The sequence below is a fragment of the Eubalaena glacialis genome, chromosome 17 (genome assembly GCF_028564815.1).
Source record: "Eubalaena glacialis isolate mEubGla1 chromosome 17, mEubGla1.1.hap2.+ XY, whole genome shotgun sequence".
Taxonomy (NCBI): Eukaryota; Metazoa; Chordata; class Mammalia; order Artiodactyla; family Balaenidae; genus Eubalaena; species Eubalaena glacialis.
In genome coordinates this window covers 18,820,941-18,893,029 of record NC_083732.1, presented here as the reverse complement: position 1 = coordinate 18,893,029, position 72,089 = coordinate 18,820,941, and the positions used below count along the sequence as shown (strand labels likewise).

The following is a 72,089-nucleotide window of genomic DNA, read 5'->3' as shown; positions in this document are numbered from 1 at the left end:
TGTATATCAATTATATCTCAATAAAATTGGGGGAAATTTTAATTTAAAAAAAGAATCACAAAAGACAAAGTAAAAAACCCCCAAATAAAACCGTAAGAATATAGGCAGTATATTTGGTGGTTTAAAAATATGTCCACACTTCTCTGGTGGCACAGTGGTTAAGAATCTGCCTGCCAATGCAGGGGACACGGGTTCGAGCCCTGGTCCGGGAAGATCCCACATGCCGTGGAGCAACTAAGCCCGAGCGCCACAACTACTGAGCCTGCGCTCTAGAGCCCACGAGCCACAACTACTGAAGCCCACATGCCACAACTACTGAAGCCCACATGCCTAGAGTCCGTGCTCCGCAACAAGAGAAGCCACCGCAATGAGAAGCCCGCACACTGCAATGAAGAGTAGCTCCCACTCGCTGCAACTAGAGAGAGCCCATGCGCAGCAATGAAGACCCAAAGCAGCCAAAAAAAAAAAAAAGTCCACAAATTCTGTCCATACTCGCTTCAAAAGATAGAGCTAATTTCCTTCTCCTTGAGTGTGAGTTGAGTTTGGTAACTCACTTCCAACAAATAGAATAAGATGGGAATGATGGGAAGCGTGTGTGTGATTTCTACGGCTATGTGTGACTTTTACGTCATAAAAGGCATCATGACTTTCTCTTTGCTCTTTCTTGGATTACTTGATCTGGAAGATGCTAACCACCATGTTATGAGGACACTCAAGCAGCCCTAGGGAATGGCCCCTGTGGCAAGGAATGGAGGTCTCCATCCAATAGCCATATGGGTGACCCATCTTGGAAGCAAATTCTCCAGCCCCAGTCAAATCTTCAGACGACCAAAGTCCCAGCTGACATCCTGACTGCAACTTCATGAGAGATCCTGACAGAACAACCTAGCTAAGCCACTCCCAGATTTCTGACACTCAGAGATTATGAGTTAATAAATGTTTGCTGTTTTAAGCTGCTGTGTCTAGGAGTTATCTATTATTATGCAATAATAGATAACTAGTAATTATGCAATAATAGATAACTAGTACATGAAGTTATACAGTAATAGCATAGTGACTACAAACCCAAATGCCAAGTCTGACTGTCTAGATTCCAATTCTGGCTTCACCATTAACTAACTATGTGACTATGGGAAGTGACAAGCCATGTAACGACCTCAGTTTAGTCATCTGTAAAGTGGAGATAATAATAGCATTCCACATAGGACCACTGTGAGGATTAAGTGAGTTGATACAGTAAAGCACTTAGAGGAATATCTGGCACACAGGAAGCATCGGGAAGTGTTAGCTGCTGATATCAATTTACAAAAGAGTAAATCTGAATGTAAATTGGATGATCAACCTCACTAGAAATTAGTGAAACAAAATAAAACCACAATGAGACTTATTTGTTCCCCATAAAATCAGCAAATAGCATAAACTCTTAGCTTGAGTGACGGTAGAATGGGCATCCTCACTGCAATGATAATTTACCAACATGTCTATCTCTGATATGAGACATTTTTTGCGAACATGTTATACTTCAATTCAAAAATTTAAATAAATAAATAACACAATACACACAAAAAGCCAATCCTCACCCTCACTCTACCCTTACCCCCAGAAAATGCTCTGTTAATATCAAATATTGGCAAAGATGTGGAACACAAGAGCTCGCATATCTTGCTGGTGACAGTATAAACTGGTACAGCTATTTTAGAGAGCAATTTGGCAATACTAGCAAAGTTGAAAATTCACAAGTAAGGTTTTACCTGAGTAATAGGACTTTCACTATCCATTTTTTTGTATCTTCTTTAAACTTTCATTCCTGTTAAGATGTCGAAGTGGGGGAGAAGGGAAGCATTCAACCCAGTCATAAAATTCTGTGACCCTGGACCCATTTATGTTCTTAAGAAGTCTAACTTGACAGAGAGAAATGATCATTCTGCTTCCAGCCTCAGGGACAGCATGTAAAACATGCCTGGCATGCTAAGTACTCTGTTATGTGCCTCTGAAAAGGAGAATTCCTAGATAAAACAGTAATCAGGGTGTTTTTTTAAAAAAGCAGAAGGACTCAAAACCTGAAAAGGAATTAAGAATGAGTTGTATTAGGAGTAGGAAAGAGAGCGGGAAAGGGGATTGTCTTACAAGTAATCCAGTACTTTAAAAAAAATTTTTTTTATTGTGGTAAAATATATATAATACAAAATTTGCCATTCTAACCATTTTTTAAGTATACAGTTCAGTGGCATTAAGTATACTCGCAATGTTGTGCAACCATCAGTACTATCCATTTCCAAAATTTTTCATCACTCCAAACAGAAACTCTAAAACAATAACCATTAAATAATAACTCTTCCTCCCTACTCCCCTCTAGTAACCTCTGTTCTACTTTCTGTTTCTATGAATTTAATTACTCTAAGTACCTCATATAAGTAGAATCATACAATATTCGTCTTTCTGGGTCCAGCTTATTTCATTTAGCACTTTATTTTTAAGGTTCATCCATGTGTTCAAAGGCACACTCAGAACTTCATTCCTCTTTATGGGTGAATAATATTTCATTGTATGTGTATACCACATTTTGTTTATCCACTAATCTATTGATGGACACTTGAGTTGTTCCCACCTTTTGGCTATCATGAATAATGCTGCAATCGACATTGGTGTACAAGTATCTGTTTGAGTCACCTGAAGTAAAGTTGGCTGTAAGTTCCAACATCCACCCCTAAGTCCGCAAAGTAAAGACAGATGTGAGCCTGGAAGGTGCTCAAGGGATTCGGGTTTATTCATTCAGTTTGGTCAGTTTGCAACAACTATTTGGAGCACCTCAGTGCAAGAAACAGAGATTCAAAAGTGGGAAGAAAAAACCAAAAACAAACAAAAAAAAACAACACTGTTTCCTCCTCTCAAAGAGCTTACTCCCTAGGTGTTCAACAGCAAAGATGGTTTAACAGTGCAAAGTGTTGTAATATAACAACCAAATTGAGGGTCAGGATGTCCAGGGATAGTGAATTTTAAGCCAAGACCTGAAGGCTGAGAAAAGAGAAAGAGAAGCAAAGAGGAGGTAAAAATGTTTCAGACAATAGGAATAGGAATTGTCCAAGTAGGACAACAGACGATAGGAATACCATGTATGAACCGGAAGGTAGAGAGAGATGGTTCTTCAGAAGACCATTCAAAGGCTCATTATGACTAAACACTGAGAACGAAGAGTAGTGGTGGAAGAGATTACACGAACAGCAAATGTCAGATCAAAATTAATGGCTTAGGTGAACGGAAAAGCATTGCAGGGCTTGAAGGTAGGAGCATGAGAATCTGATTCATAATGTGGAGATGACTCTGAGAGCGTAGCACCAGGGGAAGATGTGGCTGCACATCTGGCTTTGGCAAGCAGGTCACAGTGATTTCATTCCCCTTTGTCAGGACTGGCCTGGCAGTGGGTGTGTGACCAAGTTCTGCCAAGGAGACATGAGGCAAAGCCTCCTGGGGAGCTTCTGAGAAGTATTTCCTTCCTCTTGTGGGAGGGGGGGCGGGGACAAAGATATGTTCCTGCCGGAATTCCATCATGAAGAACATTGGAAAAGCCCAAGTCAAGGGACATTATGGGAACAACTGACCTATATCCAGTGATCATCTGGGAACAAGCATGAAGATGAAAACTAACATGCTGAAGAAGGTGGAATGGAATGATGGAAATCATCTGGGTTCCTGACCACTGTGTTTTGCTGCTAATTAACCAATCCTGGATCTAACTTCAACCAGAACTTATGTGGTTTATGGTTAAGCCAGTCCCAAGCTTTTTTTATTTCATACCACATACTAAAAAGTGATGTTCATAGGACACACTTGGGTAAGCAGATAAGGATGCTCATGGCTAGAGGTAACTGTCTCCAGGGGCTCCCGGCCACCTCAGGCTCTCACCTGATTGCCCCAAGGACTAAGTGGGTCAATATCTCAGAGCACCTGGAACACACCTGCTGCGCACTATGGTGCTAGGCACACTGGTTGGCAAACACTGGCTGAAGCCACTGTTAGTTGGGCTTTTGTTCCTTGCAGCTCAAAGCATCCTACTATCTGGCTAATGACTAATTCCAAGCATTATCCACTTAGCCACCCAACTTAAAAACCCAGGAGTCATCCTGCACTCATTCCTGTCCTTCATCCCCACTTCCCTTATGTTTGTCCTGATGCCTCCCTGAAATCTCCATGTTCTGTCCCTCACTTCATCCCCACTGCTGTGGCCTTCTTTTGGGTTACCACAGTAGACTCAACCACCCGACCTCTAATCTCAATGGTCTTTCATCCATTCTAACATGGCCAATGACTGCTCTAAAATACAGGTTACCACTCTCCTTTAAATCATTGCTGGAGTTCATCAATCCCAGTCTTATGTCATGATCATTTGTGATGAGGGCAACAGATAATTTGTTAAGCTAAGAGGGAGAACACTAAAGTATGCTGCTGATTTGCTATTTAACACAAATTAGAATACATCCAAATTTGTCCCAGTGATGGTATTTGTTTTACATTCTGAGTCTTAGGAGTTACTGGAAGAGCACTGAGAATTTCTGCAGCAACTATTTATCCTCCCATCTGGGGAGGATAAATGGAAGCGGGCATGGAGGGGAGATGAAGAGAATGATTTTAACCTTGAAAAAAGGAGCACTTCCTGTGGAATAGGAGTGAAAAAGAAAAAGGATGGATAAATATCCAAAGACTTGAAAGAATTGGAAACATCTAAACTTAGGAAGCCTTAATCTTTTCAGGAAAATAGAAGACGTCTTTATTTGGGTCAAGAGAAGGTATACTGGCTATCTTGCCTGACCTCCAACCTTCTCTACCCTACTCTGAGCCTGGGAGGCTGAACTGTATGAACTCTGTCAACGACACCCTTGCCTCCACATCAGGATGTGATCAGCCAACGAGAGACCTTGACAGGAGATGAAGGGATGGAGTAGACTGACGTTGGTTGTATTTCCCCCAGCTCCCTCCCTGCCAGTTACCATGAGTTGGCCATGTACCTGCACCCGAGGCCACAAATGTTGCCAGGCTGCTTCTCCATGTAACTACCCTCCCAATGTTCTGATAACCATTCCCCCCTGTTGTACCTTCAGGACTAAGGTGGTAATAGCTCCCCTGCTGTCGCTACCTCTTGAGATACTGCACAATCCCCCACTGGTTTTCTTAAATCTTGCACATATCTTTATAAAAATCCTCTTATTAAACTCTCAAAGTTGGTTTGAGAGTATTATCTGTTTTTGCTGGGACCCCAGTGATTTCGAATCACAGAATGGGGTTTGGGTCGGGCTGGAGGAGAACAGAAAGTTTTGAAATAGTCATAATGAAGAATTTTATAGGCGTCTACTAAGCAAGCCTATGAGTGCATGACACACAAGCACCCATGCTCCCCCATCTTTCGGGATGGAAAATATTTAAGAAACTAGTGATTTTTTTGGACTGAAATTACCAATTACCAATAAAATTAATTTTTATAATTATTAATCAATATTATTATTCACGTAATATTATTATATTAATGGCCACCAAATGATCCATCTTTTTCACTGTGCACCTACTGAAGTTAGCTGTGATGACACACTTAACTTCTCTGGTTTTGTTTCTTCATCTGTAAGTAGATAATCTCTAAGTTCCTTTAAGACTTCGGAATTCTGTGATGATATGATGACAATATTGAACCCAGGAATAAACAAAAACAGGAGAGAGAGAGGAGAAAGAAGTAGAGGTGGTGGGCTTCCCTGGTGGCACAGTGGTTAAGAATCCGCCTGCCAATGCAGGGGTCACAGGTTCGAGCCCTGGTCCGGGAAGATCCCACATGCTGCGGAGCAACTAAGCCTGTGTGCCACAATTACTGAGCCTGTGCTCTAGAGCCCACGAGCCACAACTACTGAGCCTGCGTGCTGTAACTACTGAAGCCTGTGTGCCTAGAGCCTGTGCTCCACAACAAGAGAAGCCACCGCAACAAGAAGCCTGCGTGCCACAACTAGAGAAAGACTGTGCACAGCAACAAAGACCCAACACAGCCAAAAATAAAAATAAATAAAATAGATTTATTTAAAAAAAAAAAGTAGAGGTGGCAAGGAGGAGCCAAGAGCATATTCCTCGTGTACATCCATGAATCTGCTGACAGCCTCAACCCTGAATAGTTTCTCTTCTCTAAATGTGATAGCACGTGACCTGCATCACTCCATCATATGACTTATGCCACTCTCTCATCTCTAAACATAGTATAGATATTAGTATACCCTTGCCTCTATGCCTCACCATCCAGCCACAAGCTCGTCAAAAGTAAGGACTACACAGTATATCTCTGTATCCAGTGCTGCCACAGCCCAATATATTTTTACAGATATTCAATATACATTTAATGAATTGAAATGATGAATACGTACTGACTGATTTCCGTGTATTTCTGCCAAGAACCTTTCCCACACACTTCCACTTTCATTTGTTTTTGTTTTCGTTGTAATGTTTTTATAGGAGAAAAAAGTAGATGGCATTTGGGGGCTTAAACTATTTTCTCCCAATTGGTAAATATTTACATTTACAGAACTAGTACATTAGTTAGGATAAGCTAGGAGGCAGTTACAAGTAGTCCCCAAATTCCAGTGGCTTAACACAAAGAAGCCCACTGCTCAAGTAACACACATTTATTCCCTCACGGTTCTGTAAGTCAGGAGTCCAGTGGGCTCAGCAGGTTCCCTTCTCTGGGTCTCACAAGGCCAAAATCAAGTTGTCAACCAGCCTGAGCTCTCACCGGCAAGCTCTGGGGGAAAATCCACTTCTGGGCTTATTCAGATCCCCGTTTCCTTACTAGCTGTCAGCCAGAATCACCTTTCAACCTCCCAGGGCCTCTCTCCAGTTCTTGCACATGGTCATGTGGCCCCTATCTCTCAGGGTCAGCAGTGGTGCAGAAATCCTTCCCAGGCTTGGTGTCCCTCTGACTCCTTGTTCTGCTGTACCTCTTCTGCCTCTAGCCAGAGAAGGTCCTCTGCTTTTACGGGCTTCTGTGACTAAATTAGACCCACGGGGACAATCCAGGGTAATTTCCCCTATTTTAAGGTCCGTCACCTGGATCCATCTTCCTGGATCGCCAGGAAGATCCCACATGCCATGGAGCAACTAAGCCCGTGTGCCACAACTACTGAGCCTGAACTCTAGAGCCCGCAAGCCACAACTACTGAGCCCGTGCACCACAACTACTGAAGCCCACACGCCTGGAGCCCATGCTCTGCACCAAAGAGAAGCCACCGTAATGAGAAGCCCGTGCAACGCAAATAAGAGTAGCCCCCGCTTGCCGCAACTAGAGAAAGCCCACGTACACAGCAACAAAGACCCAATGCAGCCAAAAATAAATAAATTTTTTTAAAAATTAAAAAAAGAAAAACATAAAATAAAATTGATTGTGGTAATGACTGCACAACTCTGAATATGCTAAAAACCACTGAACTGGATGCTTTAAATAGATTAATTGTATAATGTGTGAATTATAAAATTATATCTAAATAATGCTGTGAAGAAGGAGGAGGAGACGAGAAAAGGAAGAGGAGGAGGTGGAGGACAAGGAAGAGGAGAGAGGGGAAAAGAAGAAGAAGAGGAAGAGGAAGAAGGAAGCTACAATGTCTTTTATGTCCTGATTTCAGAAATCACACACTATCATTTCTACCATCTTGTTGGTTAGAAGTGAGTCATCAAATCCAGCCCACACTCAATGGAGAGGAATTAAGCTCCACCTCTTGAAGCAAAGAGTATCAAAGAATTTGTGGGCATGTTTTTAAACACTATATAGAGCCTCCCCAATTATTGATTCTATATGGGTGTCTATCTATTGACTAGGCTTTCTTTCAACTCTGTAGAAGTAAAAGTTAAGATGTAATGAGGCATACGTTCTTGTCTGCAGCAATGCAAACGAATTTTGCCAACAGAGATAAAATTGATTTCCATCCTATAAAAAGGATGACCCCCAAATATTTCATTTTATTGGCCTATAGGATATTAGCCAGATTTGGATCCAGTAGTAAATTCATTTCAGCATTCCTGATTACCTATGCATGTCAGTTCTTCAAATTCCCTTTAAACTGGTTACAGCATCTTACTTGTTCTCCCATTAATGAATGAGTTGAATAAAACCTCTGACATATTTATTTTACATTTGCATAAAATCCATGTCTCTTAACCTTCTGAAAATTATACTTTAGTATTATGATTCATGTATCTATACTGCTCTTCCTGTCAAAATTAGGTGTGGTGGGGCAGAGACTGGAACACTCTCAACCCAGCGTTACACAGCACAATGTAAAATGAGAACATTACCCTGGCCAAGAGGTTACAAAAGTCCAAGTTCCTCTATTCCTAATCTTAATATCACGTGTAGCACCTACCCAGAGCTGTGCAAACTATCAGAGCTCATCAAATGTTTGGGATGGTAGAAGTGATGAGAAAGAAAATATGAGGAACTTCCCTGCTGGTCCAGTGGGTAAGACTCTGCGCTCCCAATGCAGGGGGCCCGGGTTCGATGCCTGGTTGGGGAACTAGATCCCACACGCATGCCGCAACTAAGAAGCCCGCATGCCGCAACTAAGAAGCCCTCATGCTGCAACTAAATATCCCGCATGCCGCAACTAAACATGCCACAGGGAAGATCCCATGTGCTGCAACTAAGACCCGGTGCAGCCTAAATTAATTAATTAATTTTAAAAAAAAAGAAGAAGAAAATACGATACCCATCTCAGGGTCTCAAGTTCTGAGAGGAAAAGTAACTTACCAACACTGTTGTTTTGTCTATAATTTATTTTCAAATGCTTCAGCATAAATGGGGTAAAGTATGAGTGTTCGTTTTCACTATACCCAAGAAGCAATGGATTGCCCTATTAGGCATATGAACTCAGGGTGGTAAGCTAACATGGCAGCAAAAGGATACGCTCCAATTTAGAGACTATCAGAGCTTCTGCAATCGTTTTCTCTGATCAGTTACAGAATGTGACTTACTAGCAAAGTGGGGTTATAAATGGTTTTTCAGTGGTGAAACTAGTGGTTCAAGAACTAGTTCACAGGCTTTTCTATCCATGCGTGACCAGGGCATAGAAATCCAGCAAGCCCTGGTATCCATACCCTTAGAAATGGTGCATGATTCCTGAATGAATAGTCCCAAATTTAGCCACCAATTAAGAAGATTTTTGGTCATCTGACTTCAGTTAGCCAATGAGCTGGATCCTGTCCCTAGACGGTTGTCGCATTTACCGCAAGATGCTGTTGGAAGACCTAAAAGAACACAGAGGGCACAGAGCACAGAATGTATAAATGACTCTTTTGGGCCCACTTATTTATAAATATCTCTGTGTGACTGAAATTGGTCTAAAACTTGCTATCATTATAAACTGACAGAAAAGCTGAAAGGAGACATAGACCCATTACTATCAGTGATTTTTGGAAGCTACTGCTATTTATCCAAAAGAACCTAATTGACTTAGGTGAATTCACATCTGGTAAGCGGCAAAAACTAATCAAAATCATATTCATCTACCATCAAAGTCTATGCTTGTTCCTCGACATTACACTGCCTCTCGGAATTATTGCTTTTAGCTGTTTTTATTATTGCTATTAACTTTTACTAGCTATTATTTGTGAACATTTCTGGATAATAAGATTTTCATTTTGTACAAGCTCAATATATGAAAATCTGGGTTTTTCCAGAAAATAAATGGTGTAGTGAGAATTTGAGATTTTTCATTTTGCAAAAGGTCTAACAAGATTTGATTCCTTTCCAAAGGAAGCTTTTTGGGTTCATTTAAAATGTGATTTAACTTATGAAAAATTAATATAAAGAGAATAGGAGCAAAGACAAAGAAGTGAGGGCAGGATGTTCAAGGAAGAATGAGTAATCCAATTTGGCTGGAATGGAATGTATATGCTGGGAAGTGCTAGAGATAAGCCTGCAAAGGTAATTTTATTATGATTACTTATATATAAAATTCACATGTAACTGTGTCTTATTAGGCTACATCTGCTCAGTCTCAGAAGTATCTAATCAAAAACACAGACACAGATCCAATTAAGAATGTATCGATGAGTAATGCAGAATTTTAAAAAATGCTTTATTGCTATAACTTAGATATTATAAAGGGCACATATCTTAATTGTACAGATCAAAGATTTTAAAATATGTTTACCTCATTTTCTTTTCTTCTCTACCACTACCCCTATTTAGGATGTGGCCAAAGAGGCAGGTAGCCCAGGCGTTGTCAGCGACTGTCTTGTAATGCCAGCCTTAAGATGAAGACATAACAATAGAAGATGGAAAAAGAGGAATCTGGGTCCTTGGTGACATCACTGAGCCACTAGATCAGACCAACCCTGAAGCTTACCCTACTATTTGCATAGGTCAATAAACCTACTTTATTATTTAAGCCAGTTTGAATTGGGTTTTGTGTTACTTAGAACTGAACACATCCTGATACAGAAAGGCAAGGGCATTCATCCCAGATAACAGGAGCAGTGAGGGCAAAGGTAGAGAGGAACGAAACAGCATGACCCTTAGAGGAACTGCAGGCAGGTCAGTATCTGAGCATAAAACAGGAGGAGGAAGGTGTAAACAACAAAATTTGCCCGACATCAAGCCATCAGCCACTACAGCCTCCCACAGCTGTGTGTCCTGAGGGAAATTCAGGATGGAGAACAGGACACTGGCCCTAGATAGTTAAGATGCATATCAAAGGAATAATTTCAAGGAGCCCAACTCTTGCATCTTCCCATACATGGAAAAGCACTAAAATCATTAACTTGAGATGTCTGGTTTTTGTGATTAGCAATAATATTTTGATGTTTGACTACATGGTTTTTTGTTGGGTTTTTTTTGGCAATGAAAACTCCTATATATCGTGGCTCTTCTCTTACCTCTTTGAAGTAAACAGTCCCTCAGAGCTATCTGGGAGGCTGCCCTCCTGGGCTATAGTCCTCAGTAAGGCCACTGAATAAAACATAATTCTCAGCTTTTAGGTTGTGCATTTTTTTTCAGTCGACAAAGGCACATAAGCAATGAGGCTGAATATGTAGACAGGAGTCAGAATACGGAGCTGTGTGCCATGCCAAACCACGCTGACTTTACCCAACAGGTAGTAGGGAAGATGGAATTTTTTGCACAAAGCAATAACTTGCTTCAATTTTTTTATTTTAGGTAGGTCACTAGAGGATTAGAAATGGATGAAACTAGGGACTTCCCGCATGAGACTAGGGACTTCCCTGGTGAGTCCAGTGGGTAAGACTCCGTGTTCCTTATGCCAGGGGCCCAGGTTCAATCCCTGGTCAGGGAACTAGAGCCCGCACGCATGCTGCAACTAAGAAGTCCGCATGCTGCAACAAAGATCCTGTGTGCCACAACTAAGACCCGGTGCAGCCAAAATACAAATTTTTTTTTTTAATATTCATTTAAAAAAAGAAATGGATGAGACTAAAGGCTGAGAAATGGATTAGGCCAGGAAAGAAATTGTGAAAACCTAAACAAAGCCAGTGAGAGTAGGTTAGGGGACAAATATAAGTGAGATTTCAGAAGTTGAATCCACATAGCTACGTCACCAGTTGGATGTAAGGAGTAAGGGGGAGGGAGGAATCAGGGCTGATGCCCATCTTTCTAGCTTGAGCTCTTGGCAGTCAGTGGAAGCATTCACTGAAATGGGGAATAGAGACTAATGAGTTCCATTTTTGGCATATTGAGTTTCAGGGGCTGTGGGATGTGCACACGTGGTTTGGCAGGTACAGCAACGTCTGTCCCACATGGTACTTTTAAACTTTTAAAATCAATTGCCAACATTTTGTGATTAAATTTTTTGCATAAAAATTCAAATTTATACTTTGTCTTGAAATATCAGAAGATCTGAATAATTTGGGCCAGGATTCTCATATGATGATGTCGGGGAGGAAGAAATTTTCCTCTACTCTTCTAGGTTTTTCTGGATGGTCTGAGAGTTAAATTGACATGAGACAGATTAACAAGAGAAAAATCACACAAAAGTTTAACAACATGTATACATGTGAGAGACCCAGGAAAACTGAGTAACTCACCAAAATGGCTGAAACCTCACTTTAAATACTGTTTTCAGCTAAAGACAAAAGAGGATGTTGGGGATAGTGGTTTGGGAACTTGAAGGGGAGAAAGGCAACTGACATGGAGATGAAAAAGCAAATGCTTGGTAAACAAATGTTTTCCGGAGTATGCAGGGACAGTGGGACACAGAGAGGAATTTTAACAAACAGACTTTGCTAGATTCCTCCCCGTCTACACACCTAGGTCATCTGTATAGTTATCTACGGTGATGGTTCCTTTCCTGGAACAGGTCCTCCCTCCACATTCTTTAGGCAGTTAGGGGGAAGGTCAAAGTTTCTTCTTGAGTCCTTTGGAATTTGATTGTTTTCAGTCTGAAATAATCTGCATATCAACGAGACATTTTGGGGTGGCAAATTTTGTTCCCCTACAGCAAATTTTTTTTTAATACAGCAGGTTCTTATTAGTTATCTATTTTATACCTATTAGTGTATACATGTCAATCCCAATCTCCCAGTTCATCCCACCACCACCCCCTCACTCACCCCCTTGGTGTCCATACGTTTGTTCTCTACATCCCCCTACACTAAATTTACAATGTCCTTGCGTGCTTCTATTCGCCATAATCACACCCCTCCCCATTATCTTACACGCAGCAGGCTCTATCTGGCCTGATTTGGGATCTGAATCTGCAACCTCTCTTATTGATGCAATTGATGTCAGAGAAGTAAGTATCCCATGAATGAAGTTACCATCATTCCCAGGTGCCTCACTTTCTAGGTACGTTTCTAGTAGCATCTGGAGCCCCTGCCACAACCAACCACTCTTTCCTTCTGTAGCTGGGCTTGAAGCTTCAACTATGTCCCCAAAGGGGTGCCTGGTTTCAGGTGCCACTGCCTATAAGCTCTGAGCATTTTCCCCTTCCTTTGTCTTTTTCGCCCTTGTCCCTTCCAATACCAGAGGGGTAGGCCTCCATCAGACCAGGAAAGGAAGGGTCAGAAATGCATCAGCCTAGTCAGGGCAAACTGGGCTAAACTGGAGGAAGCTAGTTACAGCCTTCCAGATACATCTGCTTATGCAGGGCTGCCACCAGTGCTCTTATAAAATTGTAATAGAGGCAGTTATGTCACAAGTCTACTTTCTTTTCTTAGCCCCTCTTATCTGCCCCACACACACACACTCACATGTACCTGTTCACGTGGTATCCTCCGATTGGCCAAAATTGTCCATCTACCCAAATCTCCTTCCCTGCTCTGAAATAATCTTCTCTCCCCAACTATATTACCAAGTCCTTTTCTTTTTCTTTTTCTGCACATTCAGCCTCTCTAAACAGCTGTATGAGTAAATTTTACTCAGACAGTAGTTGAACTTGAAAACTCAGGCATTTGAATTGAGAAGTGAGTAAAATTGAACCCTGCTGAAGATTTTGGCATTATAAGGGAAAAGCTTCCTAAACTACATGACGAGCGTGAAATATGTGTGCACTGGGGCATCTATAGTCAAATGCATTTCTGAGCAGTCACTGAACAATTTATTAAGAGGTCACTCTCAGTGAGGCTCAGGAGCAAAACTGCTGAGTTCCCGACTGCTGGAGCTGTGCTGGGTATCTGCACACAGAAGCTTGGCACGTATGCATGTACTTTCTGTCTGAAAGCATGCTGTTCTCATTAGCAGTAATGTCAATGCCTGCTCATGAACACTAAGGAAATAGAAGCCCTTTACTTCCTTTCCCTGGAATTATTGCTTCCTCTCTTGGCTTTCAGAATTATAATTGAATCTTATACAGGAAAATGTGTCTTCCGCACACTGGCCACATTCATGCTTATATTTAGAACAGCCCGTCTCCTTTTCTCTATTACCCATAATATCTTATAGATCTTGTGTATTTTTTCTTTTTTTTTTTTGGCCGCGCCGCGTGGCCTGCGGGATCTTAGTTCCCCAGCCAGGGATTGAACCCAGGCCCCAGCAGTGAAAGTGCCTGAGTCCCAACCACTGGACTGCCAGGGAATTCCCAGGTCTTGTGTATTTTTAAAAGGACATTGCTAACAGAACTGGTGGTGGTGATAATGTTTTGGAGATGGTAATGGTGCTGTGATTTAGCTTCATTAGCAACAATATAAAAAAAAGTTAAAATAACGATAATAAAACCTAAATCCCACCACCCTCACATATTTCCATTTTTTTCCTATAGCTTCATTCAGTGTGTTTGTTTTATATTTGTTATACTCTATTTTATATTTGTTATACTCTTATTATCTTTTTTTTTTTTTTGGATAGAAAATTCCTACTTTACTTCAACAAAGAAGGTGAGGATGAAACCAAACACGTGGAACTTTGTGAATTTTCAATGTGACAATATTCATATCTATTTTACTAAGAAACAGGAAATCCATGTGCATGATGTAACCACTGGAACACGTGTCCACAGGCAGCTTCTCCTATTCTTTTTCTGCTTTGTCACCATGACACTGGTGGGCGTACCTTTACTTCTTCACCGGAATGGAAATCAGGTTACCAGAAAGCTCTCAGGAGAAGCTTAAATTCTATCTTGTTTAACAGAGGTGACTTGGAGACTCTCCAGGCTTGGTTTATTTATATGGCGAGATGGAAGGGTCTAGAAAGTAGCATTCTCAACTTTGAAGGGAGAACTTCAACTGTTCCACTCTGCTGACATGAACCCACTCCTCTCCCTGAGTGGTGGGATCACCCAGAGAGCTGGGAGAATCAGCGTCAGGCAAAAAGCCTGCTGGGCACCAGAAGAGCCGACCTCCCCATTCCAGCTCCAAGCCGGCCTTCTCCTATGTTGATTTTTGCACTGCAGCGGCTGGTGGCTGTGGCCTGGAACTGACACAGCATCACGGCGGCCGCCCGCGCATGGGCTGTCGGAGACATGCAGACGCGAAGGCAGTCGGCACAGAGCTAGGTGTTTCAGCTCTTTCTTGTACTTGTCTTTTGTCTGTCTCCTTTGGTAATCACTGCTGCTGTGACCTGAATAGGTCCTCACGCCAAGTGCGAACTCGACCAGTGGCTGGATCTGCAGCTCTTTCGCGCTTCTCTCGTTTTCAAGGACAGTTTCCCTCTGGTGCTCTAATCCCACCCTTTCCAATCCCTGTGTGTCTATACTCTTATTATCTCTTAAAAAAGGAAAACATCTGGTAGTAGGTGGTGTGGTTGGGTAATTGTGGGCGAGCTGGCCATCCTTCCCACCGTGCCTTAATCAGACTTATTCAGTTATCAATACAACATTAATCTTTACTGACTGCTAAAACTCATGGATATTCCCTTAAAGAGCAATTTAAAACACCATCTCCAATGGGTGTGTTTTTTTCCACACCATCAGGAAATTAACTTAATTCTCAGAGGACACTGGCCAGGTGTCCCACTGATTTAACTCAATTCTGACACTATCTACCTGGAGATAGCCTCAGATGCCACAGGTTAGTAGCCAAGTCCCACCAGACTCACCCGCTTCAGATGCCAGTTGTACGTCCAGCTTGTTATCTGTGCTTCCGATCAACTGGCTGTAAATCGGAAGTTCCCACAAGCTCCACCTCAGGTTTGATTGATTTGCTAGAATGGCCCACGGAACTCAGGAAACCAGTCTACTTACTAGATTACCAGTTTATAACAAAGGATATTAAAGGATACGAATGAACAGCCAGATGAAGAGATACATAGGGTGAGGTCCCCAGTGCAAGAGCTTCTGTCCCCGTGGAGTGTAGGGCCCGGAATATAGCTGCATCCTGGTTCACCAACCTGGAAGCTCTCAGAACCCCTTCCTTCCGCGTTTTTATGGCGGCTTCTTTATGCAGGCGTGATTGATTAAATCATTGGCCATTGGCCAACCTCCAGCCCCTCTCCCCTCTCCCATCCCTGGAGGTCGGGGCGTGGGACTGAAATTTCCAACCCTCCAATCACATTCCCCTGGCAACAAGCCCCTAACCTTAGATCATTTCCAAAAGTCACCTCATTAACATAAACTCAGGTGTGGTTGAAAGGGCTTTGTTCTGAGTATCAAGGCACCTTAATTGCTCTTAACACTTAGGAAATGCCAAGGATTTTAGGAGCTCTGTGCCAGAAATGAGAGGAAGACCAAATACAGATTTCTTATTATAAATCACAACATCACACCAACGTTCCAGGTTCTAAACAGGGAATGTAACCTTTAACTCTTTGCTTCTCAACTCTTGTGGAAAGCTCAGGTTTAAGAAATAGCATTCAGGTAGAATTGCATGAAAGCCCTAATCCAAGCATTATATTTTACTCCTCATCAAGCAAGTGCCTGAGTATGCTGCCTAATTTTGACTAAAATCTACTGTGTTAAGCTCTTAGTGTACTTCAAAGGATGTTGTTAGAATTGGTCATATCAAATCTCAAAACAAGAAGTATTAATGGAAATATGTGAAAATGTGTGTAATCTCAAAAATCAAAGAAAGTTAAACAGTGAGATGACTATTTTTGCTTTTCAGATTAGCAAAAAAAAAAAATGTTTTTTCTTTTTTATAGAGAATGAATTAAGGCAACCACAAGTGGTTTGGTCTTGCTGGAGTGTCAAGTGTGACACCAGAAATAACAAGAAGTAGTCAGAGACCCAATCTCTTCATTCATGCATGCATTCAACAAATATTTATTAAGGTCGTACTATGTGTCAGGCATGGGGTTAGATGATGAGGACACAATGGTCAGCAAAAATAGATATGGTCCCTGCTCTTGTAGAGATTACAGTCTGGTGGGATACATCGACATCAATCAAATAATTACACTAATTAATGTAGCATTGCAGTCAGGGTTGGGTGTTATGTCACAGGGACCACTAGGTGTCCCCATATCCATTCACTCCATCTATAGGAACAGATCTCCATGTTCATTGCCAGGCATATGGCAACCAAAATAAAGGCTACTTTTCCCAGCTTCCCTTACAGCTAGGTGTGGCCGCATGACCAAGTTCTGATCAGTAAGAGGTGAGTAAAAGTAATAATTGGAACTCCTGATTCATATACTTAAAAGGAGTGATTGTGCCCTCCCTTCCCTCCTTCTCCCTTCCACCGGCTGGAATGTGAGATGGTGGTGAATCATCTTAGAGCAGGCTGGTAAGCAACAATCTAGAGATGTCAACACAACAAGGCAGAAGGATCCTGGGCTCCCGACAGAACAGAGCCTCCAGACAAATCCTCAGCTACTTAGGCACACAGTGTATTTTGAGCAAAAAATAAACTTCTATCACATTAATGTCACCAGAGTCTCTGTTTCAGCAGCAGATCCATGTCCTACCTAATACATATTCTAAAAAGAAGAGAGTTCTCCGAGGAGACACAGTAAAGGGATATGACCTATGCTTATTTGAAGAGTTGAGGTGAGAGCTTAGATTGATGGATGGGTGGACTTAACCAGCTGCGGTGGGGTGGGTAGGAGTGGCCTGGGGGAGGCTTGTTTAAAAAACTGAAAGAAGACCACTGTAGCTGTACAGCATAGAGGAAAAATGTATAAGAATGATGGTGGGAGCTGGCACTGGGTTTGAAGGGCTTGAAAGCTGTATCAGAGATGTCGATCTTTAGTCTGAGAACAGTGGGAAACCATTAAAACGTTCTAAGCAGGAGAGTAAGATGATCAGATTTGTGTTTCAAACACATTGCTCTAGTTGGGATTAACGTTAAGCTTATGTTTGGATAATACTGCAGTAGTTGAGGGAACTCCCTGGCTGTCCAGTGGTTAGGACTCCACACTTTCACTGCCATGGCCTGAGTTCAATCCCTGGTCAGGGAACTAAGATCCCCTCAAGCGGTGCGGGGAAGCCAAAAAAAGAAAAAAAAATTGCAGTGGTTGAGAGAGAAATTTTGGTGCCTTTTCCTAGTGTTGCAACCCCTGTGAGCCCAGGGCACAGGCATAAGACTGTTCATGTCAGCGTTGTTGTTTGTAGTAGACAACGTGAACAAGCTACAACTGCTTGCAGTAACAGTGAAAGAGTCTCACAAACATCCTGCTGATCCAAAAAAGAAAAAAGACAGAGGTAAAAGAACACATGCAGTATAATTTCACTCATATGGTTCAAAAACAAGCAAAACTAGTCTACATCAAACCTAAGGTGCCACTAATTGTAAAACACACCATTATTTTATATTATTGTATTTATATTTTATACTTCTTCTTCTAGGAAAGAAAAAAAGTGCTGCCAATTAAACCTTGACAAGCCATCATCATAAGCACGTCTCCACTTCAGATATGCTCAAATATAAAAGAGAACTTCTTGGATTCACTAAAGTGAGATATATCTTCTAGTGATTCATCATACATAGGTGGTAAAACTAAAAAGAAAAGCAAAAACATTATCACAGAAATCAGGAGAGTGGTTACTTCTTGGAGAGAGGGCTGGTTTTGTAACCAAGGAAGGGCACACAGCAGTGGAGAGGGTTCTGGAGAGCAACAGTGTTGAATTTCTTAACCTAGGGAGTAGTTTATGATCATTCCTTAAACTGTGTACAGATTTTGTACATTTTTTTGCATGCCTGCTGTATCTCACAAGCAAGCAAGAAGCAAGCAAGAAAAAGACCTAGAAGAGTGGTTAGAAAGATGGAGAAGGAGAACTATATGGAGAGATGTGATAGGTGGGAAGGGGTGAGGACAAAGAATCTGAGGCTGCAGAGTGACGGAAAGGTAAGAGGCTTCTAAGCCTAGAAGCAGGAAGACCAGTTAAGCAGAGAGAGAGAGATCTAAGCCTGGCCTAGGTAGCAGCCTGAGAATACAAGCAAGGGAGCAAATGGGAAACATGCCTGAGATTTAAAATAACCTGGACTTGGATCTGACTCGATACATTGGTTGATTGAATTATCTTGATTATCATCCTCATAGCCATCATTTGTGGAGAGATTACTGCATCTCAGACACTGGCACTTTACATACATGGTGCTGGTAATCCTCACCACCACCTGAGCTGGTAAATATTATTATCAGCCGTATTTTAGAGTGCAAAATGGAGGCATAAATCACACAGTTCGTGGCTGAGCCAGGATGCAAAGCCAGGCCTGACCAGGACACCCAGAATTTATTTACCAGTTGCCTGTCACTGGACTCAGGTAGCAGAATAGCTTTTCTCTTGTGTCTCGTGCACCAAGATTGTGTTACTGGGCACCATGCTTTACCCAACTTTCAAAATGAGGCAAGCAATTTGATCCACTGAGATCTTCTTCCATCCTTCAGTCACTCCATGCTGAATCTTTCTACTGTTTCCAGTGGAGAAAGGCTCCTGGGTCGGCCTCTGGGCTCACCCCATAAGTCATGGGTCCAGAAGCACAGTGTGAGGGGCAGGGTCCACCATGCCTCTTTGGCTGTGTAAAGAGGTCAAATGGTAAATTACAACTAATAAACCTAGATTTAGTTTAAGCCATGATATATAAGCAATAGTGGGTGTTTTAGAATGTGTGGTCAAAATCAAAACTACAATGAGGTACCACATCACACCAGTCAGAATGGCCATCATTAAAAAGTCTACAAATAACAAATGCTGGAGAGGGTATGGAGAAAAGGGAACCCTCTTATGCTGTTGATGGGAATGTATATTGGTGCAGCCACTATGAAAAACAGTATATGGAGGTTCTCAGAAAACTAAAAATAGAACTACCATATGATCCAGCAATCCCACTCCTGGGCATATACCCAGACAAAACTATAATTCAAAATACATGCACTCCTGTGTTCATAGCAGCACTGTTTACAATAGCCAAGACATGGAAACAACCTAAATGTCCATCGACAGATGAATGGATAAAGATGTGGTACATATATACAATGGAATATTACTCAGCCATCAAAAAGAATGAAATAATGCCATTTGCACCAACAAGGTTGGACCTAGAGATTATCATACTATGCGAAGTAAGTCAGAAAGAGAAAGACAAAGATCATATGTCACTTTCATGCAGAATCTAAGATACAACACAAATCAACATATCTACAAAGTAAAAACAGATTCACATATATAGAGAACAGACTTGTGGTTGTTAAGGGGGAGGGAGGCAGAGAGGAGGGGAGGACTGGAGTTTGAAATTAGCAGAGGCAAACTATTATATATAGGACAGATTAACAACGAGATGTCCTACTGTATATATAGCACAGGGAACTATATTCAATATCCTGTGACAAACCATAATGGAAAAGAATATGAAAAAGAATATATATATATGTATAACTGAGTCACTTTGTTCTACAGAAGAAATTAGCACAACATTGTAAATCAACTATACTTTGATAAAATTTTAAAAGTAAAATAAAAATAGAATGCATGGTTATAGACAGTAGATACTCCTTAAAATGGGAAAAATAACAGTGCTTATCTCAAAAAAAAAAAAAAGAAGTCAAATGATGTTGTTTGAACCCTCTGATTCTGTGCTGTTGTTCCTGGGGGCTCATTAAGGATGGGAACTGGTTCAGGGAACTGGTTCTTCCATTAAATTAGAACAAAATCTTTTCCTGTAGAAAATCCCCAGAGGATGAGTGGATCAGGAAACGTGCTCACCTCCCCCAAAAGGCCATGAAGATAAAAAGTTCTAATAAACAACAAACACACAAACAGCCATGTAGGAAAGGAGATGGGGGATTGCTGAAAGAAAAGGGGAAGGATGACAAAGGCAAATTCATAATTTGCCCTTCACGATTTAGCAGAGCCTGCTCCAAGAATAGCCTGACTTTCTTAGTAAGGCTTTCCTGGTCTTTGTTATTGATCATACAGTACCAAAAAATATTCAGGACAGCTTCCTGCTTATGGTTAGTAAGGAAGTGGTTTTCCTCACATGCAGAACATCCTTTTTGTTTAAATTACACTGCCTTACTAACTTGGAAAAGGTGTCCCTAATACATGGCAAAATTTTTGGTGGATGCACTGTCAAGGTGTGTCATCCACATTCAGTAACCATTAAGTGACCTGTTCTAGGATTTTGTCAAACATTGGCTGGGAAGGTGATCTGATGTCTTTGTGAATGCTGATGTTCAGTTTCCTGTCATGGAGTTGTTCTGGACATCTTCCACTCACCCCTCCCTTCTCCCTGCTCTGTGCCCTGGGGGCTGACCTGTAAGGATGAAGACAGCTTGCTTCCACGCCTTCTGGTTCCACTGGGTTCAGCCAGCGGGGACCCCAGCAGGAGATCTGAGGGAGGAAGCAGAGGGAAGTCCCTCCCTGTGGGGTTACTTCTGGCTAGTCTAGCTGCATAAAGGATGTAGGGGATGTCAGCTTCCATCAGACAGACCCTCTACCTCCCAGTTCCTGTACGTGGTCCCCTACCCTTGACCTAAAGCAATAATGGAGCTCCTATGCTCCTAGCCCTGGGGTCCTGCACTAATCTTCGTGGTTTCCCCACACCTGGGCCTCGGTAAACTCTTTCTTTACTAAAGGCTCCTTAAATTATCTTAATTTAAATGTGTCCTGTTTTCTGCTGGGACCCTGACTGACACAGTAATAATAACTTACAGCTAAAAGCTTTTAAAGTTTCTCATTAATTTATTTGTACTTCGTTAACACTTTCTGAAATTGTTGTTTTTTTTTTAAAACAATAGACCATGGACACCATGCAAGTGTCCATGTTTGATTTTGAGTCACCATGCTGCAAGTAGAAATGAACAATCTCTTTATTCTTGTCACTGGCATTGTTTTTGTACCCTTTGTGTTTTTGTTTTCATTTTCACCTGTTGTTCTTTGAGAGATTTTTATTGTTAGGTAGTGTTAGGGCATGAAGCCACTCTTTCCCATTTGATCTTTGCTTGATTCACTTTTTATCCTCTAATTTCTGGACTGACAAGCCCGTGAAGGCCCTGCAGCCAGGGAAGTGTTTTCTATTTGTATCCTCCATGCACAGCACCTGGCACAGAACAGAACTCAGGGCAGATATTTTGAATGAATGGAGAATCACATCTATTCTTGCTCACAGTTATTAGGGAACAAAGATCATCAGACAGTACTCTTCTGAGAGAGATGAAGAGGTGTGTCTGGGTAGAGGGCAAAGCATATAAAAGCTTGATCAGGGACAATCAGAAGCTGAGATGCTCACAGACTTACATTGCCTTATAATTTCCCTTTAAAAATTCAAAGATGACCACTTTTTTTCCCTCTGAGCAAATTATCCCACTTAAACAGTCATGAGTTAACCACATTAACTTACTTTTAACAAAAAGAAGAAGAAATGGCTTCTGTCTCATACATTTCAGCTGTCTTGTACCCAGTGGGTTGTCAACTTGAAAGATTTCTTTTACATTCCTAATATTCCACTATTCTCTGTGAACAAAAATTTAATTTAAAATGGAAAGTGAGGGTTTGGGTTCATGTCTAATTTTTGACTCACTCTCTATGCTCTAAGAACATAAAACACCCAAGATAAAATTAGAAAGTAATAGAATTCTTTAAGAGGGTAAATCATGTTTTAGGTTTTCCTGTTTCATCAAGCCATGGCCTTTAGAGACGATCCAGTCCAAACCTCTCACTTGGCAGGTGAGGATGATAAAGCCTGAGGTCAGATGCGTGATAGATCCAGGTCTGGGATCAATGTTTCCTGGCTTCCATCAGCAAACCAACTAGAGTGAGGGCTCTGTGCACCTGGACTAGTCCAGTGACAGAGAACTCTGCCCACCTGGTCATGACCCAGTCATGATCTGAAGCCCACCCAGTGGCTGACAGGCACTGGCCAGACCCTGGAGCTGGCACAGCAGTACAAGCAGTAGTGATTGGTGACAGACAAAGGCCACTGACATAAAAAAGAGGCCTGAAAAACAAACAATCCAATTGAAAAATGGGCAGAAGATCTGCATAGACATTTTTCTATAGAAGACATACAGATTGCCAACAGGTACATGAAAAGATGCTCAACACCATCAATCAAAGGGAAAAGCAAATCAAAACCACAATGAGATATCACCTCAGATCTGTTAGAAGGGCTATTACCAAAATGACAAAAAATAACAAGTATGTTGGAGAGAATGTAGAAAAAAGGGAACCCTTGTGCCCTGTTGATGGGAATGTAAATTGGTGCAGCTTCTATAGAAAACAGTATGGAGGGTCCTCAAAAAATTAAAAATGAACTACTGTATGATCCAGCAATTTCACTTCTGGGTATTTATCCAAAGAAAACAAAAATACTAACTTGAAAAGATATATGATCCCCAATGTTCATGGCAGCACTATTTACAATAAATACTCAAGACATGGAAACAGTCTAAGTGTCTGTCAACGAATGAATGGATAAAGAAGATGTAAGATATATATATGTACACACACACACATATATGTATACAATGGAATATTATTTTTCTGTAACAAAGAAGGAAATCTTGCCGTTTGTGAAAACATGGATGGACTTGGAGGGTATTATGCTAAGTGAAATAAGTCAGACAGAGAAAGCCAAATACGATAGATATGATCTCTCTTATATGTGGAATCTAAACAAAAACAAAAACCAAGCTTATAGATACATTGAGCAGATTGCTAGTTACCAGAGGCTGGGGGTGGAGGGTAAGAGAAATGGGTGAAGGGGGTCAAAAGTTAAAAAAAAAAAAAAAAAAATATATATATATATATATATATAAATATGAAAACGAAGATGGAAAAAAAAAAAGCAGCCTAGAGGCTCTGATTTCCACTCTAAAGCACTGGAAATTTCCATCTTCGAGTAGTTTATAAAAGAAAACATGGGACTTCCCTGGTGGTCCAGGGGTTAAGAATCCGTCTTCCATTGCAAGGGACGTGGGTTCGATCGATCCCTGGTCAGGGAACTAAAATCCCACATGCTGCGGGGAAACTAAGCCCGCATGCCGCAACTACTGAGCCTGCACGCTCTGGGGCCCGCACGTCACAACTAGAGAGCCCACCCACCGCAACTACTGAGCCCGCGCTCTCTGGAGCCTGTGCACCACAACGAAGAGCACGTGCACCACAACAAAAACATCCCACATGCCACAATGAAGATCCCGCGTGCCGCAACTAAGACCCGACACAGCCAAATAAATAAATAAATATAAAATTATTAAAAAAAGAAAAAACTGTCAATATAGTGTGATTACTATAATATATTATTTAAAAAAAGAAAACATGGAAGAGGGAGGTTAAGGGAGATAAATAATATTTACGGTAAACCTACCGTGTTCCAAGTTCTCTCATCTTACCTGAGTACTATACTCTTGTTGGAACACACTGGGGCTCTTGTGTAAAGGAGCAGAATTTTGAGTGAGTCCACATCTCAACTTCTATTAGTTTAACTAAATAAGTATAATGCCAATGCCCGTTTATTTCTTTTTTTTAATTAATTTAAAATTTTTTATTTACAGATCATTTAAAATAAATTTTTAATTTCAGAATTTAGTTTTAAATTTACAGAAAATTTGCAGGAATGGTTAAATTCTTGTATACCTAGATTAACCAATTTTTAATATTTTACTAATTTGCTTTATAATTCTCTCTGCATACATGTGTGTATGTGTACATATATAAAATATGTTTGTGCATATATATTTTTTCTTCTAAACCACTCGAGTAGATTATATACACCATGCCCCTTTACCCTTTATAAACAAGGATATTCTCTTACATAAACATAGTATAATTATTAAAATCAAGAAATTTAATAAGGAGTTTGAATTTGATATGTAGTCCACATTTCATCTCAATTGTCCTAATAATTTCCTTTATAAACAATTTTTGTCTGGGCCAGGATCCAATGAAGGATTACTTATTTCATTTAGTTGCCATGTCTCAGCCTTTCTTTGTCTTTCATGACATGGGCATTTTGGAAGAAAACAGTTATTTTATACAATTATCTTCAATTTGTGTTTCTTTAATGTGTCCTCATGATAAGCTCAGTGCATTTTGCCTGCAATGCTACATGAATGGCATTGTGTCCTTTTCAAGGAGTTCCATCGGGAGACACATGATGTCCACTTACACTTTACTGGTGATGTCAACTGTGACTGCTTTGTGAAGGTGTTTTCTCCTTTCTCCACTGGATAGTTATTACTTTTCGTGTTGTAATTAATAAGTAATGGTGGAGGGTACTTTGGGTAAATACTTCGTTTCTCTTCAGACTTTCCCTCCCTAGATGTAGCATCCATTGATGATGCTTTTTTTTTTTCATTGATGATTCTTGCCTGAATAAAACTTTACTGTGATGGTTAAAATATGGTAATTTTGTAACCCCATTATTCCTTCTAATTTCATTACTAGTTGGCGTTCTACTGTAAGAAAGAACACTCCCTTCTCTCCTATTTATTTATTCTTTTATTTATTACTTGTACACCTCTAAAGACTCTTCATATTTTAATAGATAATAATCTATTACTGTTCTTATATATTTTGATGCACTAAATGACCTGGTTTCGGACAGTGAACATTCCAAGCCGGCTTTTGAGTGTTTTTGACATGACACTCTTTTTTTTCTTGTTAGCACTTCCTTACTGTCTGGAACAATATGATGATTTGGGCTCATCTTGGACCTTCCCTACCCCAAGCTTGAGTCACCCATTGCTTAAAGAGTACCAATTCCTATTAGTGGGTTAGTAGGGAATGGTATCATATGCGCTAAATTTGTGCTGGAGTGTCCTTGCTCCTAAGCCCCTTCAATGAAAAGTTAGGAAAGATGTTAGAAATCATAAGTTTAACCAATACCAATTCCAGTACCGGTTTACAGGGTTCTTCTTTACCTCCCCACTGTCCATATTTATATCTCCTTCCTTATATAGTGGGAAGCCTAGCTCCCAACAAATTAATATATTTATTCCTTTGATCAATCCTATAATACATAAAGTAGGTTTAGAATTGCTATTCCCACACTACTGTGGAAAAAAACTACTAAGAAGAATTCAAAATTTGTTTGCACCTTTTTTTTCTTTAGACAGGATATATAGACAAATTACTATATTCAGAAGTTACTTAGTTCTTTTTCTTCCTATTTCAATGTGGTCATGATGTTCATTTTAAAACATAGTTGGGCTTATATGCTTCTATTTACCTTCAATTTTAGGGTTTTTATTCTTCATTCCTGTTGATGTATTTTCATTTTAAAATACCTAGAACATTAACATAACACTAAAAGTGAAAATTATATTAAAAGGTGTAGTCAGAGAAATGTTACTCCTACCTCTATAGTTTCTGTGCCTCCTCTATACACACTCTTTGTAGGTAACCAATTTTACTAGATTTGGGTTTGTGAAAATAAGCAGATACATGCATTTAAAAAAATTTCTTCTTCTCTCTTACACAAAGGTAGCATACTCTACATACACTTTTGCAACTTGCTTTTTTCACTTAATATACCCTGGAAATCATTTCCTATCAGTTCATAGAGATCTCTCTCATGGAACTCCATCACGAGTATATACCAACATTTATTCAACCAGTCTTCCAACATTTATTCAGCCAGTTTGGCCATAGAAGTAGTTTCCAGTATTTTGCAATTACAAATAATGGTGCAGTGAATCACCTTGTGAATTTATCCTCCTATTGTTTGAGGTACATGTTCATGTTGAATTTCCAGAAGTAGATGGCTGAGTTCGTTAGATATTGCCAAATTCCCCTTTGTAAGCCTGGTACCATTTGCCTTCCAAGCATCAACAAACGTTTCCTCCTAACCTCACCAACAGAATATATTATGAAGCTTTTGAATGTTTGCCAATCTGAAGAAAGAAAAATGGTATTTCAATGCAGTTTTAATTTCAGTTTTCCTTATGAGAATGAATGTCATTTTATATGTTTAGAGGCTATTTTTATATAAATAATTCATGAATTGATTCATAAAAACTTGAAGCACCCTTTTAACAATCACCCACAATCTGGACCCATTTTCCCTTGCCCAAGGGTAACTACTGTGATCAATTTTGTGTATATCCTTCCAATTTTTACCTACTGTCTTTATATATGAATATATGTCCCTGTAGAAAGTACACTGTATACTTTGGTAGGTTTTGATTTTTTCTTTTGCTTTTCTCTATGTATCATATAGTACATGTCTATCTGCAGCTTAACTATTCTTTTACAAAGAAGTAAAGCACTTTAATACTCAGTGTTTCCAATGTTTTAAATTACAGTATACTAAATAAATACTAGTTTTACAATTTTTCCATTTCCCTATACATCTACAAACAACAGAATTTTTAATGTTTTGGCAAAAAATTTTACTGTGGTCTAAAACACATAAAATCTACCATCTTAACCACTTTTAAGAATACAGTTGAGTATATTCACATTGCTGTGAAACAGATCTCCAGAACTTTTTTCATCTTACACATCTGAAACTCTACACATTAAACAACAACTCTCCTTTTCCCTTTGCCGTACTCCTGGTAACCACCACTCAACTTTCTGGTTTTTGATTGCTTTAGATACCTCATATAAACGGAATCAAACAGTATTTGTCTTTCTGTGACTGGTTTATTTCTCATAGCACGTCCTCCAGACTCTTTTGTGTTGTAGCATTTGGCAGGATTTCCTTCCTTTTTAAGGCTGAATCATATTCCCTTGTACGTATACACCACCTTTTGTTTATCCATTCATCCACTGATGGACATTTGAGTTGCTTCCACCTCTTGGCTATTATGAATAATGTTGCTATGAACATAGGTGTGCAAATATTTCTTTAAGACCCTGCTTTCAATTCTTTTGTATAGATACCCAGAAGTGGAATTGCTGGATTACATGGTAGTTCTATTTTTAATTTTTTTAGGAACCCCCTTACTTTTTTCCATAGTAGTTGTATCATTTTACAATCCCACCAATAGTGCAGTAGGGTTCCAATTTCTCCACATCCACAAATAACTTCACAAATAACACTTGCTATTTTTTGGGTTTTTTGATAGTAGCCATCCTCATGGGTGTGAGGTGTCATCTCATTGTGGGGTTTTTTTTGGTTTGTTTTGTTTGTTTGTTTGTTCTGTTGTTGCTTTTTTTGGCCACACCACGCAGCTTGCAGGACCAGGGATTGAACCGGGCCCTCGGCAGTGAAAGTGCAGAATCCTAATCATTGGATGACCAGGGAATTCCCTCTCATTGTGGTTTTGACTTGTATTTCTCTGATGTAATGATATTGAGCATCTTTTCATATGCTTCTTGGCAATTTGTATATCACCTTTGGAGAAATGTCTATTAAATAAAATCCTTTGCCCATTTTTTAATCAGATTATTGGATTTTTTGTTGTTGAGTTGTGGGAGTTCTTTGTATATTCTGACTATTAACCCCTTATCAGATATATGATTTGCAAATAGTTTCTCCCATCCATAGGATGCCTTTTCACTCTGTTGATTGTGTCTTTTTGCGCACAAAAGTTTTTAAGGTTGTTGTAGTCCCATTTTCTATTATTGCTTTTGTTGCTTATGCTTTTGGCATCTTATCCAAAAAATCATTGCCAAGTCCAAAGTCATGAAACTTTGCCCCTATGTTTTCTTCTGGAAGTTTTATAGTTTTAGGTTTTACATTTAGTTCTTTAATCTATTTTGAATTAATTTATGTCTATGGTGTAAGGCAAGGGTCCAACTTCACTCTTATACATGTGGATATTCTGTTCTTTCCCCATTGAGTGGTCTTGGCACACTTGTTGAAGGTCATTTGACCATATAGACAAAGATTTATTTTGGGGATCTCTATTCTGTTCCATTGGTTTATTTATCTGTCTTTATGCCAGTACTACACTGTTTTTACTACTGTAGCTTTGTAATATGTTTTGAAATAAGAAAGTGTGAGTCCTCCAACTTTGTTCTTTTTCAAAACTGTTTTGGCTATTCAGGGTCCCTTGATATGCCATATGAATTTTGCAGCTTAACTTTTTAAAAAATATTTATTTATTTGTTTGTTTGCACCAGGTCTTAGTTGCAGCTCCCAGGCTCCTTAGTTGTGGCATGCGAACTCTTAGTTGCAGCATGCATGTGGGATCTAGCTCCCTGACCAGGGATCAAACGCAGGCCCCCTGCATTGGGAGCATGCAGTCTTATCCACTGCACCACCAGGGAAGTCCCTGCAGCTTAACTTTTTAACTCAATAATATTCCTTGGAGATTTATCCATATTAGTACATGTACATCTACATCTATCTCATTCTTTTAAAATGCTGTATAATGTGTATTAATGATATCATGATTTACTTTGAAAATTATACATAATGACTGTTTCCAGTTGAACCCTGTGGCCCAGGTTCAATCCCTGGTTGCAGAACTGAGATCCCACAGGCCACACGGTGTGGCCAAAAAAAAAATCTAAAATACCTATAATCCCACCAAAATGATAGGCAACGTAACACAGATTTTGGAGATTTACAATATGGAGATTAAATCCTAGATCTTCCACTTACTAACTGTGTAACTCTAGGCAAGTTACTTAACTTCACTAAACTTAATTCCCTCACCTAAAAAATGAAGATAATAATAATATCTACCTCTTAGAGACTCGTGAGAATTAAATAATACTTTGTATAATGTTTAGTACTATATTCTACATCTATACTATATCCTATACTATAGATTCTCTAAGGAAATGGGTAACTAAATCATGGTATATCCAAACAATAGAAATTTACACAGTCATTAAAAATGAGGTAGATCTATATGTTCTGACTTGGAAATATTTCCCAGATTCAAAATAAAAAACAACATACAGTAATTTCATGTTTAAAAATGTGCATGTTTATATACATGTGTATAAAAATGGCATGTATAGTGTGACATACGTATGAAACAAAGGTCTGAAAAGTTACATACTAAACTGTAAAAATGGTTTTGGGGAAGCAGTGTAGAGAAAGAAATGAAAAGAGAAGTTCTACTTGTTGCTTTTTGCATTTACAAACTGTGTGAAACTGTTACAGTGCAATGCACTATTTGGTAATTAAGAGGCCAACAAATTTTTTTTTTATCTAAAGAGAAATTCTAATTGTAAAAAAAACCCAAAAATTTAATTAAAGAATTGCTTTACAGAACCTTCCACCTGTTGTTTTTTGAAACTTGAAAACACCATATGAAGAACAATTTTAAAGTAAGTATAGCAAATAGGTCATTTAAAACCTTCTGATCGGGCTCATCTTGAAGTAATATCACAAAAGGTTTACCTTAAAGCAGCTCTGCAGGAAGACTTGCGAGATTGACCTGAATCTTCTGACCTCAAGGGATCAACCTTGGATAGAATAACCACCTGCTAGGTCTCTCCTGGCTTTTGTTAATCTGGGCCTTCTGGCTCATTTGAAAATTGGCCACCCCAGCTCTCCTTATGAGGCACAGCAATCCATGTAAATCTCTTAGCCTCAGCTGCCCAGGGCCACACAAGTAAACCACTACAACCACTGTCTTTTCTTAATTCCTAAAGGAAATCAATGGTGAGGGAAAAACTACTTCCACAAACCATGGGGTTTTCCATGATACACTTATGATGCTGCCATAAACTGATCTAAATAAAAGAATTGCTATTTTCAGGATTTCCTTGAATTAAGTTTGTAGATCAAGAAGAAGCTTCTAAAAACAATTATATTTATTCACTGGATTATTTATTCAATGAGCAAATATGCTGAAAACCCTAAAATGACTCCAAGAGACAGAATAAAAAGTCAACATCTAAGCAATATTTTTATAAGTCATTTACTCTTTATGGGCAATGAAGGAGCAGTAATAAACAAGAATTAAAAGAGTGATTTCTGCTACCAAATGTAAAATAGATAGCTAGTGGGAAGCAGCCACATAGCACAGGGAGATCAGCTCGGTGCTTTGTGACCACCTAGAGGGGTGGGATAGGGAGGGTGGGAGGGAGGGAGATGCAAGAGGGAAGAGATATGGGGATATATGTATATGTATAACTGATTCACTTTGTTATAAAGCAGAAACTAACACACCATTGTAAAGCAGTTATACTCCAATAAAGATGTTAAAAAGAGAGAAAAAAAAAGGGATGTCTGATAACTTTATAAAAGTGTCTTTTAAATGGTGTTGTTAACGGAAAGGTGCCATCTGGGTCACAGATATAGTGAAGAACTGTTTGGTCCATTCAGACCAGGGCCAGCTAGATGGTTCCTGGGTCCTCAAGGTGCCATATCAGTCCTAGATGAGAGAGCAATAAGCTTCTATCTGATTTAAGTCACTGTTATATAGGGTCTTTGTCCTAGGAGCCAAACTTGCATCCCAACTAATACTGATGAAGTCTGATTCACTGAAAAAATTGAGGGTTTTTTCCTTCTGTAAAACAGAGAATTGTGCTCCCAGAACACGGCAATCTCACCAAGACATTACAACGCAAAGTCCTTTCTCTGGGCGTTTCTCTCCAAAGTCATCAGCCATGCTGCAAGAGAGGCTTGTAAATGAGCTGTCAGTAAAATCAAAGTGGCTTCCCAGCATCCATAAATCAAACTGAAAGACAGCTAATGAGAAATTATATATATATATATATATAATAAAATCCTTCACTAGTCTGTTAAAATTAGCTCCACTGTCAGATTGTCCTATTTATGTTTGGGGAATTCTCCCTTGTCACACAAGCTTGAAAACTCAGTGGTCTTTGAATTCTTCTCCTTATGCCCTTATAATAAGCAGTTGCTGCATATGTTAAGACTGTGTTTGGCTGCATGTAAGAGGAACCCAACTAAAGTGGCTTAACTGAATAGGGGTATATTTTCCCTCAAAACCAGAAGACAGGAGTGGGCAGTCTAGAGCTGGTATGACATCCAACTCCATAACAATTATCAGAAACTCAGGCTCCTAGTTTTCAGCTGCATGGATCTTAGCATGTGACTTTCATAGAGCTTGAAAGACGGCGCTTCTTATCTGACACCTTCTGTGTTTGTCTTAGCCTAGGAAACAGAGACTGGGGCAAGATAGAAGTGCTCCTGCTTTATTGGGTTTTATAATCCCAGGGCATAGAACAATAAACAAAACAAAATTCCTGCCCTCAGGGAGTACATTTTAGTGGCAGAATCACACAATAAACAAATAAATAGATATATTGTGTAAACTAGAGAAGACGGCAGAAAGTGAGTTCTATTTTATATAGACTGACCAGGGAAGGACTCTCTGAAGAAGTTATATTTGAGCAGAAAATTGAATGGAAAGAATGAATAAATTATGTAAATATCTGGAAGACATTCCATGCTCAGGGAAGGATGATTGCAAAGATCAGAGATAAAAACGTGTTAAACATTTTGGAGGAAAAGGAAGGAGATAGTGTGGCCAGAACCAAATGAAAGATGCCAACAGCAGTAGGCCATGAAGTTGGAAGGGTGGACTTTGGGGACCAGAAGATGTCAGGTCCTATGGGCCAAATGGTAGGATTTCATTCTAAGGATGATTAGATGGGCCATTGGAGGGTTTGGGGAATGAGAGACAAAAGTAGAAGAGTAGATGTCAATTAAGAGGGCAATTGCAGTGGTCCAGGAGAGAGGATGTGATGGTTGTGGTGAGATAAACACAGAGGTCAAGAAGGAGCAGGGCTCCCGCTCAGGGATGGGGGTCAGGAGTAGGACGGCCCAGCAATGCAGTGCTGTCCCCTGCCTCACCTCTGACAACTCTCTCTCTCTCACTTTCTAACTCCCAGCTATACCTGAAAAGAAGAGGAGAAACCTAAGCCTGGAGCCAGACTGTCAGGATCCAACCCCAGCTCTGCCACTTACTAGGTGTATAACCTTGAATAAGTTACTTTAATTTTCTGTGCTTCTTCTCTATCTTCCTCACCTGTAAAATGGTGATAATACTAATACCTATCTCTTAGATTGCTGTGAGGATTAAATGCTTTATTACTTGCAAAATGCCTAGAAAAGTGGCCACCATCTGGCATGATAAGCATCAGTAACTATTAGACATTCTCAACATCTTGAATATGCTGTATCTCTCTCACCTCTACACCTGGCACCTGCTCTTTCCTATGCCTGGAATATAGCGCTTGGATTAATTTCAAACTCATCCTCCAACCCTCAGCCTCCATGTCACTGCCTCCAGGAGATCTTTTTCCCATCCCCTAGACTAGATTCAATTCTCCTCTTGTCTCTTGCCCCACCACTCTATTCTTCCCCTCCAACAACGACCCCCCATCATATTTTCCAATAATCACTTGTTTTGTTGTTCGATTCTCTTACTAGATCAAAAATTCTGTGAAGGGAGGAACTATTCTTGTTTATCTTGTTTACCCCCGCATCTTCAAGGCCTAGCACAGTGCCTGGAAAACAATAGGCATTAAATAAACACTGAAGAAGTCTATTCATCTAGCAACCTTCTAATATTAGCAAAAGTCCCCAAAGCAGAGAATGTAGTAACCAAGCATCAGAACCACGTTACGACTTTCTTGGGTCCTAGAGCTTTTGCTTTCATGGGCCCCCTTTCTGCTTCAAAAATACATATATTAAGAAGTATATTTTAGGGACTTCCCTGGTGGTCCTGTGGTTAAGACTCCGCGCTCCCAATGCAGGGGGCCCGGGTTAAATGCTTGGTCAGGGAACTAGATCCCACGTGCTGCAACTAAGAGTTCGCATGCCGCAACTAAAGATCCCACGTGCCACAACTAAAGGAGGCCACATGCTGCAACTAAAGATCCCACATGCCACAACTAAAAGGATCCAGCATGCCACAACTGAAGATCTCTCACAAGGCAACAAAGATCCCATGTGCCGCAACTAAGACCCGGCGCAGCCAAATAAATAAACAAATAAAACTTTTTGTAAAGTATATTTTATAATTGACTTGGCATAAAGATGAATATAACCCAGACTAGATTCATTGTTATATATTCATTGCTATTATATTTGTTTTTTTAATTCTGATTTTAAGAGAAATTAAAATTTTTAAACATTTTTTAATATTTTTATAACATTTTATATAACTCAAAAAAACAGTGCTTGTATAAAAATTCACACAAAGTTGCTAGAGAGCATACAATTTCTAAAACTGTCCTGGGTTTTTGCTACATTCCGTTTTCTAAGGATGTACTCAAATCAATGGTAAAATGCAGACATTATGCGATATTTTATTATCTTTGGTAAAACTACTCTCATTATTTTGTCTCCTCACAGTATTAACTCTGATATTCACTTGGTGTAGGGTCTGCTATCACTAGGATGTCAGAAAAACATTAAGGCTTGATCTACGCGAGGCAAATATCTCCAAATGACAGTCAGAGCCCCTTAGCCCCCCATTCCCACTTCATATCATGTATCTACATAGCAAGGCAGGGTAAGAGCTTAATGGCCTCCAATCTGGGGTCTCGAAACCCTCCTCCTCAATCAGGCAAGAAGTAAACATTTGGGGGCAAAGGTGGAAACTGAGGCCATCTCTGCAGGAACCTGAGTGGCCATGCTGTGGTGTGGTCAGGCCAGTGACCCTTAGCATTTAAAGAGCTAATCCATTTACCACTAAGTAGATCCCACTGGTTGGTTGATGATGGCTGCTGATGTGGTGGTTCCTCCCCCCAAACGTAAAAAGAAAAGAGGGTTCGAGGCCAACACTGAAGGGGGAGGGGCAATTTTAAAACATTTTTGAGGGCCTTAAGCACTGTGCCCACTATGCCTAATAGATAAGTTGCCCCACAAGTATCAGCAATGGAAGGGTTAACGCAATGGAAAAAACAAACACAAACTATAGATACAGAGAACAGAGTAGTGGCTACCAGAGAGGTGTGGGGGGAGGGTGAAATGGTAAAGGGGATCAACCATATGGGGACAGATGGAAACTAAATCTTTGGTGGTGAGCCTGCTGTAGAGTACACAGAAGTAGACATATAATGATGTACACATGAAATATACAATGTTATAAATCAATGCCACCTCAATTTTTAAAAATTAAATTTTAAAAAAAAGCAATGGAAAAAGTGAGAAGGGAGCAAAGGGAGTTCCAGAATTTGAAATTAACTTGACTTCTGGGATGAGTCAGACCCTGTAGTTGTAAATCAACTAGAATGCTTTCAGCTGCAAGTAATAGAGTCCTGACTCCAACTCACTAAACCAGTAGTAACAGGACCGTCCAGAGGTATGGCAGGGTCTGGCTTAGTTGACTCAATGACTCAACAGTGTCTGCAGAGTTGCAGGTTCTTTCTAATTCTCTATTCTTCTGTCCACAGCATTGGCTTCATCTAAAGTCTGGTTCCCCTTTGGTCATCAGATGATTGTCAGCAGAAATGGAGGCAATAGCCTCCTTGTTTATATCCAGTGAGACAGCCAAGGAATTTTAGTACTTTTTTGCCATCTGACTGAGCCAATTTCAGTCATGTGCCCAACTGGACCAATAATTCCCTGGAGAATACCCCACACTGGCTGATCTAGCAAATCAGGATCCATTCCTGGAGCTAGGGCTGTGGCTACACCAAAACAACATCAGGGAATAGGGAATGTCTGATAACCCATTCCACAGCTCTGGAACCCTCTCAAGAGTTCAAAAGTTACAGAATGAGCTATCATACCTGAAGCATATAAAAAAATATTTACATCAAGTAATAAAAAGTATTTACATCAAGTATAAAAAAGGGTCAAGGGATCTTTTATGCAAGGGAGGATCTTAAAGGGGATTTGTGGAAGTGTTTTTAGAGAAAGCTGTGCTGTGACCCTCAACCCAAACCCTTCCTCTTAAAGGGCGAAATGGAGGTGGGTAAGGACCTGCCCTCCTACCTCAAACCATAGTGAGTGGGGATTGCACAGAGCATTGCAGAGAGCTTAATAAATGACTCCCACATTTGGGTGGCACATGGTTGGAACTGATGCTTAGAAAATTCAGGGGACTCTCTCTTGGTGACATTATCAAATCACAGACCTCCACAATGCAAAATCCAAAAGTCAACACTCAGTCTTCATCTTATTTAACAGATCAGCAGATCAAAATTGTGGAAACAGTTTCTTCACCTGACTTCCAATAGGCCAGCATTCCAGGTTTTCCTCTTACCTCCATGACCACTCCCTCTCTTTTGCTGGCTCCTCCTAAACCTTCCACTCTCCAATGAGGGAGAACCCCAGGGCTCAGCCCTTGGACATCTTATTTTCTCTCTCTACGTGTTGGCAACTTCCAAATGTCGATCTCTGGCCCAGGAGACCTCTCCTCATTTATCCAGTGCCTTTAGAAAGTCTCCACTTGGATGTCTAATGATATCTCAACATGTCCAAAATGAAGTTCTTGGTTTCCCCCCCCTAAAACGTGCTCCTTCCTGACTTCCCCATCTCAAGTAATGGCAACTCCATCCTTCCATTTGCTCAAGCAAAAAAGTTGGAATCATCCCTGACTCTACTCTCTGTCTCATATCCTACATACAACCCATCGACAAAAGTATTTTTGGAGTTGTCTCTACTTACAGAATATATCCAGTGTAGCTCACTTCTCACCACCTCCTCCATCATCTTTTACCTGGATTGCTTCAAAAGTCTCCCAACTTTCCCCTTCCTTCCCTACTTAGATGATCACAAAAAGCTCCCTAGTTTTTTCCCATGTCTAAGCAGATGGCTGCCAGAATAAGCCTTTTTAAAATGTGAGCTGACATCATTCTCCTGCATAGACCCCTCCAGGAGCTTTCCATCTCATTCAGAGCAACGGCCAAAGCCCTAACAATGGCCTATCAAACTCTACAGCACGTGCCTACCCACCGCCAACGCGTACACCTCTCTGACCTCATCTCCCCTCACTCACTTCATCTGAACAGCTCCCTGTTCTTCCTTGACCCCTGGGTCTTTTCATCAGCTGTTCTCTCAGCTACAATGCCTTTACTCCCAGAAAGCCACATGGCCTGCTCCCTCAACTCTTTCAAATATCATCCTCTCAGTGGGGCCTTTCCTGACCACCCTATCTGAAAGCACAACCATCACTACCTCCCCACCCCAGTCCCTGCACCCTGCCCTGCTTTATTGTTCTTCATGGCACTTACAAAGCATGCTCACGTCTAAAGTAATTTAGTTGTCAGTCTCTTCCCACAAAAATATAAACTCAATGAGGACAGTGATATTTCTTGCCTGGGTTGTTAAATGCTGTATCCCCAGCATCTAGAACAGGGCCTGACATATAGCAGGAGCTCCATAAATACTAGTTGAATGATTGCAGGAATATTGCTTTCTATAGTTAACGTATTATTTGAATATTTTCTAAGAAGAAAATGTTTATTTATCCATTCAACAAATACGGATTCAGAGCAAATTCAAGCCTAAGTACTATGCTAGGTGCTGAGTCAAGAGCGCTGAGCAAAACTGAGCTGACTACCCTGCCTGGGATCATGGAGTTGAGTCTTGTGACTGATGATTGATATAATGACAAAAGGAGTGTCAAGAACTGGAAGGAAGGGACACAGGTAGACAAAAGCATATCACAGAGAAAGCTGGCCCTGCCTGGATGAGGTAAAGGTGGGTGGAGGAAAGGGATCTGGGGGACCAAGAAAGCCACAGGAGACTGGAAGCCTGGCTCCACGCTATATAGTACCTGCAGGATTTTACTCAGGACCGCCTCTGTCCAGTATCAAAAGTGTAAGAGGTGTGCTGCATGCTCCCTGATAATTCCCTGAGAAAGTAGCACCTGAGCCAATGAAGATCCACACCTGTTACTGATAAGGGGTAAAGGTCGGGTTGTGGGAAGCATGCAGTCTTAGCCGGAGGTAACTCCTGGAGGAGACAGTATGTCTCTCACAAAAAGCAAAGCCCTTACCTTGGAATGCACTCTTTTTCCCAGGCCTAAGGAATGTAAAAGAGATCAGCAAAGCTATCTCAAGCCAGGAGACCTCAGGGAACTGAGAGTCCTGGTTGTTCCTTATGGCTGGGGGCTGTGTGTGAGCCTGGTTAAGGGAAGATAATGTTCAAGGATAGTTGTTGTAAACTTGTTGACGTCCGTGGTAGTGACTGAACTGAGACGATAAGCAATTCCATGGGATTATTGTCTAATAATGAGTTCCTCTTCCGTCTATATAAGATTCAGTAGATTCTAAATAAAGTGCCTTGCAACCATCAGTTGTCTTGGTCCTTCTGACCCCATACTCACGGTGCTATTCAGTCCCTTACCCCTCTCCGTTGGGACCTGGAAGACCCCCTGCGGTAGCTGGACCGTCGCATAGGGTAATGTGGAGGCACGGAGCTGAGGTAGAGGGAACTGTGTGGGTGAAGGTCCTGGAGTAGGAGGGACTATGGCACATTCTGGAACACAGAGAGCAAGGGGAGGGTGGTGGGAAAAGGGGCTGGAGAGGGAAAGGGTGGGCAGGGCCTGGCATACTCTCCGAAAGATTCCAGCTTTATCCCGAAAGGAATCAAAAGCCATAGGAAGGGCCTTGTTTGTTTTTGTTTTGTTTTGTTCCATTTGCACTGCAGTGACGTGGCAGGACCTGTATTTTGAAAGTATTATAGAAACTACCTTGGTGGAGGATAACTTACCTGAGGCACCCGACCAGCCGCAGGACAATCAGTCAGGAGGCAGCAGAGGCGTCCAGGGGAGCAAGGCTGGCAACTTGTCCCAGGGTAGAGGCAGGAAATGGAGAGAAGTCGACCGATTGAAGAGGCTGTATTATGGGCTATGTGTCTATGTGTGCTATGGGCTTAACTGTGAACGTTCAAAATTCAAATGCTGAAGCCCTAACCCCCAGTACCTCTGAATGCGACTGGATTTGGAGACAGGGTCTTTAAGCAGGTAATTAAGGTAAAATGATGTCACTCAGGCGGGCCCTAAACCAACGTGACTGGTGTCCTTATAAGAAGAGGAGATTAGGACACACGCACAGAGGGGAGATAATGTGAAGACACAGGGAGGAGAAGGCCATCTGCAAGCCAAGGAGAGAGGCCTCAAAAGGAACCAAATCTGCTGACACTTTGATCTCAGATTTCCAGCCTCCAGAACTGTGAAAAATAAATTTGTTGTTTAGGCCACCCAGTCTGTGGTATTTGCTATGGCACTCCTAGCAAACTAATACACTGTGCAAAAATAATTTTAAGTGAAAAGACATCCCTGGTGGCACAGTGGTTAAGAATCCGCCTGCCAATGCAGGGGACACGGGTTCGAGCCCTGGTCCGGGAAGATCCCACATGCCGCAGAGCAACTAAGCCTGTGCGCCACAACTACTGAGCCTGTGCTCTAGAGCCCACGAGCCACAACTACTGAGCCCGCGTGCCACAACTACTGAAGTCCGCATGCCTAGAGCTCGTGCTCTACAACAAGAGGAGCCACTGCAATGAAAAGCCTGTGCACTGCAACGAAGAGTAGCCCCCGCTCGCCGCAACTAGAGAAAGCCTGTGCGCAGCAACGAAGACCCAACACAGCCAAAAATAAATAAATAAAATAAATAAATTTATTAAAAAAAAAAAGATTTTAAATGAAGAATAAAACCTTTGAAAAATAAAAACATATACTCGATTTATTCTAACTGAAATCGGGGTGGTGTATGATGGTAAAGTTCAAGCAAAAGAGCCTTTCTTCAGTGTTCCCAGTGATGGCTTCTGTAACACAATTGTATCGTCCCTAAAACGAGTAGTAAGAAATACAAGTAATATAAAATGTTAGATGCTTCTATTTTGTAAGACTTTTATAAGAATTTTTTCTTACTAGGAGAAACCCATTTAAATTGAATTGGTTTTTACTTTCCCAGTTTTCTAGCCTAGCCTATGAAATCTTCAAACATTAGATATAATTTGCAACAAAATAGGTAAAGAATATGCATTATTAATGTTTATCTTAAAATTGTTACCAAAAGTGAAACATGTGCAAAATTTCATTGCATTTCTAATGCAAATATCTAGAATTACATCATTATTATCCAAGGAGGCAGTTACTGAGTTATACACAATGGTCCTACAGTGCTTTCACCCAAAGATCATTATACATATTAACAATGAGCATTACTTTTAGCAAGGTATGCTGGAAGGAAAAAATAAAATTTAAAGAGGGCTTTCTTTGGTGTAAGTTTTCTATTTTTCCACATTCCACAGAAAGAAGAAATAGCAAAATATCCAAAACCAAAAAGAAGTGAAAAAAAGCCTTGAACATCTTAATCTTGAATCGATATTTTTAGAAGTTGTGGATCGCTTGTTTCAAATTCTTAACACATCTGTTACTGCAAAAGGTTAAGGAAGTACAAAATGACTTGAACAATACCTTAGAAAATCGTAGTCCCTTGAAGGAGAATGATATTGTTGTATTCACAGTCTCTGCAACCAAAATACAAAATACAAAAAGTTATTGGCTAACATCAGGTGACTTTTTTTGTTTGCTTGCTTGTTTGTTTGTTTGTTTGTAGTACGGAGCGCACCTCTTACAATTTTACTACTGGCAGAAGCAATCCCAAGCAAAATTGTAGAGAAATAATGAATCTTATACCCTGGCTACGATTCTCCTATGGCTTCCTCTGCCACACCGAGCCCCTCTCAGTATCAGCCTATATCTCATCCCTTAGCGGATACAAACTTGTAAGGCCCACTGGTCTCAATAATGAATGAATGATGAACAAGCTAGTGCTAATATGCTTCATCCCAAGTTACGTATGTGCATATTTATTGTTGCTGCCTCTTAGCAGGGAATGATAAAGAAAAATCTTCCTAAAGGTGGAGGAGAGACTTGGGAGGCAGCCAGGATACCAAAGCTCCTTCCAATTCCACCACCGAGAAGCCTAGATATGTAGTCACTGTTGAAATGCACAGCCATGGGCCTGGCCCTGAGGAAGCTGTGGGACAGAGTCAGAAATGCAGGAAAAACCACACTCCACTGACCCAGTCAGAAACAACAAAGGAGTGAACTTACAGGGTAGGGATAGAAAGAGAAATGTTCTGAACCTCTAACAAAAGCAGTATTGACTAAAAATATTTCTTAAAGTAATATAAATAGTCAAGTGCAAACTGTATTGATTATTCTTCTCCAAGTTGGCTAAAGACAATCCTTACCAGCAAATGAATAGATTATGTCTACATCTATACCTTCATTTCTCACAAATAAGCATTTATTTATTTGCTTCTGGGAGTATTCTTATTAGGGGTACTAATACATTAAGATGTTGGTTCTTGAACTTAGTAAAGTGATCATATCCTCATGATCTTACGATCTTTCATTCAAGGCTAATCCAATTCAAATTTAATAGTTGAACCAATATTTATCGAAAGCCTACTATGTACCAGGGACTGGGGAGACAAGGGTTAGTACAATACCATCCTTTCCCTCAAAGAGTTAAAGTCTTTTGGGGACACAGACATGCAAAGAAACCATTCCAAATACAATGTGCAATGAAAAGATGCAGTAAGGATAAAGGCAGGATAGCATTTTTGTTAAGGGTGATGGCTCTGGGACCTGAACTGCTTGGATTTGAATCCCAGCTCCTCTACTTACTCAGTGTGTGACCTTGGGCAAGTCACTTAACTTCTCTGTGCCTCAGTGAAATGACAGTGGATAATAACACCTACCTCATAGGATTATTATGAGGGTGTCAACTGAAAAAAATGCACAGCCTATAGTTGAGAATTATGTTTTATTCGGTGGACGTACTGAGGACTTAAGCCTGGGAGACAGTCTCTCAGACAGTTCTGAGGCACTGCTCCAAAGAGGTAAGCGAGGAGCCAGAATATATAGAAGTTTTTCCAAAAAAAACTGAGGTAGTCGGAACATCAAAAGATTACTGTTAATTAAAGAAAAACCAGACCTCTCAAGTTCATGAATTTAGCACTTTTCCATGTATGGGAAGATGCAAGAGTCTGGGCTCACTAAATCATTCCTTTGACGGGCACCTTAACTATCTAGGGCCGGTATCCTGTGTTCTCCATCCTGAATCCCCTCACAGTCTACCTGGGGGGGGGGGGGAAGGGAGGGGAAGGAGGGGGCGGCTGCAGTGGCTGAAGCCTTGATGGCCACAACATTCTTTGTTTACTGATATGGCAGGTGACATTCTTTGTCCACAAGGGCTATAAGTTAATACATGTAAGTGCTCAGAACAAGGCCTGGAACACAGCACTCACTAAATGTTATTAACATTCAAATGTCATTTATTATAACATTAAATGTTACTCCTTTCTAGACCCCCCTCCCATGGCATCTTGCAAATAATAATGATAATGTTATGAATATTATAGTTGATGTGAATATTATTGTTATTGTGACAGTAGGACCGTCATAAAAGATGGAAAGGAAGGCAGGGGGTACATTCCAGGTGGCTGGAAAAAGAGGAGCAAAGGCAGGAAGGTGAAAATCAGTATAGCTTACACGTATGCCTGCAAGGGGCTCAATGTTATTAAAGCAAATAAGCAGCAGGAGTGCTAAGAAGTAAACCTGAAGAAGTAAGCGTGACTGCGCTCAGGTTCCACACTACGAGAATGGAGGTGATAGGGAAACATCCAAGGATGTGAAATGGTCAGAGTTTGTTTAGAGAGATGAGTCACATGACTGTACAGTAGCTGGATTTAAGGGGAGCACTGAAAGTCAGGGAGACCCGTGAGAGCCCAGGAGGCAGTGACAATGGTGAAGGGAAGAGGAAGTAAATGCCTCCCGTGACCTCCATCTCAGGTAACCTCCCCCATCATGCTCTGTCTCGTCATCCTGCTGCTTTCCTTGAGAGCACTTATCGTACACTGAATCTTATTTCACTTTCATCTTTATCTTCTTTCGTGACCTAGTTACCATCTTGTTTCCTCCACTGGCCTACAAGCTCCATGAGGACAGGGGGCTTTGCTTTGGTCACTCCTGAATTTCCAGCTCTTGGTACTACCTGGTCCCTGCATACCTGGCTCCCAGATCAGCTACATAATTTGCAAGGCTAAGCACAAAATGAAAATGGGAGGGCACTTATTCAGAAAGCAGGGGAAACATCCATTAAAGGTACTAAAATACAAAGTTTTTTCCTGTCTTCCATAGTCTCTCTCTCCCTCTCTTGACTTGCCATGAGTTTAAAATTTTTTTTTTCTTTCAATTTTATTGAGCTATAATTGACATATAGCACAGAAATTTAAGGTGTACAGCATAATAACTTGACCTACATACACTGCAAAATGATTATCACGGTAATCCATCACCTCATAAAACCAAAAAAATAACGAAAAAGAAAGAAAGAAAGAAAAAAATGGTTTTTTTCCTTGTGATAAGAGCTTATAGGATCTACTCTCTTAGCACCTTACAGATATACCACACAGCAGTGCTAACTACGGTCACTGCCATGTTTTTTGTTTGCTATTTAATGTATTCAAAATAAAACAAAAATTTTAATCATTAGCATGAATTTTACCATTCCCCTTTATATTGTACAATGCCGACTGTAAACACAAATATCAGAGCGTTTAACTCTGAGGCAGAATCACTGAAGTTTCACAATTTATATTTCGTGGCTCATCCCCAGAAGGTGCCTGAAGCTGGTCAGGAGAAAGTGACCTAAGCCAGGCTCAGGAAGTTTGGAAGGAGGAAGAGAAGGTCCCCCAGGCATGAAAGAATCTGAGGGAATGTTCCCTGGCACAGGGCTCAAGGTAAGTGTAGAAGCTCACAGGCACCCAGGGGCTGCTTCACAACGACCTGGGGGTGGGGTGGGGGGACAGCTGTGCAAAGCCTGGGCCTGACAGCTGCCTGACAGGGTCGCCCTCCCACATGCTGCCAGATGCCTCATACCCCAGAGTGGGGCAAGGAAGCCAAATCGGGCATCTTTCTTTACCACAGGCCTGCAGATGCACAAGTGACCCTCAAAGGTTTTGCAACCTCTGTGCAATACTTCCACGAGCTACCTGCCGCGGGGGAGACCGTCTGGCCCCCACCTAGTCACCCACTAAACAGTGCCACGGTGCTGCCAGCCCAGGTGGGGCGGCCACTGCCATACCCCAGCCCAGACACTGCAGGATACCATGCCTGACCCTGACCCTCCCTGCTCCAGGCCTCTACCAGGGGCACAGGGCGGCAGGTGTCACTGGATGGGATGAGAGGGGAGATGCCAGGCAGGCCCAGGGCGCCAGCAGGTAGTGAGCATCAGGAAGCCAAGAACCTGTCCAGGGGAGGTGGGCACATACACCACTGTCCCAACACACTTTGTGTACAAAACACACGCTCCAAGATAAAATGACTAAGCATCTCAAGACTGTGATCCCAGAATAGTAAACCCCAAATGTGAAGCCCTTCTGAGTACGGGGCCCTGGTTGTGAAGCAAACCCTGTCAGCTTTGTAGGAGGGAGGGAGATGGATGGGACTTGAGTTTGAGGAAGAACTCAAGAGTAACTCCCAAGGGACCTCCCTGGTGGTCCAGTGGTTAAGACTCAGAGCTTCCACGGCAGGGGGCACGGGTTCAATCCCTGGTCAGGGAACTAAGATCCTGCATGCCACACTGTGCAGCCAAAAAAAAAAAAAAAAAAAGTAACTCCCAAATTTCTATCTGGGGAAACTGCCCAAATGTTTACCAGGTCACGTGGGAAGGAGCTCTAACCTCTTCTGTGGAGTAGCCCTCTTTTTCAACTGTTTTGTCTTTCTTTCCGAGAAAGACATATCTCCCACTCTCCTCTTACGGGAAGTTAGCTTGAAGCCTCTTGAAAGAGCCAAGAGAGAACCAAGGCAGAGTCAGAGGAAAGGAAGACAGAACCTCAGCTTAGGCCCTTCTCTGCTCTTCCCAGAAGGGATCCACGCAGCTCACTGGTGGTCCAGTCCAGGTCTCCTGGCAACTATGCAGGACGCAGGACACAAGCCTCGGATGGTGTTAAGGGGTTGCACAGTGTCCCCCCAAAAGATCTATTCAAGTCCTAACCCCCAGTACCTGTGAATATGGCCTTATTTGGAAATAGGATCTTTGCAGACGGTCAAATTAAGATGAAGTAATTAAGGTGGGCCCTAATTGAATATGACTGTGTCCTTATGAAAAGGGGAAATTTGGACATGCAGACTGACATGCATAGAGGGAAGACCACATGAAGGCACAGGAAGACGATGGTCATCTATAAGGCAAGAGTCTCTTGGGGCCACCAGATCCTAGGAGAGAGGCCTGGAGCAGATCCTTCCCGAGAGCCTTCAGAGGGAGCACAGCCCTACCAGCACCTTGATCTCAGACTTCTAGCTTACAGAACTGTTAGATGATAAATCTCTGTTGTTGTAATCCACCCAGTTTGTGGTACCTTGTTACAGCAACCCTTGCAAAATCCTGAAAGTAGGGCTAACAGACTTATTAAGTTTAAAACACCTTTGAAATATCCATTTATTTATTCATAAACGTGTTTTTGAAAGAAATGAAGGGGTGTGTGTGTGTGTGTGTGTATAAGAAGTGGAGGGACTTCCCTCGTGGTCCAGTGGGTAAGACTCTGTGCTCCCAATTCAGGGGGCCCAGGTTCGATCCCTGGTCAGGGAACTAGATCCCACATGCACGCCGCAGCTGAGGAGTCCATATGCCGCAACAAAGATCCCACGTGCCGCAACTAAGACCCGGCGCAGCCAAAATAAATTAATTAATTAAATAAATATTTTTAAAAAATAAAAGAAGTGCAATGATTATGTGTAATTTTTATTTTATGTTCACTTGCCCATATTTTCTAAACATCATATCCTAAAAATGTATGACCTTTGTAACAACAACAGAAAGGAAAGTTATTTTAAAAGTTGGTAAGTATGTTCCGTACTCATTTGCTTCCCAAATTTTCAAGGGACGGTTGACAGCATCATTGCTTCTTAAATCAGAATGTCCTGAGCTCTAAGCCCATATATTTGGCTGCCAGAAGGACATGTTTATTTGAATGTGCCCAAATGACCTTGAGCCCAACGTGCCAAACCAGAACTCGTTATCCTTCTCTTTAAAAATCTGCCCCTTCCTTTTGCACACATCATTTCTGATAATGGCACTTCCGTCCATCCAGTCAACGGCCCTGGAGCAGTTCCTGATTTATCTAATGTTTGCCTGCCACATGAGATCAGTCAGCACTTCCTGCCTGTCCTGTTCCTCAATACGCTCTCTTTCGTCTCCTCCTCTTTACTCCCAGGGCCGCCCTCGTGGTCCCTCACACAGCCTCCCAGCTGTGTTTCCTTCCGTCCAAGTTTCTTGCCTCAGCCAACCCCACCTCCTTTTGAGACAGGCTGGGACCTGGGACCCTTTGCTGCAGTGCTTGCACCTGGACTAACGTCTCCTCCAGCAACAAAGCATAGAGAAACTGTAAGGGAGGAAAAATAACTGCATGCAGGCCCAGTCGGGGCAAATTATGGACAACAAGATACAAAAAGGCCAAAAAAAACCCCAACTGCCACTTCTGAAGAGCCGGAAGCAAAAACTGGGTGTCGGGAGCAAAAGCAGGGTACTGCGCATGCCCCTTGCACACAGCACCACCAGAGGGGTGGGCAGACCACCTAAGCCACGCCTCCGGCCGACCCCTGGACACACCCCTACCCTCACCCCATATAAGAAACAAGCTCGCCCACCCTTTCTCGGGGATTGAGCAAGGGAATCTGTTACTAGCGGGGGCTACTCTTTGTTGCCGTGCGCACGCTTCTCACTGCAGTGGCTTCTCTTGTTGCGGAGCTCGGGCTCTAGGCGCGCGGGCTTCAGCAGCTGTGGCACACGGGCTCTAGAGAGCAGGCTCAGTCATTGTGGCTCGCGGGCTCTAGAGCGCAGGCTCAGTAGTTGTGGTGCACGGGCTTAGATGCTCCGCGGCATGTGGGATCTTCCCGGACCAGGGCTCGAACCCGTGTCCCCTGCATTGGCAGGCAGATTCTTAACCACTGCGTCACCAGGGAAGTCCCTCTTATCAATTTCTATCGATCAGGGAAGGCTAAGAACCCTGGTCGGTAACACTTCCATAAGGACCCTAGTTACCTGCAAAAATGGAAATCTCAGTGGGTCATCCCCACCCACTAACAACAAGATGCAGGCCAATATTTTATGCATGACTTACATGTTGGCTCCTTCCCCCTTTTCTAGGCTCACCTCCAGCAATTCCCCACAAACACATTCTGCTCCAGCTACAAAAAAGCTACTCCCCAAATAAAACATATTCCTTCATGGCTAGATACGTTTGCATATGCTGTTTCCTCTCAGGGGATGTCCTTTTTCCTCACTCTCTGATGTTCTCAGACTCAAGATTCTAATAAAAGACTCTCTGAAGCCTTATCTGAGTTCTCCTGTCACAGTAAGTTGGTAATTATGCAGTTAAGACTAAGAGCATATAATCTATTAGCATTTATGACATTTCCTTGTAACATTTGTTCCCATGACTATTTTTCCCAGAACAGAGTGACCTTCTGAAGAGAGAGAACCTGTCATTCAACTTTGGATCACCACAACCTAAATCATGACTCGCTCAAATTAGGTTCAACAGATGTTTGTGGAAGGCAGGGAGGGGAGATGGGAAGAAGCAGGCAGGCTGGGTTGAGTCTGATACATCTTTGATCTCAAGAAAGTGAAACTTTGAAAATTCACATAAATGTCAACATAATTCCACAGAGATTAAGTGAAATAATTGTAAAGCTGTTGTATGAGAGAAATGGACACTTTTTAAACAACAGTAATCTACCAAGAGGATTTCTTTCGCTTTTTTGTTGTTGTTTTGGTTTCTTTTTTTTTTTTTTTTTTTTTTTAGGCCACAGTGCAGGCTTGCGGGATCTTAGTTCCCTGACCAGGGATCGAACCCATGCCCCCTGCAGTGGAAGCGTGGAGTCCTAACCACTGGACCACCAGGGAAGTCCCGAGGATTTCTTTCAAAGGGAAAGAAAGCATGGCCAGTGGAAGAGTAGTTCTTAAGAGTTAGGAGGCTACTCCATTACCAGATCTCCAAATGACCAAGGGCACGTTACTGAACCACTGCAGACATCGGTTTCCTCACTCATGAAAATGACAGGACTATAAAGTCAGGAACAAAAGAAGGATCCTATTATGCACATGAATACTTAATCACCATAATTCTTGAATTCTCACGCTGAGCACTGTACTAAGCTTTTTAACACACATTCTCTAATTTAATCCTTAAAACCACGTAAAATAGGTTTCACCGTTGCCATTTCCCAGATGAGGAAAACGAGGTTGATAGAGGTTAAATAACACCCAAGGTCACATTGCTGATAGGTGGAAAAGCTGGGACACGGATCAGGTGTTTATGGCTCTGAGCCCAGACTCATAAGCAATGCCAGCTCCACAATGTGTATGTGGCTTGGGGGTGGCAGACAAGTTAGAGATGAGGAGAGTTGGTTGGCTGGGAGACATATCTTGAAGCTTCATTTGCATAGCAAGCAGATTGGTTTACTTAGAAACTTTTTTTTTTGGCCACACTGCACAGCTTGTGGGATCTTAGTTCCCCAACCAGGGATCGAATGTGGGCCCTCGGCAGTGAAAGCGCAGAGTTCCAACCACTGGACCGCCAGGGAACTCCCAGAAACTTTTTTTTTTATTGACTGCTAATAAATGTATAATCCAATTGATGTCCCTGTCAAAGCAAGTATAAGCCTTTCTGTTAAGAATTTTTATATTACTCTCGTTCCATTAATTCTCTACCCTTATTTTCCATTTTTGTCCCATCTAATTTTTGTCTATCTAATTTATGTTATGTTGCTCAGATTAACATATGCATGTAAACTACCTGAAATCTTTTTTTAAACAAGAGAGGGCACTGGTTAATGGTAAATAATTATAGGGGAAAACATTCAACTGCAATATAGTAATTTTTAAAATGTTAATAAAAAACAATTAGGCTTAAGTTTTTTAACCTAATAAAGTTTTTTAAAAACTTTTTTTTTTAAATGATAATGCCCTATACCCTGAGAAAACCATAATTCAGAAAGAGTCATGTACCACAGTGTTCATTGCAGCTCTACTTACAAGAGCCAGGACATGGAAGCAACCTAAATGTCCATCAACAGATGAATGGATAAAGAAGATGTGGCACATATATACAATGGAATATTACTCAGCCATAAAAAGAAATGAAATTGAGTTATTTGTAGTGAGGTGGATGGACCTAGAGTCTGTCATACAGAGTGAAGTAAGTCAGAAAGAGAAAAACAAATACCATATGCTAAAACATATATATGGAATCTAAAAAGAAATGGTTCTGAAGACATAGAGAATGGACTTGAGGACACGGGGAGGGGGAAGGGTAAGCTGGGACGAAGTGAGAGAGTGGCATGGACATATATACACTACCAAATGTAAAACAGATAGCTAGTGGGAAGCAGCTGCATAGCACAGGGAGGTCAGCTCGGTGCTTTGTGACCACCTAGAGGGGTGGGATAGGGAGGATGGGAGGGAGATGCAAGAGGGAAAAGATATGGGGATATATGTATACGTATAGCTGATTCACTTTATTATAAAGCAGAAACTAACACACCATTGTAAAGCAATTATACCCCAATAAAAATTTTTAAAAATAAAATGATAATGCCCGGTGTTAACAAGACAGAGATTAAACTACTATATGTATACATTGCCGGTGGTACAATGTACAAACTGATACAATCTTTCAGAAAAGCAATTCGGCCTTATGTAAACGAAACCACATAGATTCAAACCATTTAAGCTCAGGAATCTCCCTTGGAGTTATGTGTTAACTCCTTCTTCCAAACATGAGAATATTCAAATCTAAAATATGAGAATATTTATATATGCATTATAATATTATTTATAATAGTAAAAATATCAGAAGAAAACTAAATGTCTAATAGGAAAATAGTTAAGTAAACCAGGGCATACCCACTAAGGAAGATGTTTCATTATGTAACATTTATACTCTGATTTTTAAACCACATGCATTATCTGGTCAAATAATTAAATAAATTAATTTTTAAAAAGAAAATAATTATAGTACAGTATACTTACAACTGCATAACAATATGCATGAATTTTAAAATGAGAACAAAATACTCTAAAATGTTCTTAGAAATATGATTCTGTGACTTTTTGATTGTTTTCATTTTCTAATTTTTGGTAATGTGACAATATGATTATACAATTTTTTGATTCTGTGACTTTTTGATTGTTTTCATTTTCTAATTTTTGGTAATGTGACAATATGATATATAGAATTTTTTAAACTATTTAAAATACTAGTTTAAAAATTATTAAGGAAAAATTCATGGGTTTGCAATAAGCGACCTTTAAGTTCCTAAAGTTTGAAATTTTATGATTCTGTGAATAATTCCAGGGTGGAAAAAAAGGGAGAAAAGACACTGAAGGAACGAATGTAACTGCATAGAAAACTCTATTGTGTTTTTATGAAAAATAATAAATGCAATGTTTAGAAAAAGAGAACCATAACCAAGGGTAAATATACAGTATTAATCTGAACAAGGTAAAAATTTTAATATCCCTTCAAACACACCAAATAAGTGTCATCTTAATAATAATCCAGTCACATAATTGTAAAATATTGTTTAAACTGCTAAAAGAAAAACTTTGGATGGAAATAAAGAATTATTATCAGAAAAGGAGCTTCACATTTTTAACGTATTTAATTTTCATAGCGTTCTCATAAGGTATTATACTCTATTCTGAGGGTAATATGAATTGAATGCTTACCTCCCTTCAGAGCTCTGCAAAAAGAATAATGATCATCAGATCCTCGGCAAATAACTTCTTTGCGCACTGGGAAATTCACGGACTTAAAAGATACATAGATATTGAAATATAAGCTTTTTATGTCTCTTCCTTAAAAAGAAAAAAATTTCATTAGCCCCTCAAATAAGGTATTTTTTAATAAATATTTAATAACCAACATTTACTGTATACTTAAAATATGCCCTGTGCTTTTCCTACATTATTTCATTTAATTATGACAACTACCCATAATGTGGATATTATTATCCTGTTTTGTAGATGAGAAAACTGAAGTTCTGACAGGGCCACTAGTTGATTGTAATCAAATAGGCTGTTCCACAGTGAGAATTATGTGGGCTATGCCTAAAAATAGAATAACCTATATTTTTGAGAAAACTATCAAATGAAAATATAAAATTTCCAGTTGTAGTCATAGTTCCACTAGGAAATTCAAAAGAGAGGGAAGGGAAAGGAAGGTTGGTTTTTTGTTTTTTTTTTTTAATAATTTATTTATTTTTGGCCGTGTTGGGTCTTCGTTTCTGTGCGAGGGCTTTCTCTAGTTGCGGCGAGAGGGGGCCACGCTTCATCGCGGTGCGCGGGCCTCTCTTGTTGCGGAGCACAGGCTCCAGACGCGCAGGCTCAGTAATTGTGGCTCACGGGCCCAGCTGCTCCGCGGCACGTGGGATCTTCCCAGACCAGGGCTCGAACCCGTGTCGCCTGCATTGGCAGGCAGATTCTCAACCACTGCGCCACCAGGGAAGCCCAGGAAGGTTGTTTTGATGAAAGATTTCTTGGAGAACAAAATTGAACCTTTTGATTAAAAATTAAATAGATGAGCTATTTATTATTTCCTCAGGATCTCTTTATTACCAATGAAGATGGAAAATTCCAGGAAGAAATGCATTTTGCTCAACTCTTCTAAGTTACTCAGTTGGCCCAACTGGACAAGATGCATAATCTTTTTTATAATGAGAACAATTATTGTAACCACTACCTCATGGAAAGTATTTTCCTAATAAGGTCACCATGACTCATTGTAGCCATAATAAAAATTAAAAAAAATTTTTTTCCATCTTTACCTTGAACTTGGCTGTGCAGAACAGAACTGCCAGCTCCTTCCTCAAAACCCTGTCCTTCCTTTGGTGTTGGTGCTACCACTCTCTTCTTGCTGTCCTCCAGCCGTTCTGACTCCTCTCCCCACTCTAGCTCACTGACTCATCTTTCTTAGGATTCTAATCTCAGTGCTTCTCAGTTTTCACACTGCACACTCTCCCCAGCTTTAAATACCACATAGGGTAATAACTCCCAAATCATCATCTTTAATCTCAACTTTTCTTTTAAGCATCTGTCCCCTGTGTGCATTCAATATCTCTACTCAAATGTCACTTATTACCACACCCAAAAGATCCAAAATTGATTTCCTTATCTTCATCACCAAATCAGCACTAGAATTCCTAATCCCGGTCAATCCTACTTGCGTCCCTTTTATCCCCATTACCACTATCTTAATGCAGGCTCTCGTTACTCTGAGCCTAAAGTACCACCAAACTTCCTTATTTGTCTCCACTTCTCTACTTTCAGGGTAAAGCGTAGAGAAGAAGAATGTTACACAGTCTGTTTCAAACAGTGGCCCCGTGGCCCACGCCATGGACATGGACCTGAACCTTTCTCAAAGCAGGGATGTGTATAGAAGTTGAATAGCTGTTTTCACAAGGGATGCCTTGAGATACAAGCACATGGTAGCGTGGCATCCAATGATAATGCAGAACAAAGAATCTTCTTCCATTTCTGGGTGGAACACACTATGATTCCAGTCTTCAATGATTCCAAGAAAGGAAGTGCTGCTTTGACATCTCAACCCTTTACATCTTGAGAAGCTTCTTGCCCTTAGATATCACTGTGGTCATGTTAGGCACGTGAACAGTGGTTGAAGTGAGGTACCACTTGCGTGGCTCAGCAGGCCAGAGATATCAATGTGGGTGTTGGAGTGAGAGACAAGAAACATGGTGGCTCTCGGGGGTTTAGCAAAGAAGACTGTTTTTGAGCTCACCTAACACAACTTTGGGAACTTCTGGAAATAACTTTGAGGAAGGCTTATGATCCAGCTGTATATGTCAATTAGTTAATAATGACATATAATTTATTAGCAAGGCTATGAAGTCTCAAATCATTTCCATTCCCAACCTATTTTTGGTACAAGATTGCTCTTATAGCTCTTACTGAATTTAAGTAGAGATAGGGCCACAAAAATAAGGTTGATTTCTATGAATGTGGCCCACGTTTTATACAGATGTTCTAGTATATTCTAGGGAAACTCAGGTCATAACTGCAAAGCATTATAAAAAAACATGACTGAATAATTCTTTCATTACTGAATTAATATCATGTTATATAAATGTCATATTTAGTAAGTGATTAGGGTATTTGTGGTGGCCATGGAGGTGTGCTGCTTAAAACTCCCTTCCAAAGAATCTGTGGGGAGGAGGGCAGTGGGCAGACAGCCACCAGCTACTGCACTTTCAGATATATCTTAGCACTCATCCGGAGGCCAGACTCTAACAGTCTGCTCCTATAACGACAGAGCACAAGGACACTAGAGCCAGCCTACTCCTGCCTATCATGGGACACGTGTGACAGGCTATCTTTGCTCTAAGACTCCCCACTGACCTGGCTGAGGATGTCTTAGGGATGCATTTTGGTCTGATGACCATCCTACCAAATTATCCTTCCTTCTCTCCCATTTCAAAGGTATCAGACCAACACCTCTATCTGCATCCTCTCCTTGCCTCCTCTAGCTTCCTCTTTCCTTTATTGTTCACAAACATTTCCCCCCAAAATATCCTTTGTATGTCTAATTCCTTCTTGGTATCTGCTTTTCAGAGAACCCTAAGTGAAACTGTGCTGTATTATTATTACTTGGGTCTGGAAGGCCTGCTTCCTGTGTGTAAGGGGAAGGGGATCACTTGAAAATGAGGTCATTCATTATGTAAATAATCACTTTTGCAAACACCTAGAGGTAAAGCACACCACATCGACCAGAAAACAAAACCTGAGAAAACAGGAAGAAATTGTAGAGCCTTCGCTGGGCAAAAATTTAGATTATTTTAGGGGATTAAGAGATACAAACTACTATGTATAAAATAAGCAACAAGGATATATCATATAGAACAGGGAAATATAGCCATTATTTTGTAATAACTTTAAATGGAGTATAATCTGTAAAAGTACTGAAACATTATGTTGTACACCTGAAATTAATATAGTATTATAAATCAACTATACTTCAGTTAAAAAAAAAAAAGTTTAGATTATTTATTTCACCCTTGGCCAAGAAAGTGGAGCAAGTAGCTCATTGTTCTTTCCTCTGTGCTACCACTAAGCCTTATTGCTATCATTTCACTTATCATACTATATTATCTACACATCTGTCTCTCCTATTGCGCTGAGAGATTCTTGAAGGTCAAGAGAATGTCTTATTTATCAATGAATTCACAGCACCTAGCATAATACTTGAAATAAACTATACATTTACTAAGTATTTTTTAATGAATAAATGAATGCAGAAACAAAGTGTCAAGATACAGGTTTTCAGGGAAATTAAAGCATAAGTTTACTGTCTATCATTTCTAGATTCTCAACTACCTTTTTTCCTGTAAGCTGGAGAACTAAAATCAGGGTGATATGTTTCTTTAGCTTATTTATGTAAAAGCACATTTTAAAGTATAAGCTCCAAATATAAGCTAGGATGTAAATGATAATAGTGAAAATGAAAACAATAATGATAATGATGATGATTACAAATGAATTTCCTGGGATCCTTACAGGCAACAGCTGACCAGTAGGAGAGGATGAAAGTTTTGTGTGTTTTCACAAACACTCAGATCCAGCCCAATGCTATCACCATCACCCAATTAACTTTTATAAGATGATGGCAAGTAAACTCATAGAGAGGAAAAAGAAGAAATAACACAAAACAAAAATCATTGCCTTTTTTCATATCATCATCATCATCATATTTTTTTCTAGAAAGGTCGCCTTTAGGAAAAAAAGTCCTGACTTGCTCATACACAAATCCTTGACTCATGGAAACCCAAGTTTACTTATCAGCTGAATATCTAATGATTGACAATGGATATACCTAGTAGATGGTTAGAAGTTTCAAATTATTTCAGTTTTTACCATGCCATTATGTAATCCCTCCTCATGAGTGTAAGCTAGCCTAGTGACTTGCTTCTAACAAACAGAATACAGCAAAGGCGATAGGGTGGCACTTTCATCATTAGGCTACATAAGACTGTGACTTCTATCTTGTTAGTTAACTGTCCCCCTTGCTAACTTCAATGAAACAAGAAGCCATGATGAAAAGGCCCACATGACAAGGAACTGAGGGCTGGCCAACAATCAGACAGAAACTGAACACTGTCAACGACCACATAAGCTTAGAATTGGGTCCTTCCCTAGTTGAGCCTTCAGAAGAAACCCTGGCCAACACCTTAATTGCAGCCTTGTGGGAGACCTCCTGAAGCTGACACAGGTAAGCCATGCCCAGACTATTGATATACAAAGACTATGAGATAAAGAATATGTCCTGTTTTAAGCCATTAAGATTGTGATAATTTGTTACATAGCAAGAGAAAACTAATACACATACATTTAGAACACCATCATTTTTCATTGATATTTCTGGAACCCTTTTAATTGATCTACAAAAACAAAACTTTGGACTTACTTGGAATGTAGTAAAGATACAGATTTCCATGGCCTCCCTTCAATGTTATACAGGGCTCGGTATTTATAGAAATAGGGAATTTCAAGTTATCTAAATGGAAGAAAGAAAATGTCAATAAAATTACTATAAATCATTTACAATAAGTATTCTGAATATCAGCTCCCCAAACTACCTTTAGCATTAAAATTTTATAATGAGAAAAACTGAGGGTAGTTAAAAATATCTCCTTCCCCAGAGGAGTGAAGTCAGCCAGATGGTAGAGTAAAAAGTCCTCCTTCCCTTGACAAACACACCAGTTCAGCAAAAATTTACGGACAATTTCCCTTTGTGAGAAATCAGAAACCAACCGAAAGTTTCCTGCATCCAGGAGAATGTAAAACCAGACTCACCAATTCAGTACTGAGGTTCGGGACACCTCTCACAAGAGACACTGCTGCTGGCATAGCATAATTAGGAAAAGATAACCTACCCCTCAATTTCACTCAGAGAGAAGAGATTGGTTCATGCGTTCCGAGCCCCACATTTTCCAAGGAGATCCCCAGAGGACTAAAGAAAGAAAGTCTGAACAGTGTTATAGCTAGTAAGGAGACTGAATCAGTAATCAAAAATTTCCCAAAGAAAAGTCCAGGACCAGATGGCTTTACAGGAGAATTCTACCAAACATTTAAGTCAGAATAACACCAACCCTTCTCAAACTCTTCCAAAAAAATGAAGAGGAGGGCACACTTCCAAACTCATTTTATGAGGCTAGCATTACCCTGATAGTAAAGCAAGACAAAGACACTACAAGAAAACTATAAGCCAATATCCCTGATGAGTTTAGATGCAAAAATTCTCACAAAATATTAGCAAACTGAATTCAACAGCACATTAAGAGGATCATATACCATGACTAAGAGGCATTTATCCGTGGGATGCAAGGATGGTCTAACACACAAAAATCAATTAATGTGATATGCCCCATTAATAGAATGAAGAATAAAAATCGCATGACCATCTCAATAGATGACAAAATTCAACATCCTTTCATGATAAAAACTCTCAACAAACTAGAATTAGAGGAAATGGCCTCAACATAGTGAAGGTCATATATGAAAAGTCCATAGTTAACATCATACCCAACAGTGAAAAACTAAAAGTTTTTCCTCTAAGATCACAAGCAAGGCAAGGATACCCACTCTCAACATAATACTGGAAGTCCTAGCCAGATGAATTAGGTAAGAAAAATAAATAAAAGGCATCCAAATCAGAAAAGAAGAAGTAAAATTTTCTGTTTGCAGATGACATAATTTTATATCTAGAAAACCCTAAAAACTCCATTAAAAATTGTCAGAACTAATCAAAAAATTCAGTAAAGTTACAGGATACAAAATCAAAATACAAAAAAATCAGTTGCATTTCTATACACTAACAATGAACTATACAAAAAGGAAATCAGGAAAACAATCCCATTTACAATAGCACCAAAAGAATAAAATATCTAGGATTAAACTTACCTAAGGAGGTGAAAGACCTGTATGCTGAAAACTACAAAACATTGATGAAAGAAATTAAACAAGACACAAACAAATGGAAAAGTATCTTATGTTCATTGATTGGAAGAATTAATGTTATTAAAATGTCCATATTACCCAAAGCAATCTATAGAGTCAATACATTTCTATCAAAATCTCAATGGCATTTTTTACAGAAATAGAAAAAACAACTCTAAAATTCATATGGAACCACAAAAGATGACAAATAGGCAAGAAAATCTTGCGAAAGAGGAAGCATCACATTTCCTGATTTCAAACTATACTGCAAAGCTACAGTAATCAAAACAGTATGGTAGTGGCAAAAAGACAGCCATATAGACCAATGGAACTGAACAGAGAGCCCAGAAGTAAATCCATGTGTATTTTGTCAACTAATCTTTGACAAGGATGCCAAGAATGCACAATGGGGAAAGGACAGTCTCTTCAACAAATGGTGCTGGCAAAACATGCAAAAGAAAGAAACTGGACCTTTATCTTATACCACAAACAAAAACCAATTCAAAATGGATTAAAGACTTAAACATAAGATGCAAAACTGTAAAAATCCTAGAAGAAAATACAGGGGAAAAGCTTCATGACATTGGTCTTGACAATGATTTCATGGATATGACACGAAAAGCAAAGGCAGCAAAAACGTGAATAAACAAGTGGGACTATATCAAACTAAAAAGCTTCTGTACTGCAAAGGAAACAATCAACAGAGTGAAAAGGCAGCCTATGGAATGGGAGAAAATACTTGAAAACCATATATCTGATAAGGTGTGAATCTCCAAAATATATAAGGAATTCTAACAATTCAACTGTAATAAAACTAATAACCTGATTTTAAAATGAGCTAAGGACTTGCATTTGTTGAGACGTGGATGGATCTAGAGACTGTCATACAGAGTGAAGTAAGTCAGAAAGAGAAAAACAAATATCGTACATTAACGCATGTATGTGGAACCTAGAAAAATGGTACAGATGAACCGGTCTGCAGGGCAGAAGCTGAGACACAGATGTAGAGAACAAACGTATGGACACCAAGGGGGGAAAACCGCGGTGGGGTGGGGATGGTGGTGTGCTGAATTGGGCAATTGGGATTGACATGTATACACTGATGTGTATAAAATTGATGACTAATAAGAACCTGCGGTATAAACAAACAAACAAAAAAACTAATGCTAAACTTTCTTTGGGTTACTTGTATGGAAATATGTTAATATAAATGTTTCAGACATTACATGAAATTTCTAGAAATCTTATATGTTCTGGTATAATGTTATAAGTCATAATTCTAGTTATTACTTTAAAATGTATATCTCAGAAATAACTAAATTTCCTTGTCAATTGCATTATTATGAACTTTCATCAAATCTTTAACCGTGGTCATTTTTAAGTCTTTTGTCATTTACAGACAGTTCTGGGTGTACTCTGATGCTTTCACAAAAATGTCCCTATAAAAGGGTTTCATCTTCAAGGAATTCTGGTAAGTACAGGTTTCTGGTAACTGACTATACTGCTGAACTGAATGAATAAGCATTTTCAGAACTCTAATGGAAAACTGATGAATTCATAAAAGTACTAACAAAAGATCAAGATAAAAAAAAATTAATTACATGGGACTGAGTGAACTGATGAGGATGATTATAATTTCTGTGACTTTCTGTTTGAACAAAAAAAAAAAATCCCACAAGGACTCAGAGGCAAAAAATATACAAGTCAATTTTCACTGCAAAGTAAAGGAGCTGTTACAGTGAAGGATTACTGGACTGAATGTCAATATTATGACATAGTATGAGTGTGTTTTGTGTTTGGTAATTGCAATCATTGTTGCTTTTGTTGTGGTCATCCATTTCCAGTGCTTGGTGTCAGTTTATTTATCTCTTGTAAAAATAAAATACAGTGTGTGTGAATAAATAAATAAAATAAAATGAGCTAAGGACTTGAATAGACATTTCTCCAAAGAAAACATGCAAATGGCCAACAGGTATATGAAAAAATGCTCAACGTCACTAAGCATCAGGAAAATGCAAATCAAAACCACAATAAGATATCACCTCACACCAGTCAGAGTGGCTATTATCAAAAAAAGAAAAGAAGGACAAGAGTTGGCAAGGATGTGGAGAAACTGGAATGCTTGCACACTGCTGGTAGGAATGCAAAATGGTACAACTGCTATAAAAAACAATATAGAGATTCCTCAAAAAATTAAAAATATTACCACCATATGATCCAGCAATCCCACTTCTGGGTACTTATCCAAAACAATTGAAATCAGGATCTCGAAGAGATATTAGCATTCCTAAATTCATTGCAGCACTATTCACAATAGCCAAGATGTGGGAACAACCTAAATGTCTATCAACAGTTGTATGTATAAAGAAAATGTGGTATATACATACAACGGAATACTATTTAGTCTTAAAAAAAAGGAAATTTTGCAATATGCTACAATATGGATGAACCTTGAGGAAATTATGCTAAAGGAAATAAGCCAGTCATATAAGGACAAATACTGCCTGAGCCCACGTATCTAAAACAGTCAAATTCATAGAATCAAAGAGTGGATGGTGGTTGCCAGTGGCTGAGGGGAGAGGGAAATGGGGAGTTACTAATCAATGGGCATAGAGTTTCAGTCAAGCAAGTGAATAAGCTGTAGAGATCTGCTGTACAATTTCATGCCTACGGTCAACAATGATGTACTGTACACTCAAAAATTTAAGAGGGTAGATCCCATGTAAAATGTTCTTACCACAGTAAGATAAAATTTAAAATACTGTACGAATACCAAAAAAACTCCCTATAATGTAAACAGATTAGTATTTTAATGCCCTTACATTGTTAAGGTGGAGGTTGAAGGTAGTGAATTACTTTAAACTGTGGGGAAGGGGGTGAACTCCCCAAAACATATTTTCATAAAATTACTTGTTCCATTTTCATACTTTTTAACCTGTTCTTTTCTACATTGCTCTTCTTTTCTATACTCTCCTCACCTTTCTGTATGTTCCATTGGTTAAAAATAGAAAATACACATCAAGTACTTAGAATTCTAGTAAATGGTAAGTGACTGAATACATGAATGAATGAGTTAATAAACAAATCTTCCTAAATAAGAAGTTTCAAGAAGGATGTAGAAGAGCTTATAAAAGCCCTGAGGAGGAGGAGGAAGAGACTAAACCAGTTTTATTTAATTTGCCCCTGAATGCAACCCTTAAAATTAATGTTAACAGCTCTCATTCAATGAATTTAGTTTGCCTGCAATAAAAATCTCACAGAATGAGCTATATTAACAGTCATTTCATCGAATCATGGATGTTCACAAACATTTGATGCAAAGATGTTTATTCCTGTGTGGATTATGACCAAAGGAAAACCTGCCCAATTTGCAATAACATGGATGAAACCTGAGGGCACTGTGCTAAGTGAAATTAGTCAGACAAAGAAAGACAGAGAATTCCCTGGCGGTCCAGTGGTTAGAACTCCGAGCTCTCACTGCCGAGGGCCCGGGCTGGGGAACTAAAATCCTATCAGCCGTGTGGCGCAGCCAAAAAAAAAAAAAAAAAGACAAATACTGTATGACTTCACTTATATGTGGAATCTAAAAAACAAACACACTCAAAAGACAAAAAATAAACTCACAGACACAGAGGCTGCTAGAGGTAGGGGGTGGAAGATCGGAGAAATGAGTGAAGTGGGTCAAAAGGTACAAACTTCCAGTTATAAAATACATAAGTCATGGGGAAGTAATGTACAGCATGGTGACTGTGGTTAATAATACTGTTTTACATATCTGAAAGTTGCTAAGAAAGTAGATCTTAAAAGTTTTTACCAAAAGAAGAAAAAAATTGTAACTATGTGCGGTGATGGATGCTAAGTAGCTTTATCGCGGTGATCACTTCACAATTATATACAAATACCGCATCGTGTTGTATACCTGAAACTGATATAATGTTATATATCCATTATATCTCAAGTAAAAAAATGCTCAGAGGTGACTGAATAAATAAACATTGTGCATCTATTTACTGAATTAATATACAGTCATTAACATGAATTTTTAGGATATTTAATGTTATAGACGTTTATGGTATACTATCAAGTTTAAAAAATGCTGGTTACCCAACAGTATATACAATATGGTTCTACTTTTACTGTTTTCAACATATATCATTATATATCTAAAAGAATAGTTACCAAAATATCAGAATGCTCATAGTGGTTAACTCTTAACTGTGATAGGCTTATGGTGCCTTCTTTTCTTTTTTTTTCACCTATATTTTTGAAGGTTTGCATAATTAATATACTTATTAACTTTCTTACCATGAAAGGTTGACACGGTATTGAAACGTGGGTACTTTCATATGCATTACCGAGCACAGTGCAATGTGTCTCTTCTTTCTCAGTGATAAGCTTGTAGAAAACCCTCAGAGCAAGCCAACCAAGACTCTGGAGCAAAGCCGGGAACAAGTTAAAAGCAGTGAATCACCAGGGCCATGTTGTATGTCATAAGGGCAATTCTCTATTTTTAGTTAAGGTTCCCACATGTCTGAAGTTGGTCTGATTATGATGAAACCATCGACAAGTCAATGCAATCAGACAAATGTTCAGAATACCCCTATGGGTGCTCAGTGTTAAGCCAGCACCAGAGCAAGGCAGAGTCGGGTAGGGTGGAGTGAGGGTGGAGAATAGAAGTGTAACCTTAATCTTTATGTCAGGAAGCCTGAGATTTTTCTAGGAAGACAAGACCACCATACATTAAAAAAATTAGATGTAAGAATCAAAAGATCACATAACAGTACATAGCATGTGATTTTTAATTTATTTGCAAAGGTTTGGGAACTAACGGAAAATAGCTTTATTACTTTAAAGTCACCATGTTTATGGTAAAATTCTACATTTGGTTTATTAAATACTACAGAAAGTAGTGACCAGGTTCAGCAAAAGCACAGTACAAGAGCCTCCGGTTTCCCCTGCAACCACAAATGTCAGCATTGCGAATCCATCATAGCACTTTCCCACTGAGCTCTGCCTCAGAATCCTTCTTAACCCAACAATCCAGGCAACTGCAGTTGGCACAGAAAATGAAACCAGTGCCACCCTGAGTGTTGGCATTAAGTACTATTGGAGATCAAGGGAGGAAGCATTAGCTGGAGTTGAACCATCACAGCACATCATTTTACCTCTTGAACAGAATTTCCATTACATAAATACGCAGTTCCTTCTGACAGGAATGCCCTGTCCTCATCGGTCTAGAAACTCCTTGTCTGCCTTCAAAATGTACTCAAATATCAACAATGCTGTTAAGCCGTCCTTGACTCCTCCACCCCTCCCCAGCCCGACAGCCACAAACACACTATCATTCACAGTACTTGATCATCCTTCGATGGTCATTTAAAATGTTTACTACAATTATTTGTTTGCATGTCAGTCTTCTTCATAAAAATAGCACAAGCCTTGAGGGCAGGAAGCATGTCTCATTCATTTTTCATGTCTCTTGCGCATAGCACACTGTAGATAATAAATGTGTGTTTATTCACTTCTGCTTAGCATCAAATATTGCTCTAGGCACTAGAGAAACAATGAACAAGACAGGCAAGGGCCCGGCTCTTGATAAATGTACACTCTAGTAAAGAAATCAAACAGGGCCATGAGAGAAAGACTGAGTGTACGGTGGGGATGGAGGAGTTGGGGGTGGCAATGGGTAGAGATACCTCAACTACAGTATCCAGTAAGTGAGTGACAGAAAGCAACCAACCCTGTGGACATTGTAATCAGGAGTACAGACTCATAGGTGACAATGACTTTGACATGTTCAAGCAACAAAAACACACACACATATATACACAAAGACCGTTACATGAGATACATATAATAGACAAAGTCACAGAGACAGACAGTAGAGGTTACCAGGGACTAGGGGGGAGGAAGAAATGGGGAATTATTGTTTAATGCGTACAGAGTTTCTGTTTGAGATGATGAAAAATTCCGAAAATGGATAATGGTGATAGTTGCAAAGTGAAGTGAATGTACTTAATATCATTGAATTGTACACTTAAAAATCATTAAAAGGGTAAATTTTATGCTGGTTATATTGGCAATACAAACAATAACCATAATAATAATATAAGTCAGTGTAAATGGAAAATAATGAGGGAGGGTGGGAATCATGGGAATCATAGGAATCAGACAGGTAGGCAAGGGCCATCTCGAGGGGTCTTGGACGCCTTGGTACAAAGTTGGGATTTCACTCTAATTGTAGTGAAACGCCACTGGGGGGCTTTAAGCAATTGAAATAACATTATATAACTTATTTACATTTTTAAAAGATCTCTCTGGTCTCTATGCTAAGAACTGATTGTATGGAGGCAAGAATTAAAGTGGAGAAAGGACAATTTAAGAGGATGTTGCAGAGGCCAGAGAAGAGATGAAGGTGACATGAGTGGTGAGCAAAGGAAAGTGAAAAGTAGTTGGCTTTAACTATTTACAATAGCCAAGACATGGAAGCAACCTAAATGTCCATCGACAGAGGAATGGATAAAGAAGATGTGGAATATACAATGGAATATTACTCGGCCATAAAAAAGAATGAAATAATGCCATTTGTGGCAACATGGATGGACCTAGATATTATCATACTAAGTGAAGTAAGTCATACAGAGAAAGACAAATACCATATGATATCACTTATATGTGGAATCTAAAAAAAAGATACAAAGGAACTTATTTACAAAACAGAAACAGACTCACAGACATAGAAAACAAACTTATGGTTACCAAATGGGAAAGGTGGGGAGGAGGGATAAATTAGGAGTTTGGGACTAACATATATACACTACTATATATAAAATAGATAATCAACAGGACCTACTGTATAGCACAGGAGACTCTACTTAATATTCTGTAATAACCTATATGGGAAAAGAATCTGAAAAAGAATGGATATTTGTAGACGTATAACTGAATCACTTTGCTGTACACTTGAAACTAATACAACATTGTAAATCAACTATACTCCAATATAAAATAAAAATTAAATTAAAAAAAAAAGTAGTTGGGGAATTCCCTGGCAGTCCAGTGGTTCAGACTTGGTGCTTTCACTGTGATGGCCTGGGCTCAATCCCTAGTCAGGGAACTAAGATCCCACAAGCCACACAGTGTGGCCAGAAAAAAAAAAAAGTAGTTGGCTTTAGAATATATTCTGGGGATATTAAAAACGGAATCATCGATAAATTCAATGTGAAAAATAAGGGAAAGAGATAATTAAGGATACCCCTGGTTTGGGGGTAAGGAATTAGGTGGATGATGAGATAGGGAAGATTTAGGAAGAAACAGATTTGGAAAGGAGTATAAGAGTCCTAGCTCCAAATGGCTCTTAGACTTCCCAGTGGCCATGTTGAGTTTGTAGAATAAACAAATGAATCCTGGTGATATGTATAGTTATCCCTCCTACTACACATAAGTAAGACAAAAGCCAGAAGTTCCTTGAAGATACCAGCTACATCTTAACATAACCTTTGCATTCTCAGTATTCCTCAGCATAATAATGAAACCTAATGCCTATTAAAGACTTATTAAACTGAATTAAATTCAACTGACTTGACTAGGCGCTGTAAGGGAGGTAGGACTTTTGATGGACCTCAGAGGTTTCCATGAAACAGAAAGATGGACACGAATATTTCAGGTTACAGAATAGTACACATATATATCAACAGAAGTATAAATAAAGGCCAGTAAAGAGGCTGGCCTGCTTGGAGTTGGGGGGACACTCCAGATGCCAAGATACGCTCACTTAGCTGGGAGGACCATGCTGCAACCATACGTCCAATCAGTCAGCAAGTCCTGTCGGCTCCATCTACAGAATACTTCCAGAACTGGACCCCTCCTCATCGCCTCCACTGCTCCCCCTCCGGTCCGAGTCACCATTCTCTCGCTCACCTGGATTATTGCAACAGCTTCCCAACAGGTCGCCTGCTTCCACCTTTGCCGCCTTACAGATTATTATCAACCCAGGAGCCAGACCAGGCTTTACTCCCTGACCTACATGGCCCTCACTCTCTCCCCATTCCCTTCTATGTCATCTTCTGCTACTATCCCACACTCATTCCATCGCAGCCACACTGGCCTCCTTGCTATCCCTCCATCACCAGCCGTGTTCCCACCTCAAGGCCGTTGTGCTTGCTCTTCCCTCCACCCCTTCCGCTGGATATGGGCGTGGCTCACTCCCTCAACTATTCCTGTCCTTGCTAAACATCACCTTCTCAGTAAGGCCTTCCTTGCCCGTCCTAATTTAAAATGCAACCCCCATCCCCATCTCTGTACTCTCTATCCCCTCCCCTGCTTTATTTCTCTCTCGCAGCAATCACCACCATTTGACATGCTGAATATTTCACTGATCGAACCTCCAGGAGGGCCGTGACTTTTGTCTTGTTGTTCACTGCTAGATAATATCCTCAGTGTCTAGGGCAGGCACATGCCAGATGCTCAGTGAATATTGGTTTAATTAAATTAATTAATTCCTTGAGTTTCAGGACTATCCATAGCCAAAAAAAGGTTAGAGCTGAGTTTCACAACTCTAGGTTACGGGACGGTGTGTGTCCAGGGCTCTGTGGACTGACTCAGACAGCCACATTTTCTGCCTTTTCCAAAGGTGGAGCATAAAACAGTCAATTCTTGCCATTTCTGTATGTTATGGGCTGAACTGTGTTCTCCTTAAATTCATATGTTGAAGTTCTAATCCTCAGTACCTCAGAATGTAACTGTCTTTGGAGACAGGGCCTTTAAGAGGTGATTAAGTTAAAATGAGGTCATTAGGGTAGGCCCTAATCCAATACCGTTGGTGTCTTAGAAGAAGAGGAGATTTAGACATACAGGGAGTCACCAGGAATGAGTGCATACAGAGAAAAAGCCATTTGAAGACATGGCAAGAAGACAGCCATCTGCAAGCCAAGGAGAGAGGCCTCAGAAGGAAACCAAACCTGCTGACCCTTGATCTTGGATTTCCTGCCTCCAGAACTGTGAGAAATAAATTTCTGCTGTTTAAGCCACCCAGTCTGTGATGTTTTTTATGGCAGCCCTAGCAAACAGGTATACCGTGTATGCCCAGTAGCTTGGCCAAATGGGAATCATCCTCACAGAAAGGACTGAATTGTCGTCACCAACATCCTGACAATAATACCTAGAGGGATCAGTGCTTCCCACAAATGACGCATTTCCATCTCAGCCAGGACGGATTCTCTAAGGCAGGGAAAGGTTGACGTGGCAGGGGCAGGGGAGAGGGGCATGGCAGCAAGCAGGGTCTCGCTTAGCTGTATATCCCACCTGCTCTCCACGGTCCCTACATCCGTGGGGCAGCAGGAAAGGACCACAGAATTTCTCAGCATTGGAGAGAAACAGATAAAATCCCTCCTCAAAAATCAAATCAGAAGACAAATTGAGTTAGTGTTACTAGAAGATTAAAAGCTAAATAATAATATGAAGTGTTATATAAATAAAGGCCATAGGAAATACAGCACAGAGAAGGTAGCATAATCAATGCATGGAGTAGAAGCGCCAAAGGAGAGGAGAGAAGGGGGCCGAGTGCGCTGAAGAGGGCCTGGAACAGGGCAGTGTAAACTTACCTTGCGGGGTGGGGAATTTTCAGGGAATTCAGCACAATCACAGACAGAAAAAAAAGCCACCAGTCTGAGACTAGTCACACACTTAGGTCTTGCTCCCACATTTGGCAATTACCCTAATTCCCCAGAAGTAACTTTATATTAATATTTGCCAGAGTGTATTTGCAGGATTGTAAACACACACTCAAAAAATAAAACAAAATAAAACGGAAAATTGGGGGAGTAAATAGGTTTCTTTATTGCAGAACTTCTCAGAACTCAAAGTCCATTTGTAAATCTCCCCCAAATGATTAGACCACAAATCCTTTTTTCCCATGAGGATTTCAGCTAGCAAGTATTTTCGGGAGCATCCCCTTAAACCTTCCTGATATCACTAGTGGGTAGAAAAGGCCAAGCAACCTATAGTGAGCAACACAGTGCAAAGCACCAAACCAAAACAGTAGTCAAGCCCCGAAGCTGTGCTTTCAGACCAGCAGATATTTGTAGAGAAAGAGGGAAAACTAAACAAAACAAGATAAAACAAAACAACAGTGATCCAACCAGTAAATAGCATTAGAGTGTGGCTGATTTTTTTTTTTAAGTAATCAATATTATTGTTTCTATGTGGCTCTGTGCTAAAAATTTTACCTCAAAACAATCCTTGTAAAATGGGTTCAAAAATCACTTTCACTTTACAGATAAAAAAGCTGAGGCACAGAGAGGCTAAGACTTTGCTCAAGGTCACACAGTAACTGACAGAATCAGCCTTACATCCAATTAGGGAGGTAAGTCCAAGAGCCTTCAAAAACCACAGCCTGAAACACTTACAGAGCACCTGTTATACACCCAACATAACGTTGGAAAAAAAAAAATCATTGCCTGGAGCTATAATCAATTCCAAGCAGCAGCTAGGACTGTTCTACCTTCTCAAGAAGACCCGGTCAGTCTTGGGGCTGAGGCAAAATCTCAGAAGCAGATAGTTCTGCCCAGACTGGGAAGAATCTGAAACTGGGTTCAAGGTAGAGATAGCTGACCACAGGAAAGGACAGACGCACTTGGAGGTCAAGTGCAACACAGTTCAGAGACCTGTGAGGCCGGTGACGGATGGAGAAAATCCACCCAGGGCAGGAACCAGACATCACTTTTGCTGCCAGCAGCCTCCCCGGCAGCTGGAACATACGGTCATTTCCTGCATCCCGGCGACAGCGGAAAAAGGTTCCTGTGAAAACTTGCCCTTGGAACAGTTGACATTATGAGTACCTGCTTTTGCCCTCGTACTTACCACAGTAGGAGTACCAAACACTTGTGTCAGAGGAGTTGCAGATCCAGAGTTTCTCTCCAGGTTCAGTAAATGTGGAAGAAAACAGGGTGGAAAAAAGCATAAATGGGAACATGATTCAGTATCTTCAAAACTTTAAAAATGCAACGACAATCAGTAACTAATCATCAGACTCTTCCTTTTTAATAAGTAGAAAAAATTTAACTTAGTCATCAGTCACATGATTTCTGAGTTCCTATCCAACTGTTTCCTCTTTTGAATGTGTGTGTGTGTGTGTGTGTATGTGTGTGTGTGTGTGTGTGTTTAATATCTGAGCACTTCCTGCAAGAGGAAAGGAAAATGATTCAGAATGTACTCTTTGCAAACACTTGATACAAATGAGAGCACAGAGCTTTAAAAACAAAACCAGTACTTCCCAATCAATAGTAAAAAAAAACCACCCTGTAGGTCTTCTTTAGAAGATCAAAAGACTAGCACTCTTTATCCCTCTGCATTGCTATTCTCTCTCCCACAGGTTCTTTTTTTTTTTTAAACCCTAAGCACCCCCTCCTATTCCGTCTTTCTTTCTTTATGGCCATGCTGCTGGGCTTGGAAGCGTGGAGTCCTAACTGCTAGACCGCCAGGGAATTCCCTTCCACAAGTTCTTTATACAACAATTCTCATGGCCAGAGAGCAGAACCTAAAGCTCTGAACTGAACAGGCTCACGCAAAGTGTTTCTGCTCGGCAACAGGTTCAGGCAAAGAGTAGAGCCCGGCTGGATGAGACCCCAGACACAGGACATTAGCTGTAGTTCTGCATGGTGGGTGGGGGGGTCTCACCAGGCTTGAGAATGCACTCACTTTAGCAAACTACAGGTCCAGGGAATACCTTAAAATGGTCATTATTTTGTGTGTGGAATGTATTTCATTCCAAAACTCTCACTTTGTTCTAGAAAAACAGCCACCCCTTTAGATGCTTTGCTACCTGAAATTCTTTAAAGGACATGGTCTGGGATTAGTAGCCAAAAAATGGCATGGAGTTGGGGCCTTAAAAACCTACAAGTTTAGAGGAAAACAATCATATTTGTAAAAGGTTTTACTAAAGAACTGTACTACTTTCCCATTTTTTTAAAGGTAAAAATCCATGGGGTGGGGCGTAGTCTGGGGAAATGGGGAGTTGCTCAATGGGTATTGTTTCAGGTTGGCAAGGTGGAAAAGTTCTAGAGATCTGTTGCACAGCAATGTGAATACAGTTAACACTACTGAACCGTACACTTAAAATTGGTTAAGATGGAGAATTCCCTGGAGGGCCAGCGGTTAGGACTCCATGCTTCCACTGCAGGGCACATGGGTTTGATCCCTGGTCGGGGAACTAAGATCCCACAAGCTGCCCAGTGCGGCCAAAAAAAAAAAAAAATTGGTTAAGATGATAAATTTTATGTTATATGTATTTTCCACAATTTAAAAATATATTTTTTAAGTGGGGGGAAAAAAAGAGGACAAATCCATGAACGCTTCTAGTAGTCTCAAAATACCATTTCCCACTAAAGGGAACAAATACTCTAGAGAAATTACTGTTTCCAGGTCTGAGGCAGAAAAGGTTCAAGATGAGCCTAAAACATCTGATCATGTTAGACACCCAATTTGATGACAGTCCCATTGACCAAAGATGGGTTTCCTATTGCTGCTGTAACAAATAACCACAAACTTAGTGCCTTAAAAACAATACAAATGGGGAATTCCCTGGCAGTCCAGTGGTTAGGACTCTAATTTTCACTGCCGAGGGCCCAGGTTCGATCCCTGGTCGGTGAACTAAGATCCCACAAGCCATGCTATGCAGAAAACACACACACACACAATACAAATGAATTCTCTTACAGTTCTGGAGGTCGGAAGTCTGAAATCAGTTTCAATGGGCTAAAAGCAAGGAGTCAGCATACCTAGTTCTTCTGGAGACTCCAGGGGAAGACTGTTTACTTGCCTTTTTCAGTTTGAGAGCTGCAATCCTTCCATTCCTCCATCTTCAAAGTTCAGCACTGTCATCTCTGCTTCCATCATCACATCGCCTCTCCTCTGATACCCTGCCTCCCTGTTATAAGGACCCTGTGATTACACTGGAACCATTTGGATAATCCATGATAGTCTCCCCAACTCAAGATCCACCTATAAAATCCCTTTTGCCATTTAACGTAACATTCACAGCTTCCAGACATGAACATTCAGCCTACCTGTAGACTATTATTATCATTAATAAGATAGTAACTGCGATGAATTGAAATACATCAAATATATTCAAATCAATAAGCTCATAATTTTTTTAAAGTCTAATCAGCAGATGATGCTAGGAAACCAACTCTATTTTGAAAACCGATAAAGGGAAATAATCAAGCATTTATCCTGACTTTTCTATAGAAACTGAACTACTGGTAACCAATAGTACAGAGAGGCAAGTTTCCCTTGCCTTCTCATACTCTTTTCTCTACTTTTAGAAGTATTTCAGCTAATATATGAAAAAGGAATGATAGAATATAACCATTTTGCAACACCTAATGAATTAGTAAACTTGGGCACTGAGCATTAGTAGTTGCTAACGTCACAGAGAGAGAGACAGAAAGACATTGTATACTTCTCGATGGATGAACATGGTGGTAGCCAACCTCCAAGATGGCTCCCAATGACCCTTACTTCTTGGTATGCAAATCCTTGTGTAGCCCCCTCCAACAATGTATAAGGGTGACTGCGTAACTAAGAAAATATTGCACAATGATAATGTGCAACTTCCAAGGTAGATCATAAAAGACATTTTACCCTCTACCTTGCTCTCCTGGATCAATTGCTCTGGGGGAAACAAGTAGCTCTAAAGAGAGATCCATGTGGTAAGAAACCAAGGCCTCCTCCCAAAAGACCAGCACCAATTTGTCAGTCGTGAGTGAGCCACCTTGGAAGCAGTTCCTCCTGCCCCAGCCCAGCCTTCAAATGACAGGAGCACCGGCTGATACCTTGACTGCAACCCCATGAGAGTACCTGAGCCACACCCCCTCAATTAAGCCATTCCCAAATACCTGACCAACAGACACTGTGCAATATCATAAACGTTTGTTGATGTTTTAAACCTCTAAGTTTTAGGGGCAATTTGTTATGCAACAATAGAAAAATAATACAAACAACATCAGCCATGAATCAGTCTTATCCAAAATAATCAAACCTCAACCTGATGAAGCCTCAATTTATAGCAAATACAGTAGACAGACAAACATGGTAAACTACACCTTGGGGATATAATCAGAAAATCTAGACCATGAAAACATAATATAGGACAAAAAACTCAGTTTCTTCAACAGATGATCTGCAAGGGGCGGGGGTGGGGGTCGGGGTGGGCAACAACGTGAAAGAGGGAATTCCCTGGCAATCCAGTGGTCAGGATTTCGTGCTTCTGCTGCCGGGGGCTGGGTTTGATCCCTGGTTGGGGAACTAAGATCTCACATGCCGTGTGGCAGGGCCTAAAAAAACAAAAACAAAGTGAAAAATATAGAAGGGCCCATAGATTAGAAGTCTTAAAAGACACTTAGAAAATAGGTGTGAATAAGGTGGGAACTTTAATTAGATCTTAATCCAAACAAAATGGGGGGGGGGAATTATGAAACAATTGGAAATTTGAGTAGACTGGATATTTGATAACACTAGGGTCAAGGGCAGCTTAGGTATCATGATGGTATTATTTTTTTTTAAGTCTTTATCTTGTAGAGTTACAAAATTAAATATTTAAGAAAGAAATCTTATGATGTCTGGGATTTGGTTCCAAATAAAAGTAGAGAGCAAGTGGTCTAGATGAAACAATGAATCTGGATGATAGAGTCACTTTTTCTGAAAAAATCAGAATACAATTTTAACGAATGTGTCCAAGCTAAGGCTGTCATTCATACCTAATGACCGTTTTGTTACTTTTGCTTCCAAAAGCTGAAGTCTTTCAGTACGATGTAATCTACGTTGAGGAAAAGGATTACATCTTATTGTCAAAGGGTATACTATCTGATGTAACCCAGAGGTCCAATGGGATCACCCTGCCCTTTGAGACTCAAATAAAACTGACTCAATATCCTTCCCATAGGTAGAGGGAGACTCACCACCTTCCTAATCTTTCCAAGATTACTCTGCCTGGGGAGAGGGTAGTAAAGTGGCATGGAAGGACGTGCGTGTATTTCTTACCTTGGCCTGAGCTGTTTCTGCACTTATTTCAGTGATGAATCATTATGGTATCCTATGCATGCTGATCCTTTTCTACATCTTGGTCTCACTCCAAATCATGCCCTTGAGAAGTCATCTTTCTCATGTAGTCTTTTAAGCCTTTTTTCTTTTCTCTAAACAATCTGAGGAATTATTTTTTAAATTAATTTATTAATTTATTAATTTATTTTTGGCTGTGTTGGGTCTTCGTTTCTGTGCGAGGGCTTTCTCTAGTTGCGGCGAGCGGGGGCCACTCTTCATCGCGGTGCGCGGGCCTCTCACCGTCGCGGCCTCTCTTGTTGCGGGGCACAGGCTCCAGACGCGCAGGCTCAGTAGTTGTGGCTCACGGGCCCAGTTGCTCCGCGGCAAGTGGGA

At 40.3% G+C, this 72,089-nt stretch overlaps 1 protein-coding gene across 1 annotated transcript; it reads right to left on the bottom strand.

Annotated features, from left to right (window-relative positions):
* Positions 1-39,308: 39,308 nt before the first annotated feature.
* On the bottom strand, positions 39,309-67,655 carry LY96 (lymphocyte antigen 96). The gene is made up of 5 exons (XM_061171951.1): positions 67,515-67,655; positions 55,123-55,212; positions 50,376-50,504; positions 40,046-40,098; positions 39,309-39,412 (listed from the first exon to the last, which is right to left on the bottom strand). The coding sequence occupies exons 1-5, from the start codon at positions 67,624-67,626 to the stop codon at positions 39,314-39,316; spliced, it is 483 nt and encodes a 160-aa protein (XP_061027934.1). The 5' UTR covers positions 67,627-67,655; the 3' UTR covers positions 39,309-39,313.
* Between the last annotated feature and the right edge of the window lie 4,434 nt (positions 67,656-72,089).

Coding starts and splice junctions, on each gene's coding strand:
- LY96 (XM_061171951.1), bottom strand. CDS start 67,626: ATGTTCCCATTTATGCTTTTTTCCACCCTGTTTTCTTCCACATTTACT. Junction 50,505..55,122: donor GTATCTTTACTACATTCCAA/GTAAGTCCAAAG, acceptor TTTCTTTTTAAG/GAAGAGACATAAAAAGCTTA. Junction 40,099..50,375: donor TTGCAGAGCTCTGAAGGGAG/GTAAGCATTCAA, acceptor TTTTGGTTGCAG/AGACTGTGAATACAACAATA.